General features: G+C 32.9%; 1 protein-coding gene across 3 annotated transcripts; it reads left to right on the top strand.

Annotated features, from left to right (window-relative positions):
• Positions 1–16,623: 16,623 nt before the first annotated feature.
• Positions 16,624–67,476, top strand: LOC132731089 (LIM homeobox transcription factor 1-beta.1-like). Of its 3 annotated transcripts, none has more exons than XM_060717201.1 (7): positions 16,624–16,857; positions 42,771–42,960; positions 61,709–61,929; positions 62,745–62,956; positions 63,726–63,879; positions 64,419–64,487; positions 65,937–67,476. In XM_060717201.1, exons 1-7 carry the CDS (start codon positions 16,779–16,781, stop codon positions 66,134–66,136), a joined length of 1,125 nt encoding a protein of 374 aa, XP_060573184.1. In that variant the 5' UTR covers positions 16,624–16,778; the 3' UTR covers positions 66,137–67,476. The 3 variants fall into 3 exon arrangements, with proteins under 3 accessions (XP_060573184.1, XP_060573186.1, XP_060573183.1); XM_060717203.1 differs by lacking the exon at positions 16,624–16,857 and adding an exon at positions 38,467–39,337 and having other exon boundaries at positions 64,419–64,491; positions 65,937–66,098; XM_060717200.1 differs by lacking the exon at positions 16,624–16,857 and adding an exon at positions 38,468–39,337.
• Positions 67,477–72,089: the final 4,613 nt, after the last annotated feature.

Below are 72,089 nucleotides of genomic sequence, written 5' to 3'. Positions count from 1 at the left end.
GTGATTCCTTTAATATTATCTTTATAAAACTTGTGTCCCGCCGAGATTTTTTCGTCGATTTTTTTCCAGCTTTTATTGGTGGAGGAAGACCCCAGGTGCCCCTCCGGGCATTATTTCAGGCACGAGCGGGCACCTGGGTAGAACCACCGACCTTCCGTAAGCCAGCTGGATGGCTTCCTCACATGAAAGATTTCGACCGAGTGAGGATCGAACCTACAGTGGTGAGGGACCAGTGATTTCAAGTCAGCGACCTTAACCACCCGGCCACGGAGGCCCCTCTCTATTTGCCACTATCTGTGACTATTAATTTTATTAGACCTTTGGAAAGTAGTTAACCAATCAATTATGCAGTTTAAACATTGAAGTCATTGAAGCATGTTGATAGATAAAGATCTCTGCCAAGCCCCCAGACAGGAGATTAACAACTGGATGACAGTAATTACTGTTTTGATAAGGGAGTACTCTACATCCAATAAAGTTTGAAACTGCCAAAAATATATTCCAGCCCAGCTGGTAAACATATCTTTGGGCTGAGCTGGGGGGGGGGCTGCAGCCCTGAAGCCTGGGCCTGAATCCGCCACTGATACCCCATAATATACTCTTGTAAATCAATGTCTGCAAAAACAAAATGTATTACAGCTTTGAAGGAAAAAAAGTGTTTTTTTTTTCAATATAAACTATGAGCTAAAAGAAATGAAATTTATAAATTTCTAATGGAAAGGTTTGTGTGATTTTTTTTCTTTTAAAAATAAATTAATATCTTCCCGCTTACAATGTGTTGTTATATATTATATGAAAATGACCTGTAAATGAACATTAAGAAAATGTTTGGCTAGTCCTAAAGGGAAATAATTTGTTTAATAAGACAGGGTTAGATTACTTCCCTTCTTGTGCTGGTTTTCAAGCGGCAATAACTTTGGTATTTATTTCATACATGTATTTGATACGATAGTGTTACTTCCCGTCTTACATAATCTTGTCGAGTTTTCGTAAAGGGCAATAACCTTGGAGTCTTTTTTAAATAAGGAAGGATTGGTTACTTCCCTTAAATTTTGTTATGTTTGCATCTCTGAAAAAAAGCTATGTATACACATTGTTTAATCCCAGAGCTATATTTAAATATAAGTCTGGTTTAATCTATGCCTAAGAATTTGAAGATCGTTTCTGGAGTGGAATTAATCAGTTCGGACATACTTGACACAGGGTTGGACATTTTACTGAAGTTTCGAACTCTAAATTGTAATAATGATAGGACATTTATCATATGAACTATGCTGTATGCAGGCCCGTCGTCACGATTTTGTGATTGGTGCGGCCAATTTGGTTGGTTTGAGCCAGAATCTTATTTCTAGGGGGGTACGGGGGCATGCTCCCCCGGAAAATTTTTTATTCTAGGATGCTCTCAGGGGCGTTTTCCCGTATATTTGGCACAGTTTACAGCCTGCCGCTAGTACATGTTATAGTAATATATGTCAACGATTTTTTACATTTTTAAGTGCGCCGTAAGTTTTAAGGGTGAAATTTAAGGTTCGCATAACTGACGGACAGGTGTACATAAAAGATGAATACATGTAATTGATATTTGGCAAATAAAAAATAAACAATAACTGATGTTATAATTCTTTAGATGCATTTTTATCTGATAATTATAAATAAACAAATACAAGAGATATTACAGTACGTGGGTTATTGTTTAACATAAATCACACAATGGTATAAGCTTAAATAACAATCAATGACATGATGGAATAATAGTACATTACAAGTCACTAATAACCACTTTTTGTTTAGCAGTAACTCTTTTTGCACAACACAGAGTCTCATTTTATGTAAATTTTCCAAAAACACATCGCCGTCGTTCTCTGGTGGTAATGAACTCATCGGCAAAAACACGTTAGTTAAATGAATCTGGCCTGTACTTATGAATATGTAACACCATTAAGATTGTTCAAACGTACTTGAGACATTGTCGATCTCAGGTATGTCTTTCTTCTTCTGAGCGCCAAGAATGTCCTTTCACTTGTAGCATTAGTAGCAGGCATTTCTAACAAAATCTTAAACAACACAACGACCTCAAAGAACAGTGCTCGTTCTAGCACACAAATTTCAAAACGTCAGGTAGAGTAACATTACTATTTTCTGATTTGTCAAAATGTGAACGTAGCAGCTAAAGCTGCACCTCTAAGATATTTCGGTTAATGTCGTTACCATAGGCATTTCAAACAAAACCAAGTTCTCTAGTGTACTCGGTCGTCAAAGGTTGTGTGACCTTAATACGTAAATCCTCCACGTTCTGAAGTACGGGATATCCCGGTTGGTCAAATCTCTATTTAACACTGGCCATGGCAAGATCGATTGCTTCAAAGTACTTATAGGCCAGAACATGGTTGCCGTATACAATCAATAAATTGTAATCAAGTTCTGGGAGAATTCAGGCATACTAGTTTAAGATATTCATAATGCATATTGCAAATCTCATGCACTGTTTTTTTGTTTGTTTTGTTGTTTTCTGTTTTTTGTGAAAAAATGTACTCTTGGAAACGAAAATGATTTTCGTTGATTTGGTTCCGATGGAATTGTGTCACACATCATGATATCATTATATTAAACTATTCATATTGTGAACAGAAGTAAAATTTAAAGAATTGTGATGTTATATTTTCAATAAACATATATATATACGGTGAACTGTTGGAAGCCACGTCGATGTCAATTTATGCCAATTAAGATAACTTCACACTTGACTTCGCAGGACCCCTAGCTACATACCTGGTCAATTAACAGTGTCCAGTTCTTTCATCGCGTCATGATTGTATATTACCGCGCATTGCATAAGGGGCAAGTTAAGCGTTAAATTGCTAATCAGCGATGCGTTTTTTTTTTAAACTCATTTTTGGCCAAAATATTGGTCCGGCCAAGGCCGGACCGGCAGGAACATCGACGACGGCCTTGGTATGATGTATGTACTCCGCTAAATTCAGCTCAAAAAACACGAGAAAGTCTCAATATTGCATTTTGTCATTGCTGTATTGTTCGGATTATCATAAAAACCTATCCATACCCTGTATATGTACATGTTCCTGATTTCATGAGGTGTATCCCCACATTTCATTCATAATTTTATTGTATACTTACTGGTGCATCTGGATATTTTTTGAGCTAAATGATTTTTTGGGAGACGCTCAAAATCCCCTTGATCATAATCCCCTTGGTTGATAAACGACATAGTGATCGAAATCCCCTCAACAGAAATGACAGGGTTATCATAATCCCCTTGGCAAAAATAAAGGGGTGGTCATAATCCCCTCAGTGGGTAGTCAAAATCCCCTCAAATAATGTGAAATGGTTGGGAAATTTCTTTTCTTATTTTTCTTTTTAGTTCAATGAATTTAAGAACCAACTGCTTCAAGAATTGCTGAAAAAAAGAGAAAAGCATACAAACAATTAAAAGGTGTATGTTTGTCACAGCCAGTTAATAATGACACCCTTTATTGATGTTATTATTGCTGAGAAAATTGTAAAATACAAACAAATAAATGATAGTTGATTATAATTAATTATTGCAATTATAGTTATATGTAACAAACAATCAATTAATCTTTGCAATGATAAACTCCTTTAAAGGCAAATTTGTTGCACACTAGCTTTAGATCTTTCCAGATAATAACTTAAAATGAGGCTATTAATTGCAGTTTGCTATCTAAAATTACTTCATCTTTGTTTTACTTAACTGCAAACTGTTATTTTGTTGGGTATATAATATGATGGCTCTCTGCAATAGACATGAATACCCAAAATGGAATTCATTACAAGTAACAAAGGTTCTCGTAAGCTTCTGTATGAAGGTTATGCCTACACAAAGAAAAATGAAAATAAGTCCTCAATGCGGTGGGAATGCTCTCAGAGAATTGGTCTGAACTGTAAAGGTGCACTGACTACTGATTTACATGTAAGTATATAATCAATAATAATCATTTGGTACATTGAACATGAGATAAACTAATATGTATCAATTGTGCAAGTTATGCCTGAATTAATTTTTTTCGTCTTATTAAAAATAACCTGTATTATATTGCTATAGTATACTCCATACTCTATCCTCTACTCAATGTAACTGCTGTTTGCAACATTTCTTTATGTAACACAATAGTTTAGCTGGAGTGACAAAAGATCAAAGGAAAAAGAATATTGAGTAAAGGGGGTTGTTTTTCACAAGTTGAGGGGATTTTGACCACCCCATCATTTTTGCCAAGGGGATTTTGACTATCCATCAAGGGGATTATGAACACCCGGTCATTTCTGTTGAGGGGATTTCGATCACTATGTCATTTTTCAACCAAGGGGATTATGATCAAGGGGATTTTGATATACATTCGATTTTTTTCTGCAAGAGAGCGCAATGAAAGCCAATTATTAAGAAAATATAGAGGAGAGAAAAAAGAAAACGTTCTTGAAGTTCCTGTGATAAATATTTCGTGAATTTACTACATGTATATTTAATAGCCTCTGTCCATTTAACACATTCAGAAATTTTAAAAACCAGGTTATTTGCGGATGACACTATAGTCTACTTGACAATTAAAGACCAGACTGACGCTAACAGACTACAGGACGACCTACATAAACTTGAAGTTTGGGAACGGGACTGGGCTATGGAGTTCAACCCAGACAAGTGTGAGGTGCTGAGGATCACCCGTAAAAAGAACCCCACCATCTTGCCATACACCCTTCATAATAAAACTCTCAAATCAGCAGAATCTGCAAAATACCTTGGAGTAACTATCTCTAAAGATCTAAACTGGACACAGCATATAAATAACATCACCTCCAAGGCCAAAAATTCCCTAAGATTCATCCAGAGAAACGTCAAAACCCAAAACAGGCAACTCAAAACATCAGCCTATGCTACTTATGTCCGACCACAGCTAGAATATTGTTCCACCATATGGCACCCCTGGCAGAAACATCTAAGTCATAAGATTGAAAGTGTCCAACGAGCTGCGGCCAGATATGTCTGTAATGATTATAATTTCGACAGTAGTGTAACCCAAATGCTAAATGAACTTGGGTGGCCTTCCCTAGAAAGCCGCAGACTCCAATCCTCTCTAGTAGTGTTCTATAAAATCCAATACAAACTTGTATATGTTGACCATAACCATCTGACCCCAACTAGAAATCTGAACTTCCTGATCCCCCAGTCCCGTACCCAATATCATCTAAATTCCTACTTCCCTAGAACTCTCAGGTGTTGGAATAGCCTTCCATATCAGGTCAAATCCAGTCCCAGCCTAGATACCTTCAAGGATAGGCTGGCGACAGTCACCTTCTAGTCCCTCTCCCCAGTATGTTTTTAATCTTGCACTATTCTTTTTATCCTGCACCTTTTTTATCTGTGATCTTTATCTTTTAGTATGCACTAATTCTTTTAACACAGTTTTCCTGACAAGCGCCCCCCAGTCATAGTCAGAATTGATTGTTCGGGAGTAACATGTAGATGTAGATGTAGATGAATTTATATTATAGGCATCGCCAGTGTATATATACGACTATAGAACTTGTACGTACATAAAGAAAACGACACAATTGGATGGTAGAATATACCTGATCTTAATATTCAAATCTTTGAAATTTTGCCAATATATTAAATGGGTCAAAAGTTAAAGCATACCGTTACGGAAATATCAATTAATCATATGTTTTTACCAAACTTAACGGGACAGCTTCAAATCAGTTGCCCGGTGACACCTACGATAATCAAAAGACTATCAACGCAGCGAGATCCCGGCATTCCCTGTAAACATGGCGCTGAGCACGTGCAAACATCGGATTAACTCTGCAAACATCGATATAAGCACGTTGTTTCCGAATGATGTAACGGGTGGCTTGCAAAAGAATGTGATGTTCACTTCAAAAGAGCGACACTTTGCGTTGAGCTCGTACAACTGTTTAAATGGGCTTTATGAAACATAGTTAAAATGGGAAACGCAGATAAGACATGCTCGCCGACATTTGTACATTATTTGTCTTTCATGGCCGTCTGAGGGATGCGCACGTAAGATAGGGTACGGAACTTAGATGTGGAATTTTCACTATTTACATAAGACATTTCCGATTATTAAACGTGTATTCTGAAGGATTATAACAGGTGTGAAGACCGTACAGTTGAATTGTCCAAGATTATTCTCGTAGGATTCGGCGAATCTTGAAACTATGTCCTCAAACCAATGTGTTAAGTAGACATGGAATTTATTTTAGTCATACCACATTTGTGCGGTTGATTTCATGATTTCATCTACCTTTCTTCAACATTTAACCCCCCCCCCCCCCCCCATTCTTTCTCCACCCCCGCCTCGCGATTTAAGAACTACATGCAGGCAGGTGAGCACAATTAAGGAAAAACTAACTTAAGAGAAATGACATGAAGAGTTTTTATATTTCCAAAACTGAATTCCCGCTTTTTATGACGGAATGTGTCATTTTTGTCACCTTATTTATACTTAACTTGACAAACTTCTACCGTTTTCCAACCTTAAAGATTGCTTACTTTTGGGGAGAAAATACTATAGTACTTTTTTGTAATTCTGGGTCATTTAAAAAATACTACTCGAGATTTCGGACTGGTTTCTGTTTAGTTTTAGGTAAAATAGAATTTATAAAATTTCTGACGATTTTTAAGTTTTCTGACGATTTAAAATATTACTTACAATTTTAAAGATTGCTTACGATTTTAAAGATTGCTTACAATTTTAAAGATTGATTACGATTTAAAAGATTGGTGACGATTTTAAATTGCTGACGATTTAAAAGATTGCTTACGATTTTAAAAAATGCTGACGATTTTAAGGATTGCAAACAATTTTAAGATTGCTGACGATTTTAAAGATTGCTGACGATTTTAAACATTGCTGACGATTTTAAAGATTGCTGACGATTTTAAAGATTGCTTACGATTTTAAGATTGCTTACGATTTATAAGATTACTTACGATTTAAAAGGTTGCTTACGGTTTTAAAGATTGCTGACGATTTTAAAGATTGCTTACGATTTTAAAATTGCTTACGATTTATAAGATTACTTACGATTTAAAAGGTTGCTTACGGTTTTAAAGATTGCTGACAATTTTAAAGATTGCTTACGATTTTAAGATTGCTTACGATTTTAAGATTACTGACAATTTCAAAGATTGCTGACAATTTCAAAGATCACTGACGATTTTAAAGATAGCTGACGATTTTAAAAATTTCTAACGATCAAATGTGGCGCTAATTAAATAAAAAGTACATTGTTGCTCTCCATATATGAACCTCGGTGGTTGCTTAGCAATTCTGACATTGCTCAGGAAAATAATGAAACGTAAAAGTTAGGGAAGGGTCGAGGAATGTACACAGGCACATGAAATGTTAAATTTCACAAAAGTCAATCTTCCACGGCTGTTTGTGCCGACCACCGCACACATGCTGGCATTGTATGGTGTCGGCCTTTTCCATGACAATTTACATATACGTGTAACTGGCGATTTAAACAGAGATTTAAAGACAAGATTTATACAGTGATTTAAAGACACATTTAGCCCCCCAAAATGCTATTATTTCCATTTCTCAAAAACGGCATATATGGTTGGTGCCCTGTTGCAATTTCTGGGGCATTATGTGCCTTCAAGCGGTATATTTTTTACAATACCATTGTTCTTACATTAAAAAATACGCCTTCTGTCTTCAAATATTTGTACTAGATAAGTAATATACTAAGAAAACCAAGTCTTTCTATTTACATAATCTTCTTCCATTTGGTTTGACGTGTATGTGTATAAATCTGCCGATCAAGATTTTGCACATGCATGGACGTTCGCCAGAAATTCAGACCTTTGTGTTTAATGCTGAGAATTTAAAAAAGAAAATATCTTGAAAATAATTTAATCTAATGACAAATAATTTATTAAATGGTAATACATGTGAATTATACAATACTTGTGTTAAAAAGACGTGTATAACACACAAAAAAACATCACAGAACGATGGAATAGCGATGTTCAAACCCAATCATGAAATAATGTTCAATTTGAAGTGCAGCCGCTGCGCCTTAAAACAAGGAAGGTTTCAACTTTAATTTATTAATCCGTGAAAGACTGATGCAAAGCCATGTTGTCCGTGTTCAAATTATTTGTTTCCAAGTAAAAACACTCTTAAAAAAAACAGATTTTTAGAAGCGCTAGATACGCCATTTAAGTCTGGTTAAAACGAATCTTCTCTTGTATATATTATAAATGTCGACTTTATAAAAATGAATCTTCTCTTGTAGTTATCTATTTATTAAAATTTAATCAGCTTTGTTGACCTCTATCCGCTGTGGGGTCTTATATCGCCAGGGACTTTGGGTTGGGAACTACCGAAAGGGCAGTGGTTGCTCGTGCCTGAAATAACGCACAGAGGGGCTACCGACGTCTACTTATACCAGGTAAGCTGGATGTCGATATGACCTTCACAGTGTGTTGTAATGACTTAAAATCTAACTAGAAGAAACCCTTTTCCCCTTTTAGGAAATAAACACTTAATATGTCTATAAGTTTTGATGTTCGTTTGTCATACATTCGAATTACTAGCGGACGGGTATAGTGAAATCTATCAGCATCTTTACTGGGTAACTTTTGAAACTAACATCAACAAACATGGTTATTTAGTTTATTTTTCTAGCCTTTTTATCGTGAGCTTTATTAATTTTTAGAAAACAAAATTGTTTGATCACTCAATAAAAGTTTTGTAATTTTATATAATTCATGATATTAAATCCGTTATTAAAAGTATATTTGCTCATGGATTTACAAACATTTGTTTTTTAAACTTAGAAATGAATAAATTGCTCTTTTTGTAGAAAAGGCAAGTAGTGTTTCATATATTGTTATGGTGGGTAGCGAGAAGTAAACAATGAAGTGTTTTGAATTCCATACAAAATACTAAATCAATGTATTAATTGCGAAAAAAAATAGGAAAAAGGCTCAGCCATATAACCGATGAGGTTTTTTTTTTTATTTCTTTGGAAACTGTAACAAGACGCAAAAAAATGAAAAAAAAGAATTTAAACAAAATATAGCATTTCTAAACTAAATAAAACTTTTATTGCACCGTTGTTACAGAAACAAGAGTGCTCAGCAATAAACCGATGAGTTTTTTTCTTTTTCTTTTGGAAACTGTAACAAAAGACACCAAAAAAAGGGAAAGTTTTTAAACAAAAATGATAGTATTTTTAGGCTTTATAGGCCTTTATGAACCTATTCCAAAAGAGTTTCAATAATATACATGTATTGAACAATTTATTTTCGAAACAATGTGAACTCCATCCATTCCTCTTTAATTAGGAGAAATTAGAACTTGTTTTAAATCAGTTTTAAATATGTGCACATTGGTTATAAATTTAAGTTGACTTTATCAATACTTAAGGAGGGGCTTCTGCTATCTGGGCAGTGTCTGTAACCTAATCGCATTGATTGGCGCGTGCAAGATAAGAGCTAGCCACTCAGCGCGCGCCATTTTATCGAGTCGCAGACGACAGTGTTTTCCCAGACGTAAGAAAATTAAGCAAATCTTGTGAAAATTTTAACTACAGTGTTGAACGAATGGAATTTGTTTAAATACTTTCTTAAATAGTGATTATTTTGAAGTAAGTATATAATCGCCTCTGTTTCATGAATGGGTACCCATTCATTTCACTATTTCTCGTCACGCAAGTTTTCGTTATTTTAATTATTGCTCACTTAATTGGAGAAGGCACTTTTCAAAATCGGTTACGTTATAATACATTATTAATATTTTAAACAACTCGCATATAGATCTAGATTAAACAAGACAATACAAAATCTTAGGAAACAAATTTGATATAAATAAATTATTTGCAATAATAGAATAAAAAAGACAAGTGAACTGTAAGTCCTCAGCGTTTCTAAACCGCGAAGAATGATGTACTTTTGTAAATATATTAGCCCTTTAATACCGGATTGTCACAAAAATGTTTTTTTTCTTTAATTTGCCACCAGTATAAAGACAGGCCAGCCTGGCTTCCGTTTAGTCAGTCCAGGCTCTATAGTGTTGCTAGCTCATTTTTGTTTTTAGCATTGAAATCCCTTACATTTTGAATGGTCTGTTCCAAATTAATAAGAAATAACCAGGGCAAATTCAGCATTTTAAGGTTAAGTTGCTGATGTTGTTGTTGTTGTTGTTGTTTTGGTCGCTTACTTTCTTTACATTGTTGCCACTATTTATAATATTGCAGTTACATACTATACCATTCATTAAAATAGTAATTCTTTTTATAATATTATACCTGCATTATTAATAATAATGCTATTCATTTACGGTGTACACTACCAAATTTCTCTTAGTTCTTTAATGATTTTTAATGATTTTATAAGATCATTTGCACACCTTGTAAAACTGACATTTATACATTTATAGCATATCCGACAATATGAAAACACTTGTGTTGGTAAAAAAAATACTTCTTTATAACAACATAAAAATGAATTAATACACAAATGTACAATCAAACTTAAGTCAGAATTTCATTCAGAAACAAATTTAAAAGATTATTTCTACGATGATTATTTAAAAAAAAAATAAACATAAAATCTAACATAGGATTTATTTCTTAATATAATAAAAGAATCAAAGAAGCTACGCTACTACCTTATAAACATTTATCATTCCATTTTATTTTCAATTATTTATATGGGTGGGGAAGTTGCAACTTACATGCGGAGACCGTGTCAATTCTTGTGTTGAAAAAAAAAAACACTAAAAGGCATGCTGCTTAACCCTCATCCTGCTGAATTTCTTGAATGGATTCGCCCAACTTCAATATTTGGAACAGTCCATAATCAATTTTAGGGGTATCAAGATGCAAAATTAAAATTACTTAGTAAACAGTAAAAAGATCAGCCTGACTGCACGAGTGTGATGACCGGCCTTGCTATTTACAAACAGCAAAGGCTGAACACTTTCGGCCCAACAGAAAAACTGTAAAGTAAATCTCTTCAGTCATATTAATAGCCGTTTTCTTTGGGGTTTTTTGTGAAGCTTCAACATCGCATTCGGTGCCCTTCTTATATAAACGTATATAATTGTTTTTGCTTATATTACGGTAGCTGAACTGTCCTAGAGCTGGTAAATTCAATGTGGCTGACTTCCGTGATCCGGAGTGAAAACTACCAACACCACCACCATTTCCTAATATTTTAAAATACCTGATGTTCATTAGGACATGGGGTTGATACTTCCTGAGTTAGGACAGAATCCGCGGCTCATTTGTCTGGTTGAGGAAACACATCTCCCATGTTTACGAAATGCTTAGAATCTTGATAAAAATCAGGGTCATAATTTATAAATTTGTTTTTTTTACAATGCATACTTTATGCTGGCATGTTTAAAAATTCATGTCAAAACAAACGACATGTAAAGACAGAAACTATTAAAGGCTTACTGGGTATTTTTGTGTTATTTTTGTTTGTTTTGTTTTTGTTTGTTTTGTTGTTTTTCTTTTTGTTATTTTTTTAAAGAAAACATATGCTCAGAGTATTGTGCTTAACAAAAGTTGTCTGAATTAAACCAGGAGTTTAAAATACACCCTTTCATTGGTCCAGTTCTAGTTTTAAATGATTCTATAGTAATTCTTGAGCGATCTTTCAAAATGCGTTTGATGTCCATGCAGTTAAATATAATTTGAATTTTAACATTTATTTTAAGTATGAGAGTCTTTTCGCATTTTATCTTCAACGTGAGTTGCACAAAACAAAGTAAAAAAAGATATATTGGAAAGAAAAAAATGAAACGGGTATTTAAAGGGGTATCTCACTGTTTTTTTTTTTCGCTTCGAGTAGTTTTTGTTGTGTTGGTGTTTTCAAGTTTGTAATGTCATCTTTTAGTATCTAGTTATTATGCATAGATTTTGTTTGTATACAACTACAGTGTATTTTCACTAATCTGCCTTACCGTTAACTTAAAGTATTCAGACACCATTTTTTTGTTAATTTCTTTAAGTATCCAGATATTACATTACATTAGTTATTCAGACCAGAAATTGAATTACTTTAGGTTTGCAGACATAACATTTCTTAAGGTATTCAGTTATTACATTTCTTAAGGTATTCAGACCAGACATTACTTTACTTAAGGTATTCAGACATAACATTACTTTAGGTATTCAGACATTACATTACTTTAGGTATTCAGACCAGACATTACATTACATTAGGTATTAATACCCGACATTGCATTACTTTAGATATTCAGACCAGACATTACTTTACTTTAGGTATTCTGACCAGACATTACATAACATTAGGTATCCAGACCATACATTACATTACTTTAGGTATTCAGACCAGACATTACATTACATCTTCATCCAGACATTACATTACATTAGGTATTAATACCATATATTACATTACATTGGGTATTTAACCCAGACGTTACATTACATTTGGTATCCAGACATTACATTAGGTATTTAGACCGGACATTACATTACATTAGGTATCCAGACCGGACATTACATTAGGTATTTAGACTGGACATTACATTACTTTAGGTATTCAGACAAGGCATAACATTACATAAGGTATCCAGACCAGACATTACATTACATTAGGTATTTTAGACCAGACATTACATTGCATTAGGTATCCATTCCCGACATTACATTACAACAGGTATTTAACCCAGACATTGCATTAGGTATCCATTCCCGACATTACATTACATTACATTAGGTATTCAGACCAGACATTATATTACATTAGGTTTCCAGACATTACATTAAGTATTTTGGCCGGACATTAAATTACATAAGGTATCCAGACGGACATTACATTAGGTATTAAGACCGGACATTGCATTAGTTTAGGTATTCAGACAAGACATTACATTACATTAGGTATCCAGACCAGACATTACATTACATTAGGTATTTTAGACCAGACATTATATTACATTAGGTATTTTAGACCAGACATTACATTGCATTAGGTATCCAGAACAGACATTACATTACATTAGGTATTTTAGACTGGACATTACATTACATTAGGTATCCAGACCAGACATAACATTACATTAGGTATTCAGATATTACATTACTTCACTCAGTCTTCAAGTATCTGCATAGAAAATCACTTTATTTCTTCATACATTTAATTAAATATCCAGACACTGAATTACTTTAGGTATCCATACACTAAATTACTATAGGTATTCAAACACTAAATAAGTAAGTATCCAGATACTAAATCAAATGACCTTTAGGTTTTAAGACACGTAATTAATTAAGGTATTTAGTCGCCAAATAAGTAGCATATTTAGTAACGTAATCGGTAAATGACAGACCTTAAATCGTTGTTGTCCAGTTTGTTACGTATATACACTTTCATAAGATTTTATTACTCTTTTTGTTTGGTTTAAACATATTTATTTAACCTCGATTGTGAAACAAGTTCATGCAACTTCACTTTCTAGTCCGCTTCCTGGAATCAACCAGTACTGGTGTCATATGAAGAAACATGGTCGTGACCCCAGTAGAACTCGAACCTATATGATCCCTGGGTTGAGAGACACCTTAAACACTACTCCACCGCTCCCCTTTATAGTTTTTGTTTTTGTATAATCATATACAATTAAAAAGTACCATATCAAACATTTTAGCAGTATTTTCAACCTATCTAACTTATCATGGATAAAATACCTGATTTTGATTATTTTTGTACCTGAACTGTCATTTGTTTTGAACTTTTGTTGTTCTGTATCAAACATGACACCCGTTAATGCTTTGTTTCTTCTCTCTTTTTTTTCAAGAAAATATACATGTTTATCATCTGAAACTGAAAACTTTTCGTCTTATTCTTGTCCTTGAAAACTACAATGTCGTCTAAGGAAGGGCAGTTATTTAGTGTATTTATGCTGAAGTCTATGTACATACACGTATGTTGAAAAATAACGGAAAGATAACAAATAGACGAAAAGAAAATCAATGATGTAAAATGTTAAGATGAAATAGATTCTTTTTGAGACTGGCAAAAATCTACATTTTGTTTTTGCTTTTATTGCGTATGTAATTCAACGCAAAACGGACATATTCAAAGGCTATCTGTAGTACTGATATTATATAAATTATTAAAAACAAATATATTAAATGTAGGTTCTACATACACGTATTTTTCACATATTACAAATAACTTATATGTAAATTAATAAATTCTTTGTTAATGAAAACTACGTGAGAGAAATGAAGCAAAAGTAGCCGTATAGTCGAATTGTGTTGAATTAAACGAAAACAAATGACGGTACAAAACATTCTTCTGTTCACACTGACTTTGCATGGTTCCAGGCCTTTCATACAATTATTTTCAATGGTTCCAGGCTCTTCATTACAGTTATAATCACTTTGCGTGAACCAGATCTTCAAGAGTATGATTTTCATGGAAGTTTTAAACGTATAGTTATATACAATAACACTGTAGTATATTTTAATAATACACAATGTAGAAATCCTTATGAGTTGTTACCTTCCAGTTGGCTTCTTTCAGACGGCTGGTGTATGTTTATTATCGAGCATTTTGGTTAAATCAAACAACCTGAAACCCGACCAGACTCTGAAATATTCTGGTACCAGACTCGTTGCATTACGAACAAACTCAGATGGCTTAATGCGCTAAATGGTTAGTGTGCGAAGTATGCCGAATTTCGCGTTCTTATAGTGGTTATAATACCCTAAAACGCCCGGTATTGAATTTATTGGTAGATGAAATATTAACATTGACAATTTTATTCCGTGCTTTTCTACGCTCTTTATTGTATCTGTAGAGTTTTAGAGATGCAATCCCTGATAACACGTGATCCTTATAAGATGAGACGCGAGTTTTATCAAATGTAAATAATAGAAACAAAGAACAAATATTGACTGAAAAATGAGAAATAGTCCGTTATAAAAGCAGCGTATAAATCTCTTACCGTTCTTGAGTGCCTATGTTGCTTCAAGTGTAATAAAACTGTCCCGTATCAAAAAGATATAATATAATTTAATACAAGAGACAATTGAATGTTACAATTACTGTATTTGTTTTATTATAGTGGGTTTAAACAAAATCATTTATTTATTGCATGTTTCTATTTTAAGAAAACAAAATCTGTTATGTTATCCAAAAAGACGCGTTTGTTTTGGATCTTTTCTATCCGAAAATGAGATGGAAAAAATATTTTAAATCAAAATCAAAGTTATCAAACAGGGTTTTGCTTGTTCGTGATATTGATCTTTCATTTATGAAACCCGTAAGATATTGGCAAAATAAATTGATGAAAAAACTTGGATGGATTTTGCTCAGAGAGTGTTATTTGGTAGTCAATAATTCGTAAACCATGCAGTTTTTCTTGTGTATATGTAGATTGCGCAAGCATGTCTGCTTCACAGAAGCCGTGAGAAAAGCAAACCCGTGCAAAATAAAAACAGGAAGGCAATCTTTATAGACTTATTTTGTATTATATATAACTCGACGTACGTTTTACTGCTAGAATTATGAGACTTTTTAAAATGATATTTCGCCGTCAGCGCAAAGCCAAATTGCGCATCTGTTCAGTCCGGTTTGTGTGGGGATTTTTTTTTCTAACGGAAGACACAGTGAACGTTTGGTTTTGAGCCACAACGTTGATTGTAACGTTGGCATGACGATGATATGACTTGTTTTGTTTTCAAATGTACTCTTTGCTTATATTATCACATCACGCAAATGACGCGCAATTTGACCTTTTCTTCTGGTACGTTAAAAACTAATATTCGTTTACCTGATAATTGACATTTCTAGTATGTTAATTGTGAAGAAATTGTTTCTTTGAGTACTAATTTTCATTTAACACAAATGAAAGCTCTTTGGCATATGAGTATAGTTTTACGGGTATGTTTTTTTAACTCTAAATTACGTCGGCCATTCGCAATACCAGTTTGACACCATTTGTAAAATCATTAAAGGGAAATAACTGTTTTATTTTGATATGGACAGTAATATTGTTAAGATAGATGGACAATGTTAGCTGTATATTGCACGGTCATATATTGTAAATATCAATCGACAGTTTAATAATTGCACATTTTATAAAGTGAACATTACCGTGTTGCTCTTTGGTAATTTAAATTTACGACTTTTTTATATCAAGCGCTCGACCATGCACTACCTTTTTCGGGAATACCTTTTTAGAACTGCAATCATTTCAAGAATAAGGGGGAAAGTCAGGATGAAAGTACAGTTTACTTCATTTGTGTTGCGTACTTGTAAAGTATAGTTCTCTTAACAAAACTTTTTTAAAGACCGGGTTTGTTTCTACAGACCTTTAACATTTAACACATCTATCTGATTTGTCTAGAAGAGCACATATCGCATGAAAATTACTTATCAACTTTATTATTGTCATTTGAAAATACCCTCATATTTTGTTTTCTTATTTCAGATATTCGGAGAACTGTTGATCTCAAATTTTTGTGCTGGCGATGGCATTTTTCTTGATATGACGTCATTGGTGCAAGTTATCCAAGTCAACCTTCCTTTGTGTTAATATAATTTCTTGAAAATTTGATATAAAATCAAAAATAAAATAAGTGTATAGTCAGCATAACCAAGGTAACGGTGAGAAGCTAAAGAACCTTTAGTGTTACATAAGATTTAAACATTTTCCCAAGGCTTAAAACCCAAGCTGTATCCTCCGGAGAGCCAGGGACCAGGGCCAAAGTGGCCAGTTAGTGTCTGCATGGAACCAGGATTTATATCCTGCACTGGTGGGAACCAAAATAACTGTTACCCGGACTTCCCGTCTGCGTACCCTGCTGGTAAGTTACCTTTTACCCCAAAATGATTTATGGTATAAAAATTTTATTATTTTTGTAAATAATTGTTGAATTGATTTTACATATATGAAGAAAAATTTTATTATAAAACCAGTAACTAAATGATTTACCTGCCATCAAATTGTTCTCTGATAATATAATGTATTTAACTGCAAATGTTATCAAAAAGAAATCAATTGCATTAAGTTATTCATAAATCTATTATACGTAGTAAAGAATCAAGAAAAAATACATAAAAAAATGATGGGTTATGTTGATAATGCACAATCGGATAATTATTATTTTGTTGTTGTTGTTGTTATTATTATTATTATTATTTTATTATTATCATTTATTATTATATTATTATTATTATTATTATATCATCATCATCATCATCATCTTCATCATCATCATTATTATTATTATTATTATTATTATTATTATTATTATTATTATTATTATTATTATTATTATTATTATTATTATATATTATTATTATTTAATTAACATGAAAAGGTTATGTATCGTTTACTTTTCACGAAATCTTTATGTATTAATGATTTTTTTTGTTATTATATTGTTATTGTTGTTGTTGTTGTTGTTGTTGCTGTTGTTAAGATACCCTCACTTTTCTCTCAATAAGGTCACCGCGTACAAGACTATGTGGAATTTTGAAACGAGTACTTGCAAAAATAATGTATTTGAAAATAGATTAATCAAATCTTTATATAGATTGATATATAATATGAAAACTCGTCTGCAAGGCACATAATTTTTCACAAATGTGTAGTCATATATTTTGATAAGATTATTGTAAATAATGATCACTTTATCACATTTTCATACAGCATCTACCGTTTGAACAAGACGTCACCTCAGTGCTGTAACGGGTTAAGTCCTTTTAAATGTAATGGGAGTTAACCAGTTATTGCACTTGAAGATGAAATAACAAGGTTGAATTTTGCTTGTTTATTTTGTATATATTTATTTACCTGTATGAAATTTGATTTTATTATGACCATCCATATCATTGGTAACTTACTAACTGCAAAATTGACAACATAGTTGAGTTGCATTCCTTAAAGGACAGAGACATGCAAAATTTCAACAAACTTTAACCGTAGGGTTTTGGAATTTAAGATAAGTTTATTTTCAATATTCCATAAGGCTATATAGCCCATGAGGATATACAATGCATTATAATATGGCAAGACAGTATATAGCATAAATGTACAAAACAATTTTAAGAGCGGAGAAGGTTTACAAATAATTAAATGTCTTCTACTTTGTATATGACATCAGATATTCTTACCGAATTCAACTTATTTAAGACATTTTGCTGAACTTAAGCTTGCATATAACAAGGGCTCTTTTTTTCAGAATTAAAGAAACTCTAAAAAAAATTCTGCAAAATCACGTTGATAAGAATGTGCTCATATTAAAAATTTCATGGTCCAAAAGTGTAAAACCATAAAATTTATAATTCTCACAGAAATCAGCTGGGGTACTTAAAAACAGAAAGATATGCAAATGTAAAATAAACAAATATACCCTGACAAAAATCGTATTTTTTGTGCTTTTCTTTGTCCGATTTGTTTGAAAAGCGTTTCAACGCTTTTCAATTTTGTGTCATTTTCACAATTAGAATAATTATTCTAGAAAAAGAGTGTGAGAAAATTATCTGAAATTTTGCACACAAGTCATTGGCCTTGACCTACATTTAATGGTACAATAATCCCCCCCCCCCCCAAAAAAAAAACTCATTTATTGTCCCTTCATGTCAATAAAACTCAGAGGAGTCCCTTTAAGAAACGAGTGGTAAAATTCAGCTGACAAACCAGACATGCTAAATGATTTACAAAACTGTAACCATACCCCACCCACACAAAACCTTATACGAAATACGTGTATAACTTATTCTCGTCAATAAAGAGACTTATTGCAAAGTTTGCTTTAATTTTTTAATGAAGTAAATTGATTGATCTTTTTAAATATAAAAGAGTTCTACTGTGTTGTTTTGATTTTTTAGGTTCATGAAAATATCAGATATCAACTTAAGCATTTTAAGCAAAACAATATATTGAACAAATATCGTTTTCAATTTAAATCTGAGAGATATATAAATTATGTTCAAACAAAAATAAATAAAAGAAAAGATGTGTTGACATCAGTGGGCTTTGAACCCACAGCCCTAAGTTTCAATGGAATTGACATTCCGTCTGGCCTATCTAAATACTCTTCAGAGTATAGGGAATGCATCATCATCATCATCATCATCATCATCATTATCATTATAAAGTAATTCGGCCAATTTCAATTTTAGATAATTCTAGCTTGGCAATTCTAGCTTATTCGACAACTATTTAATCATATATTTTTTCTGTAAGAAAATTAAAAATAGAAAATCTTTCAAATCTTGATAAGATATATTTATTTTGATTCGACTTAAAATCGCCCACCACGCACCTCGCAAATTTTGACGGTTTATTTCCGAACTGTGTAGTTCTAGATATAGATGTATATCAAAATGTATAACTATATAGATAAAAAGAACTTATTAACATTCGGGTATTTATTTAGAAGCACGGAATACGTTCCGTTATCAAAGTAAATAAAAATGGCGATGTCATGATAGGGGTGGTAGACCGGCAACGGGTGATAGCGGGCTCTGCCACTCACGTATTGTGACACATAAACAATGGCTATGTAAATAGTTGAACATCTTCGATGAAATATTTACAGCTAAAGGATCAAATTCAAATGTCTAAGTTAGAAAAGAATAATGAGACCCTATAGCCTCGATGCATTAACGATGAGTACGCGTTTTGGTGATCGGGAAAAACAATGCTTTCATACCGATTGCCCTTTAGCCAGAAGATGGCAGCACGTGGGGGCGTTTCTATATGGGTGATTAGAATTTCATCGGCAGTGTTTAGGCATTTGCTTTGGCCATCGATAGCTGTAATAACCATCAAGTACCGACCATAACACAATAAGGGATGTTTATTGTAGCTAAAGGGTCCTCTCTCGACGCACGCGCTTTACATTTACGTTGCTAGGAGTCACGTGCCATGCACGTGATGCGGTCGAAATAAAACGGCTACTATTTCATTTAACGACTTGTCAGGTCAGACAAAACTTCAGATTTAAGAGAACTGTTTCAATCGACGTTTTAAAACAAAAAACAAAAAGCAAAACAAAAACACAACAAATAAATAACACACTAGAAATTACAATGACTTGTGTTTTGTTTTATAAGAACAAATAATTGCCATACATAGAAATATAGTTTTGTATAAAAGAAAATGATATATATATTTTGAAAGACATTGTTGTAAATATTCGCATCTGAGCTTAAAACAGTTTTTTACTGTATTATAAACTATGTTTTTGTGTTTTTAGCTTCAGAGTTTCCTACAATATTGACACTTGTTATAGACTATTTATACGCGTGATACACATGTCAATTTATTTACAAAGCCGGTGCCAACAAACCAATGGTTTTCCCCCTTTTTCTCACAAATCAACCAGTTATCAAAGTATATACAAAATGTACACAGAAGCGTGATAACCTAAAGGTAGTCAGTTTCCGTAATTGTTCCCTGAACGGTGCTATACACATATTATCCCGACATTATTAGCTCATTTTGATAACACTTTAGACACAAGCGACATGATATAGCTGATTTTGTGAGAGAGAAAGCTGAAATGAGATATAACGGGGGACCTGATCAATGCATAAATCAATGTTTTGCTATTTAAGACGATTTATACAACGGTTATAGAAAGTTTTACCACAGAAAATGAAGCGTTCTTGTATAGCGAGCGATATTGAGTTAAAGAAAACTTAATTCTTAGTAAAATTTCAACGTAATTATATATGTTCTTTTGTTTTATGGGTCGTTTTTTTTTGTCCCACGGCTGATTCCAAAACATGTGGGATAAGAAGTCGGGTCACTTGCGGAGAAATTTGTAATTACTGGTTATTTATTCAGGAAAAGAAAACCGCCGTAAATGACCAAATAAGGAGATAGAATCTGCGTTAAAATGATAAAAATGAATAAATAAATAAATAAATAAATTATCCGTCGTATCGACATTTTGCATTTCGTCGCAATAAGCAATAATTAGGCTTTGCATTAAAAGTACAATATGCCTCAGAAACCAATCAATTTTTACTTCTTTAGAATGACAAAACATGACTTTTATTAGGTTTAAATAATGACTTTACAGCATTTTATATGCTTGTAACTTAAAGAAAGTAGCGATAAATGTGAAATAATTTGTCATACAAAAGAAGTATTATGTAAACAAAGTTGCATTTTGACTCCCATACAAAATACTAAAAGCAATTCTGAGGCATAATTAGCCTTTAAATAATAGTTAGACAATTAAGACGAATAAAAAAATCCATTACAGCATGAATGCTTGTTTAGGAGTTCAGAAGATGCTTAGGGCACTTCATGTAACCCGTATTTTCATCATGGAAATTCGTGAAGGATTTATTAACGCAGCGTATAATAAGCAACGTTCCCTTTCGTTCCAAAATAATTTTAAGTTAGTCAGTGCTTATTTACCGTGTTAGAATTGATTGTTGTAGCTGTATATTAAATATATCCTACACATCATTAATGTTTGAACCTTGTAAGTTAAATTACAACCGTAAAAATTGCAAGAATTCAAGCGGGCATCAACCTAATCCGTCATAAACAGGATGAAAACAGATTTTATGTTTTCTTCTTTTAGAAGTAATATGTTTTTTACATATTTTTCATAGTCATATTAAAACGAAATCACACATAAAATGTCCATTGATACTCGTTCTGCCCGGGCACCTGTGCCCTTTATTTTTTAAATTCACAAATTAGAATGGTCCACTGACGAAGTCCGGGTGTTTAATACCTTTTGCTTTGAAGTTGTAAACCCGACCGTTTTACCTCTTCAACGTCAGTAGACGCTTTTCATGCCTCCTGTCAGTTTATGTCGTGCTTGATTGGAACAATATTGACGCGAATTTCTTCGGATTTTGGACCAGGTTTCACCCAAAACCGACAAGTATCGTAACAAAAGTTTTCAAAAATGAGTTAAGAACTTTAAGGAGTCTTCAGTGCGTGGCTGCTGTACCGGAAGTATCGTTTGTCTACCGTGTTAGAGAAGATGAGCGTCGTTTTAGCACAGATTTTTCACTACAAATAATAAACACAAAGAGTTTTATTCATCTAAAATATTTCATGTCTTAAATGCAGAAAAAATTGATTTCACTTCTCAGTGGTTACGAATGATAGCTAGAAATCAAAATTAGATTATTTTGTGTGGCTTAAATTAACCGGCCAATTTATTCCCGTACACATATCAGCAAAATGCGGCTTTCAACTAATACGGTATAGAAATAGTAGAAAAATAAATATTCGAAAGTTCCGCTTTCACATCACACTTAATACTGTTATTAGAACTGAAAGAAAAAATCGAGGTTTATCATCTCAGAAATGCTGTTAATAAGCATATATTGAAAGTGTAACCTTGATAATTTATAGCTTTAGTAAATATATATTTCTAAATTCACAAGCTGACGTCATTTCCTGTATAAATTAGTAAATCATGCACAGATTTAGATCGAAATATACAATATTCCTGTAATAAAATTTTCGATAATTTCATTAGTGACGGAAATAATATTGTTGTTGCCAAACCATTGAGGAGGAAAACAATATTCAAATATAGTTTACATAAGATTAAGCCAAATTTTTGAGACAATTGTGACGTTACGTCTGTCACCTCTGGTGCCGCTCCCCTTACCTACGTACCGCTTCCCCTACTACGTGTCGCTCCCTACCACATGTACATGATGGTTGAAACGTAAGTAGAACAAGAGACTATCAAGTAGGTTTTTTTGTATGATATTTATATTTTATTTAGATATTTACTCAGTTAATCTTTTGAAGGTTGCTTTTAAAATATCAATCTCGATGACGATGCATCAGCAACACGATTAACGACGTGGCACGAACTCGCTTCCATAAAAAGGCTTAATTGATTAAAAACAGAATTATTTTAAACGAAATTTTAGATATTTGAGGGAAAAAATATGAAGATTTGTGATTAGGTCAGAGTTACATTGCAGACGACAATTTGTATTAGATATGACAGCAAACCTCGAGTTGAAAGAAAGACGCCCACCACCTCTTGAATTAGTCTCGCCAAACTTTTCGCAGTGACGGAAATTCGAGTGAAACCTTTTACGCATTAAATTACAAACGCTTAATAGAAAGAAGAAAAAAAAACGGTTTCTTTGGAAATCAGATGACGTTCATTGATTATAGATAAGATCTGTTATGGAGCAAAGAAGTGTGGCTAATATGTCAAAGGTTCGATACAATGGTATAGATCACAATTAAAAGTAATAACCCCGTATTTAATAACCTGTAATTATATATTTTGTTGATCGTCAATGGCGTATGGTTTGTAGAAGGAATCAGGTCACGTCCTATCAAAGAAGGATGTCATGAGAGCAAGCATTTAGTGACAGATAGGGTGCTAAATATTTCACTTAATTGGCTTAAATATATGTTTCTGGTACCCGGCTTTAAAATAAGGCCTTAATTATAAATGTAGCGGACTGGATTTTGAAAAGTTTTATGGCCTGTAAAATTAGAGGTTAAACGAAAACAGTTAAAAAAATGAGCGGAAGAATATTAATGGGCAAAAAATACTGACGAAAATAAATCATTGAAGATATTTTAACGCGACGTTTTCATTCTTTTTAAAGATATGATTTCGTTCTTCTATCTTAAATATGTTTTTACATGTTCACATATGTCATAAGGTTCAAAACTTGCATGCCATTTTAAGATTGTTATTTTGTTCATAATTTCTATCCCTCACTCCGCTGAATATCTAAAATGGACTTGTCCATCTTTCCATCTGGACAAAACCATTCAATAAACAGCAAATAGGGTAGACAATAATCAGACGACACTGGTCACATGGGCTGTATAATTTTTTAAAGATATAAAGATACAGTACAAATGTATGCACATCAAAACTCTATTAAACTCTGAAATATGGGTTACTTCAACAATAAAAAGAGGCTTTTCCTTGTTGTTTTTTTTGTTGTAATATTTATGGGTTTTTTTGTTGTTAATGGTTGTTAAATATATTTTCATAACAATAAAATAAAACAGATTTTCACTATAAGTGCTATCACAGAAAGTGCCAAAATATTGTAGGAGTACATATATTTGCGTTGCAAACATTTTTAATTTTACGCTCAGGCGCAGACTTTAAGGGAAAAATCAAGATACGTGTATTCGCTCGTATGTACACGAATTCGTGCCTGGAACATTTGCGCGCATCCATTCAAAGTAAATTTCCGGAAGTTACCGGAAATTACCGAATTTTATCGATTACATAAGAAATTGTACACATGGTGCCACGTAGAAATAAAAATAGGCGATTCCTCATGGAGGAGCACGTGACCTGTTTTCGGTACATGGAGGAGCATGTGATATGTAAACCGTACATGATTGGTTAATTGACCTTTTCGAAAACCTTGCTAAATACCGTTTGCCGGTACGTTACGGATTAACCTGTAGGGAATTAGTAAGAACAAAAAACTATTACGTGATATTTCTAATTTTCTATAATTATTTTACCGTTTAAGGTGGAAAACTTGAATGATGTGTTTGAAAATTATCAATGTTTCTTTAATATCTATCTCAAATTTTACAAACAATAAATTATTTATACTGAAAATCTACAAAATTAAAATAGTCGTAGTGGCATCTGCCATAATAAATAGAGTTATTTTCTGCGTTATTTTCTGCGTAAACTTGTGTGTTTACTTTATTTATTTTTTGCTCTGAATTATTCATAAAATGGTAGGCCTATTTAATCATTTTCTTAAAAAGAAATAATTGTTTTATGTTCGACCTTCTCCGGTCTTCAACGGTCACCAATTTCCAAAGACCTTCTTCTATAATGATCGTTTATTCAATTGTCAACTATATTCCTGATACAAACGTTTATTTATCCCCCCCCCCCCCCCCAAAAAAAAAAAAAAAAAAAAAATAAATAAATAATAATAATGTTGAAAATAGTTAAATGAAATAACGTTATCATTATATCATTAAAATGTTCACCGCAGGAAACCATTTTACTTGTTTTATATTTTGAAGGCAATATCTATAGTGGAAGTGCATAGAGAAGGAAGTGGCAGGGTTCGGACTTATTACTCATGAACTGGTTCATCGATTGGTCACATCAAAACAATACTATACCTTTGTCATTCTGCTGTCAGAAATTTCAACATATTGTTCCAATAATCGCATACTTGATTCGGTATCCGTTACCATCCCTAGCTAAAAAATATAAATCTATGAAACTAGAAGTCGGTTTTGATTAAAAAGATTCAGTTTTGCTCGTCTGCGAATCTATGATTCCAATCTCCCAATTAATACATCTTATGTCTGTATTGTTATGGTATGATGGGATAACAGTGTACAAGATAATTGTTTTGACAGACGGCGTCAAGGCGTGTTTTTCTACTGTGTACAGGCCATTATTTCTCCGACAACCCGCTTCCTTTACCTCCTCTAGACCAGTTTGGTGTACGGTGCATACAAATTAAGGATGACAACCAATGTATAAACAAACCATATCGTTTTCAAGCCATCGGCATATCGACGGACCCTTTCCTCTAATTACATGCTTAAAAGGCGATAAGTAGCGCGTTTTAGTCTTAAACAGCGCGCAGGAATCATAAAATATCTGCGCAACCCGTCCCGTAACCGGAGACCGTAGTCGAGCAAAAAGCTTCAATCGAAAATCAACTAATTCCATTCGTTTTTCATTCAATTGTTGTAAAAGGAGTATTAAATATACTTGTAAAGGTTTTAGATGACTCTTTAAAGTGTCCATGAAGGGCCAATTTGTGAAGTTGAAACGCGATATATCATTCCGGTGATTTGTAAAAGATTCTTTTCGTTTTGACGCATTCCTTTCAAACAATTAGTTAAATACGCGAGGCTTGCGCTGTCAAAACTCGGAAGGTAATTATATTTACACTGGGTTCAAATGTAAATATATTGATTAAAATTTGATAGTTTATTTATATTTTAAAAATAAGATTTACCCACAGGCTACTTTTAGCTTTTTTATTTATTTACCCTCTTTTATTTCACCAATAGTTAAGGAGTTAAATCGTTTGATACTCTGGTGTTTAGCATTTTTTATCATTATTCTAATCACTATCCTTAAAGACTTTAAATTCTTGTAACAACAAGTAAAACCTGCTGTAAAAGACCACCTTCTTTATAAATAAAAGAATGAACGGAACGGGGTTTTTCAACAGGTGGTTTTCATTCATAAGTTACAACATCCTTGAAAGAAGGAAGAAAATAGTTGACTTACTAGAACAGGCAGTATTTCTACTTTTTTCCACAAATGGTCGTTAAATACAGGTGTTTCTCTGGTGAAAATTTGCTCAATACCAATCATTGATTTCCTACAAAATGTTTAACATACAGGAAATATAGATCAAAGAATATATCATGTAAATCTATAGTGTTACAGATTGGGTCAATAAAAGTTATGTTGTATTTATTTTCTGTTCTGTTTTAAAGTTACATCAATATAAAATAAAAATAAATGTCGAAATTTGGAAGAGGAAAAAAAAAGAGAATATTCTTATAGGTCATCAGCGAAACTTCTGCCGGTTTCTGATATCTTTTCTTAATGTATAAATATAAATCATTGAATTCCTCAAATTTCACAGCTACTTTAACATTCATAATTAATTTTGAAAAGTCCGCTTTCTGAATTTAAAGTTCCTAATTAAAACACTTTACGAAGTGATGTTCACCTTTGAAGACGCGTTGTTCAAACGTCACCAAGCAAAATTATTGTCGTAATTGTGCCGGGCGACGAGGAAATTAGTCAATTCAGACTCCAAGTTTATTACGATACAGGAAAGTGATGCGCGAAAATTGTTAAGAGTGCCTAATCGCCATAATAGACACCGATTATCATATTAACAATGGGGAAATTTATGACGCCCATTTTTTGATTATCTGACTCTAAATTAAAAAAGAGGCAATAAAATAGTCCGGTTGAGAAATGATAAAATTCCTTTTCTGAGGAAATAAAAGTTGTACAAAGCCGGTTGTTTCTACGAGGAAACGTGTTAAATGATAAATGTATTAAGTAGGATGCTGATATTACCAAGGTAACGGTGTATTCTTTAGAACATGAAAGTCAATGCGACCGTGCAATTTAGCTTATGATCACCTAGCGGAGCAATTGTGTACATAAAGATGCAAAATTTACGGGGAGTTCACATATCAAGTTTTCTTCAAAGAGAAACGATGATTTCCAAGGCTTTCATACCATTTTAAAAATATTTTCTTCATCATCTTCTTGTTGTTGGTCACTCGTTATAAAGATATCCAAATGAAAACTTGTAATACAGTCATAAAGTGCCATCCCAACAACTTCACTTCGACGATGCATTCAACCTTAAATAAAAAGTCACAATTCGTTATTTTCACGCTGCGCCGTTAAGTTCTTTTCGAATCGATACGACAACGCGCGCGTGATTGTCGCTTATTCTGAAAAGGAAGTTGTGAACTCGAGGAAAGAACGAGAATTGTTTGACATTGCCATCCCGCCGAGGGGGAAATGATGGGGAAAATCGACACAAAAATGCTCTCAGAAATCTTCTTAAAAGAGAGTTGTAGCCCACTATGACCGGTAGTGATTCCCATACTTTTACAAAAGTTTTCCGAGGTGTTAACAAGTTTTTGCCATTAAAACGAAAAGCGAAAATCACTCATCTTTACATGTAGATATTTTTTTTAATTCTATAACCATATGTAAAAATGCCTCAGATGTTGGAAACGCTTTCGAAAAGGCTACAGGGTTCTAAAAAAGAAGAAGATAATTTATGCCTTTTACACTGTAATGCCTTGTACACTTCTCCAAATTCAGAAAATAGTCCGGGATACCGATTTTACCTTACAGCGTACATACGCACGAACGCATACACTCACATGCTCTCGGTGTCGCTTAAGACTGTTTCTATTAGGTTAAAAACAAGGCACAGCTCTTAATGCGTAAAGAATTCAGAAACTGCGGTTATTGTGAACAACACATAACAACAACAACAAAAATTAGATAATTAAATAAACAGCACAAAAATATTTGATACTCTCCTCTGAAAATACGTGAGTTTGAGTAGGTTTTTATTCTTTTCCTTTATAAACGTTGACGTCAAACTGTACAAGGGGATAATTTACGGGATTGTGTGTCTATAATGTGGCTTTCATTTTTCTATAAACAACAACAAAACAACAACCAAAGAACCAAACGGCCAACAAGCAACAACTAAAGATTTTTTTATTAAGATACCCCATAATAAAACCTCTCCTAATAATCTAGAAAATTAATAAATAATAGATTCTGAAAATAAAAACATATGTGTATATACGCTTTAATATGCTAAGGTTTTGAAAACAAATATGTGTGCGATAACCGCATTTAAGCACGGACTTTAAAGTAGTCCCTCAAGACACCAGCAAAAATACAGAAAATATGTTTCACTGTAGTGAAAAATAATTTTTTACAGTGAAAATAAGTATATAATTAATATGTTATGTTTTGATTATTCCATTCGTATGTTTTGTTGATATGTTCGGTTCTGCAGTAAGTAACGTATCAGTTATATGTCGTTGTTTTTATTTTTTATCGTTCTTTTCCGTTATATTCCGTTCCTGACGACATTTTTTACGACATGCTTTTGATAATTAGACACGGAATTGAACGATGTTGGCCGAAGTTTTACGAATTTCGATGAATGAAACACCTTAAAGGAAGGAAACACAGTCATTGCGGCGATATGCATATAGCACGATACAGTAGTAATTCCTAACAGTTATAGAAACGTTTGAAGTTAAAGTTTTATGTCAATTTTAAATTTTCTTGCATAGAAACATTTACATTATAACAAAATATCTGCCGAGAGGCGTGGTCTGAGGGACTATTAATAGCAATAACAAAATAAGCGCGTTCTTTGTTGTAAAGATTTAAGTTTACAACGTAAAATGTTTTATTAAAGGTGTCAATTTACATTTATTTTATTTCATTTCATTTATTCCGTTGATCAAAAGGAAAGAAAATATGTGTGAGTCACAAAATTTGGGCAGTTTTTACGTAAAATTAAGATCAAACCATACACTGATCATAAATGAGCCGCGTCACGACAAAACCAACATAATGGGTTTGCGACCAGCATGGATCCAGACCAGCCTGCGCATCCACGCAGTCTGATCAGGATCCATGCTGTTCGCTTACCAATCCTATTACAAGTAGAGAAACTGATAGCGCAAACCCATTATGTTGGTTTTGTCATGACGCGGCATAAATGTGAGGTTTCTAGCCTTCCTTATTTCGTTTATTTTAAATGAAAAGTACATGGCGGTCTTTATATGTAAATCGTTTCTGATTCATGGCCACCATAAGAAACCCACACAGACGAATATTTTTATGTTTATATTATTTTATTCATTAGTTCTTCCAGTCGTAACTTTTTAGTTAATTTATTGATTATTTATTTGATTGGTTGGTTGGTTGGTTGGTTGGTTGATTAATTGATAGATAGATTGATTGATAAATTGATCATTCATTCATTCAAATGTCCAGAATACGGAGATTGTCATGTCCAGAAATGATCAGAGTCTTTTAGCAAGCATTGGTGTAAAACTCCTCGGTTTAAAAGTTTTATATGTGGGTCATTTCATGATTTGAAGCGGGATCAAACTTGCAACCTCGCAGTTACACACCGCTACCATTTCTCAAAAATGGAAAGCAAACAAAAAGTTTATTTCTTTAAATAACAACTTACATCTATAACATTCTTTTACTCTTTTTCTCCAGGAAAGATCCTTTTCCATGGAAAACTGTCATATAAAATCTAACATATAAGGCATCTGTGTTTCGTATTTCAATATATGTCGCCATTTTTTAATGCACATAGTCTTTTGATAACGGTCTTCCGAGAAATCCGAAGCTATCCGTAATTACAGGTACTCATGTGTTGTGAGCTCCTGTTACCGTCTCATAGAAGCAAATTATGACTTTCATTTAATTTTTCGTGAAATACAATTTCAAAAATTTTAAACTTTGTGATAGTTTTACGAAGACTTTAACTCGTAATTACGGCGCTTTTTCTTGCCATAGTATCCCATTTTCGATTGTCGTTTAAAGAAAAAATATCTTATAACGAAAAAAAGGTTGTTCTCAGCCCAAGAAACTACGAACCGGTTAAAAACCTGGGGCTAATACGCTCACGAAGACTGTTATTAGCTTTTCACGATGTATTTAGTTTTATAGAGTTAATTACGTGTTTTGTTCCTCTTTTCACAACTCCTGAAAACGCTTGTTTTCACTCATTGTCACCGGGAAGACATCGAGCGGCTGTTTTCTATGTAAACACCGGTTTCCGATTTCCAGGGTCACGTGATATAAAAGTAAACAATGACACCAATTCTAGACTTCCCCAGCCCCGGGGAGGCTATTTGAAATGTTCTTTCATTTAAATTTCATTCGGATGATCGGATATCAAGACATCAGATTTTTTTTCTTTCTTTTGCCTGTTTCATTTTATCGTCAAAAAAGTCTCCGAATAAAAAAATGACTTTGTATGAAAATTGCATCGCTAACTTGAACCTGGGACATAAAGATACATCAAACTAAAATGGTCGCCATTTTGCACTGATCGATTTGTAGAGTTGTAATGATCTAGCTGTATAAGAACAATAGAAAACATAAAGAAAAACCAACAGTTTTTTCTAAAACATTTTTTCATCTTAAACATCTATTTTAAAATATATGAGCCTTTTCAAAAAATAATTAAAAAAGAATAATATGAAATTAAGTCTCTCCATCAGTATAGTGAAATTTTTATTTGTGTTTATTTATTTATTTATCTATTTATTTTATGCGGGGTGGCTTGGGGCAGGGTTTTCTGTCCATATTACGAAAAAAGTTGCTTTTTAGCAATCTGAAGATATCCATTTATATCTATGTTAAACATGCACGCTTGTGTGGATAGAATATTGTTTAAGCGTTTTGTAAAAATATAGTTTGAAATTACAGATAGGCTGCTTATGTAAGCAAAATGGAAGTTGCTTAATATGTACCCGTAAAATGCATTTCAATTTAGAATTATGTATTTAAAGCGGGATGTAGGTATGCTGCGCTCGATTATTTCATTTGTTGAAAATGTATAAAACGAAGCACGTGTTCGGAAACATATTTATTTATTCCGGAAGCGAGAGCTTACGCGTAATACAGGAGTTAAATGCTTTTAGATACAGCATTGTTAAATATTTTATAAACGGTATTTATTTTTGATCTTTTTGATATTTTTATCGCTATCTTATTTGTATGCATTGAGAATGGCCGCTTGTGTTGAACACTTGACTATTATTTGCACAGTCCTGATGGACGGCACTCCAGCTAAGATACGGTGCGCTTTACTTGGCCAAGTGGGTTTTGTATCCCGGTACTTTGGACAAGATACCGTGCCTCTGATCTGCGCCCATCAAATGACAATTCATCATTGTAGTTGACAGCCGCACATTGGGAGGATCCCAAATAAAAGCTGCGCTTGATTTTAATCGAAGGGATAAGGCGCGCTCGATTAGTTAAAAATGGAGTGCTGTTAAGTAGCGATTCTCCACACATTTCTGAATTCTCATGAAATATTCGAACCTGGAGTCAAGTGCTTATTTAGATACTTTACATAATTTAATTTTATTCTTTTGTTATCGTTTTTACAAGAATTGCACGTGCGAACCGGTCCCCGTCTCCGATTATAACAGTCAAAGATAAGCTCTGTTTTGATCCGAGCTTCGACGAAAGCATTTACTTCGCAGACATATTGTTTATAAATATCATTCGCATCATTTTTGTAATTATACATATATAAAACATACATCTGTGTCTAAGTAAACTTTCCTCAAATTTACGTAAAAATGAAGCTCACGTGAGTGACATTTCTAGTCCATCTTGCCTTTTACTAAAACAACTGTTTTTTCCGTCTTAACTTAAAAAATGTCTTTTTTAAATAAAGAAAACAACACATTTCTACTTTGATATTCCAATTATAATACACGAATGGAGAGAAAAGAAATGAGACCACATTGTGGAGTACTTATTTTGATTTAATTCAAATTAGGCGAAACTACGTTTAAAGCAAACTACTTTAAAACATATAATACCTTGGTCTTGGACAAAATATAATCAGTTCTGTCTTGGCTACTTGGAAATTTTGTATACATACATGAGAAAATATATAAAAATTTGCAGAAATTTATTGACCATACCATGGTTTACTTTGTAATGAAGCTTGATAATTATCATAATTTTGGTTTCGTGGAAAGGTGAGTAGAAAAAGGAGTCGAAATGTGATTTTTTTACCGCTTTTTTGTCTCATAAGGTGACCAATAATCAGTATCTATTACGCCCATCTCAGCTATGGAGCAAGGAAGTGTTCGAGAAGGCACGGACTTGACGTAACGCCATATGGACTTTGGGTATTTAAAAATTCAAGGGCAAAAACGCATTTACAAAACTAAATATTCTGCAACTTTTATTTTTCACCCCTCAGCCCAAAGTTCTGTTAATATTCAAATTTCAGTTCAATGTAAACCGTCGTGTAGTCAATACTTTTCTACAAAATATGGCGATATTTTGCTTAAACAAGTATACAAAAATTTTGTGTAACTATTTGCAACTCGTACTTGCAAATTATAGTTTTCCAAACTCGATTGGTTTGTTAACTGATTTGTCAGAGCGTTAGCTTTACAGAATTGAGGTTCTCGCATTCGAATCCTGGGACTTCGGCATACGTTATTCCTGAACGATTTATTTAGTTAAAAGATAAACGTAGTTAAAAATGAGGTCATTCCCCGACAGTAGAAATTATTCAAATGAGCTCAAGTGCAAAAGCTTAAATTCAATTCCGAAAGAAAGATTCCAAGCAAGTTTAAGACTGTGAAGACTTTGGGAACGCTCAAAAGGTTATTGCGTCTTTGTAGGAATGGTGGCTTAGATACCATTACAAACTAGAGATGGGATAAAACAACATAAGCTACATTAGCAACTACAACATTAGCTACAACAACATCAGCAGCAACAACGATAACGACAACAATATTTGCAAGTCCGACATAAAAACAGTCATTTTTAGTCAGACTGTGTCTATTATGATTTAGAATTTAATATATTTTGTTGAAGAAAATTAAGCCTACGACTAAAACATGTATTCCCAAATCGTTTATTTGGAAAGAGATAGAAATATGTAGGTAAATGCCACAATTTTTTTTCTATAAATGCCGCATAACCTTATGACTTTAAGTATACGTGCATATAAAACATAAAAACAATCCTTACTTACCGCACATGTATATCACAGGTTATCGGCGTGTCTTATTAAAACCAACCGCTCCTAAGCTTTGGTAAAACTTTTACTGTCCAGATTCCATTAAAAGTATTTCTTACAAATATTTTTCTTCTTCTTTTATTTCTGACAATTTCTAGCCAAATATCCAGTACTCTTCATAGGTTTGTCAGGCAATTTAACTGCATTTGAATCAAATATTAGAATAACGGAGTTCAGGATAATACAAAATTCCATGCAAAAGTGCGTAAATGGTTATTACCCTATTTCATATTTCACGAATATAACCAAAATATTTTACAGGAATAATTACAGAAAAAGTTATGAAGAATGGTAGTGAATAATGAAAATAAGCCCGCCCCCACCCTCGCGCCCTCCCTACCCCAATCCCAACCCGGCACTTATATCGTTCTTTTTTTACTGCCAAGATGTAGTGAATCAACAAATACTCGAACCCAAGACGCTAGCGACCATAATAATTTAATTTTGACGCAAGCACAGACCCGAACAGAATGGCATCATTTATACTTACAACGATACGGCTAAAGTGATATTGCGATATATTGCGACACGTTGTTTGTTGTGGGCGCGGAGCATTAACTTAGGAGCTGCTGTTTATTTAATATATTATTCCTTAAATCATCTACAAACTAGAGTTTTTAGATATAAAACTTTTGTTTTGTAAAAGTTAAAGGCACATAATGCCTCAGAAATAAACAATGTTTTACTTGTTTAGAAAGGGCAAACACGAATTACATATTTTTTGAATAATGGTTACCGTTTTAGAGAAAAGTAACAATAAATGTGAAATAAATTGTCATGAAAGTAGCAAAATGTAAACAAAGTAGTATTTGACTTCCACTCGTACTAATTCTCTATAACTGTATATACTTATTGTCAAAAAGTAACAGCTGAGAATAATGTTTCAGGTAATTGGCCAATGAGTAAATTTTTGGATACTATGTGCACTATTATGTGTACTAAGTAAAAAAGCTTTTGGGAAATAAAAAAGCATTTCTGAAGCATAATGGGCCTTTAATGTTAAAAAAAACATTTAAGATTCATAATGATTTCATCATTAAACAATAAGAATAAAGATGTTACATCAAAAGGTTTACAACGCTTAAAAATAGTCAAATATAATTTATGCCTATGTCCTACGTGATAATAGTTCAACCTCGGTTGGCTCGAACTATCGATCTCTCGAACAAATTTGCACAGACCCTCTGAGTTCGAGCGAACGAAGTTCGACTGTGTGATCGTATATCGTGATAAAGTATTATTGAAAATATCGCAATTCGAGGGTTACGTTTCGCGGACCGGCGCTGCATCGCGATGTATCGACAATACTCTATATACATGTAGTAATATCCCTACAAACTGACCAAACTCTGTACTATTAATTAAGTTATGGCATTATCATACTGAAATCCCTTTAATTTACAATGGGCAGTTCCAATTCAAAACAGGGCAAGTCTCATTCACAAATGTGTAGGGGTTTGGATTAAAATCCTCTTTATTCCAGTTCGATTCAAAACCATGTATCAACCACTGTTGTCGGTGTTCAGAAAAAAGCAAAACCATTCATTTAAGGGTAAAGAAATTCAACATTAATCCATTACACGATTCACACTGTCTAAATACGAATTTTATTGCTTAACAATTCAAGCTATTTGTACGGCAGAATAATTCTAAATGCATTTCCAAACAAGAGCCCCGCTGCGTTTTATTTTTGTTAAAATGTCATTTAACAATTCCATTTATTAATCAAACATGATTCCTTTAAAGTAAGAATATAGGCATGGAGTTGACACAATCATGTGGAAAAGTTCGTGATGTCGCGGCTTTAACGAATCATTATATTTCGATTTTACTACAGATTTTCAGAACAGTGTACTTCCTTACACCGTGCTAGAACTAGAATTCGGATTTCTATTTTGAATGGTGAGTTTTGAACATTTAATGCAAATTAAATATTTTTTATGCAACATAAAATGCAATCATGATGCAGATTTCGTATGTAATAAAATAACTTCTTATGTATATAAATTAATTTAGTGTATAAGAGTAGAAGTGCTGGTGTACTTTTGTGAAAAGATTTCATTTTAGTAGAACTCGCACAAAGTAAAATATAACTGATATTGATCGAACCGTGGAGATATAATATACCGGTGGCGGTATTTTACCTATAATATAAATATTTTGTAGCACATATATACGTTTGCAATGTTTATGACACAATAGTGGAACTGTTAATGTTAATTTTCTAACAATCCTCGTTTCGAACATTGCCAGTTTTGACGGTCAGTGACTTTCATTTAATTGTGATAACCGCTCCGGTTCCTATTGACGTCAAACTTTTTATTTTTCCGTCAGTTAAAGGAATGACTTACGCAAACCTTATGCACGTGCAAATGACAATATCATCCCGATATTAAAGGAGAGGCCCTGTCAGTGATAGGAAAGTCGAAGGAGCGACATTTTATAAAATTCTGGAGACAATTTCATTTGAACAGAAGTACATAAAGTTAGTTCGCAGAACCATCGTTTCTGCTTTTTGATCTGAAAAACGTGTCATATTTTTCGATTGAACTTTCACCCCGAGAATTGCTGTTTTATACCCGTATTTGGTATATTTTATTAATGGAATAAAACGTAAAGCTTTTTAATGACCTCAAAAAATGAAATTATCTTAACAATCTGTAAACCACAATTTCTGTGGCAAAATGCGATAAAAACGACGTACGAAAAAGTGACTCTGAGTGTGTGTGTGGTGTTTGAATACTCTAAAAATTTATGGTGTATAAAGACATTATTTTTGGTAGGTTTTTTTTTTGGTTAATTTGGCGTTACACTGGGTAGATCAAGTCTGATTGATATATCGTATGTCGTAAAATTTTGTGAGACTGCTTTACGGTAGAGCTGTAACGACAATAGAAAAGTGGAAAGTGTTTCACGGTTTCGTGAAGCGATGATTTTGTTGACATATTGTACAGATATTGAAGCAAATTTCCCATGGAAATATTTACTTTTTTATGTTCGCGTTATGAATCAAGCAAATGTCGTTATTGTATTAAATAGAAACAGTGTAAATTAACTTTACCAATTATTTCAAATTCTTTACAGCAAAAATCACACAGACACATTATGACGTCATTATTATTTCGTAAGCAAGAATGGGATGTAATGTTCTCAGTTTTTTTTTCTATTCGTTCGCACAAAAAAACATTGGGTATTAATTAAGAAAATTTAACAGTGGATTTTCTTGGTGATAATATGTTTAAAAGCTTACAATAATATGATAAAGTTGTCCACCAAAGTGGGATACAGCCATAACTATATGTGCTCCTGATTTATAATTTATAATTAATAATTACTAATGCAAGTAGTTGTGTGCAGAAATATTGTTTCAAATAAACAATAAATACTAAAAACCTACACAATCAATATACAGTAACTATACAACACCTACGCAGTAAATACACATTACCTACACAGTAAATATACAGTACCTACACAGTACATACATATTACCTACAAAATAGATACACTGTAATTACATAGTAAATACATGACATCTACACAAGCCTTTTAACAGCATCAGTTCAAAATCAGCAAAATAAATGAAAAAAAAGAGTAAAATATATCTTGCCCAATTGTTAAGCTGATGTAGTATTATTAACGTTACGCCATACATCGTTGAAGGATTTGAAGATATCGGCGAGGTGTTCGTTACCAATCGTAATAATGCGAAGATTCTTAAAATCTGCGATAGACAGGCACTTGGAAGCGCGCTGTAAGTTTATATATAGGGATTTATGTTTACATTTGAACCGTTGTAAACACAGACAGATAACTATATGAAGATAAGTTCTCTTGTGAAAGTGGGGTACCCTGGGTAGATAGCATATTATCAAACGTCTAAAAAAACTTATATGACAAATAGACATCCGGATGAGAAATTAAACCGTGGTCCAGTGAACAGACACGCAGATTGATGCTGTGAGCCTTGCATTGAGAGAAAAAGACCCGCAGATTGGTGCTGTGCGTCTTGCAATGAGACAAAAGGGCCACAGATTGGTGCTGTGCGCCTTGCATTGAGAGAATCAGTTAAAACATTTGACATTTTATAAAATGGCAGATTTACTGAGGGATAAAGCTCCCTTTTTTCCAGACAATTTAATCGTTTATCATTGTTTGATTGTTGTGTATTACCGTTTGGTTGATTTTATTTATTCAATTTCGACTCATTTTTTACAATTGACTCTAAATATATTTATAACCGGAACTAAAGGTGTCTCGGTGGCGGGAATGTGTTCCATACCCGGCGTATAACACGCGCAATAAATTTTTTCTGGTTTGTTTCAGAAACTTTTCTTTCTGTTCATGAATGTAGCAGCCATCTTGTTCATAGGAGTGGAAAGGGTTATGCCATACCCTATTTTGCAATGAGCATAGATTTTGGGTGGTTCACATCATTTGTGTATATGCCCTTGTCCTCCACTTTTTTAGTACGAATCCCTTAAACGAATATTTTTTTCATAACGACAGGACATTAAGAATTATAATATTTCTTTGCTTTAATTCTGGTCTTACTTAAGACATAGAAATATATAGGTTTCTTAAACCAGTGGCATTTTCTCGGAAACGTGAGGAGTGAAACTTACACTTACAAATATTGTTCCCATACAATTACCAAATTTTTGTTTGCCCAAGGTATTGGCACAATGTCATCAAAAATCGGAGCCTAGTCATTGATAATGTTACTTTAAAAAATGATAGAAATAGTTCAGCAATATACAAATATACAACATATCTTTATTCTCTAATGGCAAAAAAAACGTCTCTTGTAGAAATAAAAAAAACAACATCACTACGTTATTACAACGTTATGATTTATGAATAACGTTAAACTTGGGAGGAACGTGAAACAAATAGTAAAAGGAAAAACCACAGCGCCTAACCGAAAACCCGTCTTAAATCGGGATTGCTATCAAAATCACACCGATTTTATTCTATTGGGTTATCTTTAAGCAAGGTAGAAGTGGGCGGAGCTTACGACACGCCGTTGACAGTATTTCACAGTTGAAACCATCTTGTGAGATCAACTGATAGGGTTTAAAATATCTTGTCAAAATTTGTTATTATAACTTTAGTGTCGTGTTAAATACCAGATGGAGTATTGAATGCAGCCGGGTTTTTTTTTATTTTACTTCTTGAATTCGATGAATTATTTTTTAGAAAATCAGGATTAAAGATTTAAATAGTGTGTTAATTTCAATAACAGGAAGTGATTCAAAAAATGTATGTATTATTGTAACTGGAAAAAAAGAGGGTCGCGCAGTAATGTAATATTTAATTATTTACTTATGCGTTAAAAAAGGAACACGTTCACTGAAAGACTTAAGACCATGTATATGCGTTATATAAGTAACGTTTTATAAATGCCAGTGTCCGGTGCTAGCACCTCCGGTGGAGTTCGCATAGGAACATTAACATCTATGACATCTATGAGGTTCGCACGCTCCCTGTCATACGATTGGCTAATGAAAAACCAATAAGCATTGTCTTGGAGTTGAAGAAACTTTTGAACTATTAAAATAGTCAACGGAATGCTTGCAACTGTCATAACCTTCTTATGAATGAATCTGGAAGGCTGGCAGAAGTGTCAGAAGGGACTAGATATTTTACTTGATACAGCGTTGATAGCTGGGGTAATAGCACAAACTTTCCGCAAACTGACAGCTATTAAGTTTAAGTTGTTTTCTATTGGAAGAGATATACGAACTTCAGTTTCAATACTTCGTTTCCAGTTACCACTTACAGAAAAATTAGATTGCATAATAAGTCAACAAATCTAAAATAAAAAAAATTGGCTGTTTTGAATGGTGCAATTGTGAAAAAGGGCGGAAAAGTTTGGTGTGCATGAAATGTGGAATTTGAATGCGCCAAATAACAATACAATGGGACTGTTTGCAGAAATAAATAAAGAAGGGAGTCATCATCACTGGCAAAACAATTCAGGTATTTAAATGTGTGTATGTGTACGTGTGTGCGTACGTGTGTATTAAGTGATAAAATCTAATTTGAGAAATTATCTTCAACCCATTGGTATTATTCTGCATGTACATTTGAACATTTTTTTTCCTCTCATCGAATTTTTAAAACCCTTTACAATCCAAGACGCTTCCCCATAATGTAACGTTTACATGCAATATGCTTATTTTATAATAATTATTATATGAATATGTTAAAATAAATGAAAAACTTGAATAAAAAGATGATTAAAATTCATTTTTTTAAAAATAAACACGATTTTGACTACACATGTACATTCCCTAAATGATCCAAGTTATTTAATATACATGCAAATAATATAATCTTTTTTCTTTCTTTTTTTTTGTTTTGGCAATTATTTGAGTAAGTGATTTCCGTTTTATAGTAAAGTAATAAATATTATAATATAAATATTATAATAGTACAATAATATATATATATATATATATGAAAAATAAATATTTAATGTTTAACAGGTCATTTCAAGTGAAATGCCCTTTTTAGGAACCAGTTACTTTATGTCAACCAATGGATATTTACTTCCAAGAATTTTTTTCATATATACTTACAAATTTAATCAAAGCATTTGACTTTTTTTTTGGAAAACAAAACATTTTTATTTAGACTGTATGAAAATGATTTAACTTATTTTCAGGTAATGCTGTACATTACCTATGGTAAAAAATCATATGCGAAGTAGGGAGCGTTTCAAGATAATTATAATTCATAATTTTATGATAATTTTATGGAACGTTGCACGAGAGTTTCTGGCTCCATTCTGGAGGAAACATTTACAGTTTATTTTTAATGCACTAAACACTTTATCAATAAAATAAATTTCGGAATTTTAAAAACATTATAACGTGAAGATAACGTGACTTTTATAAATGATGATTTTATATGATTATATTGTTGCATCTTAGGAGTTTTTCACTTTCAATTAGGAGTTATAAAAACCTAATTAGCACATTGATACTTCCAGTTACTTCTAATTAGGAATTTATACTCATAATTCAGTGTACACAAAATATTTCTATTTATAAAGTGTGTTTTTCTAACAAATAAGGGATCAGAACAGAACAGAACTGATAGGTTACTATAACTTTACTTTAAATAAACATTGCAGTAATCAGCATTCAAAATGGATACATATATTTTGTCACAATCATGCATCTTCGCATCCTAAAACACAACACAAACCATGATATGTATTTAATAATTAGATGAATAGTACCATTCTATAATTTACGTTAAATCCCGAAGAGGGGCATAAAAGACATATTGCTGGTAAGTCTAATAGTTAATTTAAAACTGATGCGTTTTTGATTTACTCGATGCATCGTTCCCGACTTATCGTTGAGTAAAAAACGCTTTAACAAATGTGGTTAAAAAGTTTATGCCAGAAGTAACAATAGCAATAATAAATAAAAAATGTAATAGCAGTTACTATTTCACTGTCTTTTTCTGATGTTGAGATGTATATTGTTACTAGGATTCGGGAGGTAGTGCGCAAGTTCGAATATACTCTTCTAAATGGAGGAGATAAAAAAACACCAATTATCGTACATACTTTTTTTTATTTTAATTTTTACTTTTCCTCCATGGGAAATTTACTTTGACTTAAAGGAACTCCACTGAGGTTTAAAAGCCTAAAACATAACATTTTAATTTTTCACATAGATAAACACGAGCACTTTAAACAAAAATATAAATAAAATATAACTAAGAAATATTCAAGAAATGCATTGAAAATCATATGTTTGTGCTATTCTCAGTCTGATTTGAGTGAAAAGCGTTTAAACGCTTTTCAAATTTGGGTCATTTTTCACTATTATAATAATTATTCTGGAAAAATGGAGCTAGCTAATGATCTGAAATTTTACACATAAGTTATTAGGATAGATCTACATCAAATGGAGTAACAACCTCAAAAAATTATTTCCAGTTCCGTCATCGTTAAAAAACCTCAGTGGAGTCCCTTTAATATGGACGAAACTTTTTAACAGTTAACCAGTTAACTACCTTTTTAAATATCTTATTTGGCAAAAAAAAGTTTTGACAATTTAAGTTATGTTCAAGCATATTATTTTCGCGGGTCTGACTTGTGGCCTTTTACATAAGCCTTAAAGTTGTATTGAATGTAAGTGTAAATATACCATTCAAAAATTCCTTTTGGAGTCAGTAGGGAGATATCATGTAAATATACCAATGTTTGTAGGTAGAAAAATGCAATATAGTTTCATGGGGATTTTTGTACTTTAAAGAAATTTTCATAAACTTGCCAAAGTGAATTTTTTTAGTGATTTTTTTCCTCGTAACGTGGGCACCAAAATAGTATCAGCAGTTTTGTATTCACATCGTAAAAAGTTTAACAAAGTGCGAAATCATAAGCGTGGCCATTTAAGACCAAAGTATATGAACCGCAAAACGTTCCAGACCAAAAATATATAAAGAAAACTATCATCACGGTACGTGGGTAAGATGCCTATCTGTTCGGTAACCGGAACATCGATGGCCGCAATTACCGTACTTAGAAACATTAATGTCTTTATAATGTACAAATGTAGCATTTTACTATCGTTTGTAAAATTCTTTTTAAAACCATTAATGTAACAATTTAAACAATTTTCAATGTTGTTTACATCCATTTTGGGTCGGAACGACAATGGTAGAATTTGTGTATGATTTTTCTTACTCGTAAAATTACAGTGACAGCTCGTGATTTTCACTTTTATTTTTCTCTTTGCTATCGTTATATCATAAAAACGTAGTAACTTAAAGTATTTCCACTTTAAAGTTTATATCCTATCAGCAGTGTTGGCGAGGCTTACAAGACAATAAAAAAGCCGTAAATTTTCTCTGTTTATTTGATATATTATAAAGATGCATATATTTTGTACCAAATGTATCCGGGTTTTTTTAATTTCTTTTTATATTTTTTTGGAAACTTTGGCTTTCAAACTGTAAAATACATTGCATTGTTTGAGATGAAAATAAACGAAATCATGATAAGACATGATAAATAATAATTGTATGAACAGGAAAATAAACTCCTTTACGAATTTTCGTCCCTAAACGTTTTGTATTTTTCTTCTAAGTGAAAATTACGTATTACGTCATTCTTAGCTGGCTTTCGGTTCAAAAATGGCACATAAACCCGGATAGTTATTATAACGACACAGACCAAGTCGGTCCACATATGATCAACAGAAATGATCCACATTTTCATGTAACATGACTACATTTTAATGTAACCTATACATATTTGGCATATAAAGCCCATACATATGTAATGCCTGCTAGGTAACGTGTAGTTCTTATTTCCAAGGAAGGCAAATGCCACGTACCCGATTACAAAATAGTCCGTCATCATTGCATCTATTTTGTCATTTTTTTTCAGTTGGGATGCCGTCTGCACAACGTGAACTTTGCGCCGGATGTTGCCGCCATATTGAAGATAGGTATCTGATGAGAGTTGTGGATCTAAGTTGGCACGAACATTGTCTCCAGTGTTGTGTATGTCAAATGCCGCTCACAGGGTCATGTTTTGTCAGGGACCGGAAGTTGTATTGCAGACTAGATTATGACAAGTAAGTTGGAATTATTAAATCATGTTTCATTACATCAAGTAAATTTTCCTTATTTCATAATGAAAGATTTTACATGAAGGTCATGGCTAAATTTCAAAGAATTTCAAAAGCTCCGTGGCTATTCGAGACTTTACTTAATACAGTATGACAAAATTTCTGAGTTTGTGCATTCGAACTAATCTCTCTTATTTAATTTCACACGCGTTGACGGCTAAATGATCAGGATTATGAGAAAATTACACGCTGACGTGGATTTCCAATTAGAATCTAATTGATAAACCCGTTCGAACCACATGTTTCAACCTTAACTTCGCTAAAAAGAGCCAGTAAAGCGGATTAAAGAACCGAACGGGAACATGTTCCAACGCTAGCGAACATGCCTTACCAATCAAGCGGGCACGATCATGTGGTTTATTTCGAGACTTTACTGACATTTTTGTGTCACCTTATTAAAGAAAACGCCATTGTACTCTTTAAACGAGCAAAAAAATAAATATTTTGGTTTCTTGAAAAAAGAAAAATCAATTGCTAATGGCATTTTAATAAATAATTAGGTAAGATGAAATTTGTTCAAGAAAGATACTTTGAGCACGTGATTATCTCATCTCGAGGGCCAGTATTTAATTTGCCCAATATTTTCCGAATGCGTTAAGCGGTTAATGACAGACTGTTTCCAATGTTTTAATATTGTTTTAATTTCGCGATTATTTGTCTCTGAACGTCAGGAAAACTGCCTCTTTATTAGATGGCTTCGATTTTCCGGACAATTTAATTGAATTCGGGATATTCCATTCATCAAATGTGTTAATAATAAACTTGACCTTTGAAAATAATTGCGGTTGTTGATGCGATGTTTGTTTACTGCATTTAAGATGCAGTTAACACGTAAAAAGATCTTTGTTAAGGCAATTGTGCGCTACACAACACCTATACAAGTTGTAGTGTACGTACAAGTATTTTTTTCTATTTTATTTTCGCTTTCATGTAGCCTTATATAATGTACTTTGATTCCTGTTTGAGCATCATTTTATCTTTATTCCCTGCGGTCTGGAGACCGCAGGGTATTGGTACGCGTTTAACTTTTGAAGCATGGAGGAGCACGTGACCTGTTTTCGGTACATGGAGGAGCATGTGATCTGTAAACCGTACATGATTGGTTAATTGACCTTTTCGAAATCCTAGTTAAATACCGTTTGCCGGTACGTTACGGATTTACCTGTAGGGAATTAGTCCGAATTACCCCTAATTAAGAACAAAAACTATTACGTGATTTTTCTAATTTTCTATAATTATTTTACCGTTTAAGGTGGAAAAACTTGAATGATGTGTTTGAAAATTATCAATGTTTCTTTAATATCTATCTCAAATTTTACAAACAATAAATTGTTTATACTGAAAATCTACAAAGTTAAAATATTCGTAGTGGCATCTGCCATAATAAATAGAGATATTTTCTGCGTAAACTTGTGTGTTTACTTTATTTATTTTTTTGCTCGGAATTATTCATAAAATGGTAGGCCTATTTAATCATTTTCTTAAAAAGAAATAATTGTTTTATGTTCGACCTTCTCCGGTCTTCAACGGTCATCAGTTTCCAAAGACCTAGCTTCTTCTATATTGATCGTTTATTCAATTGTCAACTATATTCTTGATACAAACGTTTATTTATTCCCCCCCCCCCAAAAAAAAAAAATAATGTTGAAAATAGTTAAATGAAATATCTTTATATCATTAAAATATTCACTGCAGGAAACCATTTTACTTGTTCACATTTGTCATCTCATTGTGTCATGCATGTACATGGAATGAGAGAAATAAATGAGCCGCGTCACGACAAAACCATCATAATGGGTTTGCGACCAGCATGGATCCAGACCAGCCTGCGCATCCGCGCAGTCTGATCAGGATCCATGCTGTTCGCTATCAGTTTCTCTACTTGTTATAGGGGTTGTAAGCGAACAGCCTGGATCCTGATCAGACTGCGTGGATTCGAAGGCTGGTCTGGATCCATGCTGGTCGCAAACGCACTATGTTGGTTTTGTCGTGACGCGGCTCAAATGTGCTTTTTTACTTTGACTTTACTTGAAGCGAAACGAAAATATCTATGATATGTCACTTGTTCTAACAGATTTTTTCCTCATTTTCTATTAAAGGTTTTGCCTATTTCTTTTGCGTAATAAATTTAACACGACATAAGATTGCCCATCAGTAGACAAAACGAAAAAGTGAATAAGATAAGTTAAAAATAATAAAAACAACTAAATACAATATGAGTATAGTTTCCGCCTTTGAACTATGCCTAGTTCAATTCAATTTTTACATGATGCTTAGTTTCAGAGGGACAACTTTACTTATAAAAAACGCGGTACTACAGATAATCTTTCATCTAAAAAGATATTGTAAACTTACAATAACATAAAAATCTGAAATTACGTTAAAAAAATCTGGAGTTACTTTAAATCGGGATCAAAATGTTTAACAAGGAAACCTATAGAATCAAACGTTACTGTGTAATAAAACTTGTATCCATTTTCTCTTCCTTTTTTTCATTTCCAACTTATAACCTGTGACAAATAGTCCTAAAAAAAAGAAGAGTAAAAACGATGTCTTTTTCTTGCAAACTTGAACATTTCGCTTCCCATGACCTAGTGGTTAAGATGTCTGCCTCTCAACCCAGGGATCATGCATGGGTTCGAGCTCTAATTGGGTCACGACCATGTTTCTTCATATGACACCAGTTCTGGTTGGTTCCAGGAAGCAGAGTCGAAAGTGATGAATATAAGTAGCAAGAACTTGTTCCATAATCGAGCTTAAATAAATATGCTTAAACCAAACCCATATCGCTACTCTTCGGACATCTTTTCGGCTCAAATCCAATATCCCTGCAATGTGTCTTCACCGGTGAAATGTGTTATCACCATATTAAAATGTATATCAAAATTGGTGAAGATTCGAAAGTTTGCATAGATAGTATAGCATGACACTGACCCTTGTTAAACTGCCAATACACGACTAGGCATGCTTTAAAGTAATGATACGCTCCTCTATACAAACAAACAAACATTTGCTCACTTACCTATAGTATAAGAGACACTTAATTAAGGGCAATAAAGAGGGGGTTAATCAAGAGCCTTTATCTTGTATCAACTTTGTAAACATCAGGATTTAGTTGATATAAGTATGTCAAATATATGCCACTTTGCTGGTAGGTAGGTAAATATATGTATTCATAAGTTCATAGCTCGTTGAATGCTTGGCAAAACTTGTCGTCTGCTAATTTATATCGTCTGCTTAATATTTGAATCTCATCAAATTTCCTCAAAATAAAAAAAAGATAATGAAAAATTATAAATAAAAACAAAAATCAAGGACCACGACAGCGACAACAACAAATAAATAAATGGCATTGTCGATTTAATTTAGTTTTATTTGATTTTTAATAAGACGCACGATTTACTGCGGAATGACACGATTTAGTTTGCGAATCTTCAATGAAGTACATAAAATTAATTAATACATTCACATACATCAGCTTTACACTTTCGGGACCTATTTTAAATGTCATGCCTTGTTGAAAACAAAAAACATTCTTATTTAAATTTTCTTCAAATCGAAAGACAATATTTTCTTATCTCCGTACACAAATAATGAACTGTGCAACTGTCTGGTGGTGGTGTTGGTTGTTTTCACTCAGTGTACAGTCAGCCACCGCATCGTTCCTGGGCAGGCTGCTAAGCAATTTACTAGTACTAGTAATGTTGCCTTCTTTTTCGCAAGGAACTGATAACTTCTGTACATGCTAGCTTAGGTGCGGTGTGTGTGATCATAGAAAGGATTTCATGATAAATCACAACGAAAGTGACCTGCACCGTCCGGGAATTGAACCCCGGTCGCCCGATTCACAGTCCAGCGTTCTACATATTGAGCTTACTGTAGTTTACCTAGACTTAATATCGTGGAACTAGGCTAAAAGCTAAAACGTTGCCTCCATCTAAACGGGAATTGTTTCACATTGAACAAAACGCATCGGTGTATTAAAGAGCTGTTCCATTGCATTGTCATAAAATATTTGATTTTTTTTAAAAATCCAATTAAGAAACTAGAAAACAATTTGTCTTAAAGAAATTCAAATATATAATATATCTTTTAAAGTTTTATTATTATTTTTCCTTTAAATGTTTGGGATAGTGTTGTGCAGACATTATTCTGGCTTCCAAAACTTTAATATCCGCATTTTTTTTATAGTAAAGTGCTCTTTTGGTAACGGGTTTGATGCCTTTAATGCCTTATCAATTATTTTTATGCTCAAATTTACAGCATTATTTTTGATCGTTTAATCGGGATATAATTAATTACATGACCAAAAACCTTCACGAGCGTGTCTATATTTTAATAAAATATGGTAAACAAGATCAACAAGGAAAGAAGTTCGGCTCAGTGCATGCTGACCATTCCTTTGCAGGCATTTTACGCATGCGTAAAACCTCAATTGTATAAAATTGTTTTTTACGCAGCTTTCATACCTCTGAATTTCTTGTTATGTTCAATTTTGCTTATACGTAACATGAAGCCAATGTGGGTATAACTGATCGCAGCAGATGAATTTCTAGACCACCACCAGAAAAAAAATAACAATAAAATAACAAAAAACAGATTACCAACGTATAGATAAATACACACGTCATCACAGCTCTGCTTTTACCCTCTCTTGGTGACAAACCATGGGAAGAATTGTTTTCATGTATAAAGATTTCTTTCTTATGTAAACACGAATGCTTGTACATCCAAAGATGACAATATAAAGAAAAAGAAAGAAAGAAAGAAAGAAAGAAAAAAGGAAAAAAAAAAGAAAGAAAGAAAGAAAGAAAAAAGAGAAAGAAAGAAAAAACTTCGGACCATTGCCTTATTTTAGCCACCATTTTTTACAGCCTTCAAAGGGCATAAAGGCGCTCAATGATCTCCGAATGTACTTTCTTGGCTGAATTTACTGTTTGTGTTGAACCATATGCAAATCATTTAAGTGCATATACCAGGAACTAAAGTTAAGTAAAATTATCTATTGGAATATAATATATTGGAATATATACTTTTATTTGTCAAGTTTATGAACATTTTTAAGTTGGCTAAAAGATGATATTATACATGTGTGTAGATAAGCCATAGATCGTCACCTAAATGCAGTAATGTGTTAATTCCTTCTAAATTTCATAGAAGTCAAACAGCACTAACAGCAAGGTGACGATATACGTGTGTCGGTATATACATGTAGAATCTGTAGGTTTTGTAAATAAATAAATAAATAAATAAATAAATAAATAAATAAATAAATAAATAAATAAATAAATAAATAAATAAATAAAATATAAATATAAAATTTAAATAAATAAAATTCAATGAATGGGTGAGTGAGTGAGTGAGTGAGTGAGTTGGTGAGTGAGTGAGTAAGTGAGTGAATGAATGAATGAATGAATGAATGAATGAATGAATGAATGAATGAATGAATGAATGAATGAATGAATGAATGAATGAATGAATGAATGAATGAATGAATGAATGAATGAATTTAGACCAATCACTGAAAAAAAAAGATCGCAAGTTTAAAAAGATAGGTAGTTTTAATTGGAAATACAAAACATTCTAAAATCATATTAGCAATATAAAACAAATATATGAAATAAATTTACAGTAAAGTTCTCAATATTCTTGCAATTATATAACTTTTATTAGTTAATACAATTTAAAGAGCGGATAATACAGCCAGAATAAACTCTTAAATTCGGTTTGATTTCTTTTTTAATAGCGAACTGTTTATACGAATCGATAAAGTCAGTACTTCCGTATATTTCCGTTTGCGCTATTTCTATTTGTCGTACTATGGTCACGTGTTTAGATAGAAGTTATCCAATAAGAGAAGAGATACGGAGATAAACATAAGATACGCCACGCCACGAAGAGCGAGATACTTTGATAGTTTAATAATTTCGTAAAAAGAAAGATTTAGTTTCTTTATAACTTGAAACGTAGGAGGGTTATTTTGCTGTATGAAACTGAAAAAAGCAATAAAGATATAATATTATATAAAGATGTTTCCCGCTGAAAGAAAGAAGTAGATAAAATGGCATATTATATCAGTTTTTTTACGATTTTGATTTCTATAACTTTAGTTAGCATTAAATATGACCACATAGTTTTTTGCCTGATGATTATTTTCGTAAATGCAATATACGCTTTGTTGTGAGCTAGTTCTTCCAAGAAATTTCAAATTGATATCTCAGTTTTGTTAGATTAATCTCACTAAAAAAATGAATTTATTCTCTAAAACATTCATTAACATGTGCGTTTATTTATTTATTTTTTGTTGAAAATCATACATACTGTATAAGTTATAATATTATACATACCATATATAAATACATATATATATCATGCGCATCGCACTAATTAATTGAAAATGTTATGAACATTTCGTTATATTGTTTATTTATTGTATAAAATAGAAAATACAAAAGTACATTATTTTCTTATAGAAACAGTTCTATCTTTCGTGATAATATTATATCGATTATTCAAATTCTAAAAAGCTTATTTTGTTTATATTCTATGATGGGGCTAGACTAAGATATTTACTGGGGGAAAATGAAATATATAAATTGCTTAACAACAACTTTGAAAATGTAAGTTAAAACCCACAACCTTTTGTTGGTCATTTCCGTGTTTTCAACGTGATTTTCTCATCGAAACTGATGCCACACATGTTATACGATTTTTACTTGCATAATCATTTAAAATAAAATACATATGTTATATTGATTTTAAAATATGTTTAATATTTGAATAGCATTTTTATACTGTTACCCGCTTCTTATTATTTTTTGTATGAAAAACTATCTAAAATCTAAAAGATGCGGGAATTTTAAGTATTTTGTTGCTTTTGACGCTATTTTAATGCACAATCGACCAATATTCTTTCCTGTAACCTACAAAACAACAACAAAATTTCAACATTTTCATATTGTTATTGCCGACAGTCCAAGTGTTCCCGTCGACTTGTATAATTCTGATTTTTGTCAACATTTAGAAACTTGTGAAAACTTGTTATGAGCAAAACGCTGGGCCATTTGCATACTTCGTTTGAAAAGCAGTTGTCGTTTCCCTGTCTAATCGATCAATCGTATAATATGTCCATTTCGGAAACATTCAATCATTAATCAAACACAACTAGACACGCTTGAAGAGATCGTTGCAGTTCCTTCGCTAAATCAGAACAATATTCCCGCGAATTCTTGATTGTTCCGAGCTCAGGTCGAACGTGTGTCTTCATTGCTCTTTGCGATTGCAGTCGATTCAATTACTGATTGTTTTATATTTGTGCACCCGTGCTTTCGCTAAATTCCGGAGATATTTGCAGAAATCGGTGTTATTTTTTCAACTCCTCGGTTCCAATTGTGAAGAATTATTGTTGCGACTGCAGTGTTTTCACATATATCAATTCAATAATCAATTAAGTATTTTAGCGGCGCATTTATCAGAAGTCGTGTTTCCGTAAGAAGTTTAAGAGAGGACATTGTAAATCAATTAGTAAGTGTGTTTTACGACTCTACACCGGATGGTTATTTGCGCCATATCGTTATGAGGGCAAAACCGACCGTAAAAGGATAAAACCAAATCATTTTCTTCTTAGGGGGTAGACTTAAAATTGTCTTAATGGCTGTCTCACGCGGGATGCTTTTTTTGACTTATAACTATTTCGGATTTCAAAATCAATGAGTTAAATTGAAAAATATTGATTCTTAAATTAAGAATTCTTCTACAGAATAAAATACGTTTGGGATAAGGGTTGAAATGTCACTTCTTTTTTGTTTTAAATTAAAAATTTACATTAAATTCTTGTTACATTACTAAGAAAGTGGCTATATAGATCTATAATGAAAATATTTATTCTGACTTCAGATTTTAATCCATTTCTTCTGAACCATAACAAATTCAATTCAAATGTTAGAATTTATTTACTTTGAGTTATAACCATATAAATTTTGCATCGTAAAAGCTAAATAAAAACAACTTCTGATCTTGATTTCATATAGAATTTATCTCCTTAAAACCTCAATCACTCACCCACATACATTATATTAGTCTATGTTTTTTCTTCAATGATGAATCTAGTCGCTCGCTACATTATCTCGGTATCATTACAAGCTTTTAGACTCACATCACGTGACTCAAGAAAGATTTTAAACAAACTACAGAAGAACATGCACTTTGAAATGTTTTAAATAAAATCATGTATGCGATAAAAAAAGATAAAATATCATAATTATGTCGTTGGCATTATAAATAATATATTTTAAAATAACATATCCACCATTAATGCGAGACATTTCGGCAATTTTCGTAGTTTTCCGTAAAATATTACCGTCAAAATAAGGGTATTTTATGACCTTGAGAAAAATTATATACAAGATACAACAAAAATAAATATAAATTAATTAGATACGAAAATTGACGAAGTTGACCTACTTTTAACGAGCGATTTTCGAACCGTAAATTTACAGAATGCCTTCTGTATCCAAATTGCATCCAAATTCGTCGCATTTTTTTTAAATATGAATACTGAAGATTATGTACAACATATACTTTGTATGAATGTATCATCAAAACCAGTAATGTTGTAAGGAGAACAAAGTCCGAATATTTTTAAATATAAATATTCTATCCAATAAATGACTTTTCATTGTGATTACTTTATGGAAGTCCTTTAAGAAACGTAATTTACAGTCTACAAACAGCTTATTTCTTTATTCCAATCCATGAGTATAATTTATGTATTTGGTGGTACCAAAACTGGTGTAAAATTTTAATTCAGTTCTGACCATTTGTTATGTTTTCACAAACCTCTTCAAAATCGTACGTGAATCTGCAAGAAAATTTTCTACCTTAAAACTGTGAAAGTATTTAGAATACATTCAAACCTGTGTCAATCTAAGTGGTCTTTATATGCAGGCTTTTCATTACCAGTAACTGTCGCATAAGTGTCAGGATTAAGAAAATTATGCGGTCCTATCTGACAAGGTTTCTGCATAGAAGCAGTTTCACGGTATATAAACGAAATCACTGCACCTTGTCTTGCGAGCCTAAACTGTTTAATATGTACCCTGTCTTGCGAGTACATACACATGTCACTACCGATCATATAACAGCCGTTTTTTCTAGTTCTGGAGAAAAGAATATACCCCTTGAATGTTTCGTGAACAATTTTTTCAATAAATCAAAACTCCTGACAAGTTGTTAGAAGCTGATTCTTAAATCCACTTTATCATTAAATATTGGAAATATGAATGCAAACACAATTTTGATTTACAGAAATCAATTCAAACAACAGATAAGCCTTATCGAGCCGCCAAAGCTGCAGTCTTGCATCAAAATTCAATTAATCTCCCTTATTTGGTAATAATTGAGTTTTAGTTATTGCGTAATTGGATTCGGCGAGCCAGTATCACTGACCAACCTGAAATACTTCCACGTGTCACTATGGTTACAGCAAAATATCCGGCGCATGAGCAGATGGCTTCTGTGCGTTTCCTGACGTGCAGGTATTATGCGGTATAAATAAGTGTGTAATAATTGAAAGTAAACAGACCTATTGTTAGTGAAAGTGGTCTTTTCTTGAGCACTTGGATTAAGTTGTTGAGCGTTGATCGCGCGACACCATGTTAATAAATGACGTCAAACAACCATTGTCAATCATTGGTCAAACGCGATGACGTAATAATCTAAATTTAATGGTTGTCAATTCTTCTCGGGCGGTTCTTGCTGTCACCGTGAATGATGGCCCGGAAAGAATTCAATGAAAGGAAACTACATTGGACATGTTGAGTGTTTAAACTCGATTGCACTACCGAGCGATTGGTATGTAGCAATTTGTCACAGTCCGGAGACAAACTAGAGGAAAATGACCACACCATTCTGTCAAACTGCCTTTTATTTGTCTGGCCCTTTAGTTAAGTTGCAGTTTTTTTAACAAATGCTTGACCAGGACAATTCACCGTCAGACATTCGTGACAGTCAAAGACTAATTGTGCCACTAGATTTCAGAAATTAACAGATCAATTGAACATATGTTGCTGTCAACCATATATATGTATACTTTAGACTCCTTCACACATGGCCATACGTTTAGAGCGCACTGTGTGGTACCTCCATGAAAACGAAACACAATTTATAACCATCTTCGATCTATATCGTAGATAAATTATTTCTGTCATTGACAAAAATATGTTCCACGTATGATTACCTCCTCTTATCAACTAATCTATTTACAATTAACTGCAGCGTTCGGGTACGATACTCGGCTGATCAAAGCACCGAAAGGCATAGTTACGCGCCATTAAGTACAATTTTACGGTGATAAACTGAAACCCTCCCAAAACTTTATAATTGCAGTAATATGTATTTCTTTAAGAAAAAAAAAAAGAACAAGAAGAAGAGATGATATTTTTATAACTATAAGTGTTAGGGTACATCCTCAAAATTATATTCTTTTTTTTATTGAATAATGCGCAGACACTGACAAAGTTACGAGCAATTATCTGCTGTTTGCAATTTGGAAAAAAATTGGTGCACTGGTTGCGAAGAAAGAAAAAACACCAAAAGTATCACATTCGGATGAAAATTCACAAAAAGTCAGTTTAAATTAGTGAAAATCGCGCACAAACTTGTGAAAAATCTCAATTTTGGCTCTGTTTTTTTATCTGCCAAAATGCTATTTTTGTAATTAAAAAGATATTGACTACAAGTGAATATATTAGCCACGATCGCCTTTGTATATTTTTACATAAAATAAATTCATTTTATTTTCTTAATTGGCAATTCATCTACATGTTCATCAGTCTTTAGCCTGCATTTTAATGTTCCAAAATGCTTCTTTCGTTAGCAATCTTTAAGATATGTTTTTATTAGTTTAGTAGCGGATTTTATGAAACATACTCATGTAGATCTACTACCAAACAAACTATTTAGAAAAAAATGCGCTTTACCTATTTATAAAGCGGAGTACGTAGTAATAAAAATAACAGATATTTCTAACTAATTTTTCAAAACTTTGTATTTACTGTTTCATTGCCCTTGAATAAAAAAACTGACAATATCTCGATACTGGATTATTCAAGAATTAATTAAACAACGTACAATGGTCCAAGGTGAAAGCCACTTGCAAGCAACGACCTGTCAAGATTACAGCGGAACGGATCAGGTGCAAAAGGTGTCTTTAACCGCCCTGGTCCTACCTGTCAAACCTGTCATAACTGAGTTGTCGGGGCCGTGTGTTCCATGAGCCCCCCTCTCCGTGGTTAAAGCCCCCAGTAAACCAAGAAAATCCTCACAAGAATCCGCGAACAATGCTTTTAGATTTAAGGGTGTCATTTCGTGCAATCTCAAAGAAAATAAATGCCACTTCAGCCGAAACAATATGTTTTAACGCTCAATTTTATCAATGTCCTTCCGTAATAACATTATCCTTTTTTCATAAATTTATCACAAAAGACTTGGGTTTAAGCTAGCAAGGTGTTTAACAATGATTAATTGCCGAGTATAAGATAAGCTAACAATGAAAATGGATGTTTTATTATCAAAAGAAAGTCAAAATTTATATCGACCACTCCATATTACCCCCTAAAGTACCGCTACAAATTCTCTAATCAATTTGTTTTAACAAAATGTTTTTATTCAAACATTATAAAAAGATTTGCATGCGTCATTATTTAGATGATGTATGAGAGATAAATAAATAAAAACTGCAATTCATGATTATATTCTTCATATTTTATGATGATGAAAGTAATAAAGTCTGAAGAGATAGAGCTTTCTATTTTTAAACACAGATATTTAAGATTAAAGTCACTGTCTTTTAAGATTGTGAATCTAACAAAGTGAATATCAGATGTAATATTGCTATGTAAGGCGTGGTCACTTGTGAACATGCATTTCCTGGTGTTCACGATTGGAAGCTAATTAATATTTTACTACACCGTAAAGTGAGTGAGTGAGTGAGTGAGTGAGTGAGTGAGTTGGTGAGTGAGTGAGTGAGATGGTGAGTGAGTGAGTGAGTTGGTGAGTGAGTGAGTGAGTGAGTGAGTGAGTGAGTTGAGTGAGTGAGTGAGTGAGTTGCTGAGTGATTGAGTGAGTGAGTGAGTGAGTGAGTGAGTGGTGAGTGAGTGAGTGAGCGAGTGAGTGAGTGAGTTGGTGAGTGAGTGAGTGAGTGAGTGAGTGAGTGAGTGAGTGAGTGAGTGAGTGAGTGAGTGAGTGAGTGAGTTGGTGAGTGAGTGAGTGAGTGAGTGAGTGAGTGAGTGAGTGAGTGAGTGAGTGAGTTGGTGAGTGAGTGAGTGAGTGAGTGAGTGAGTGAGTTGGTGAGTGAGTGAGTGAGTGAGTGAGATGAGTGAGTGAGTTGGTGAGTGAGTGAGTGAGTTAGTGAGTGAGTTGGTGAGTGAGTGAGTGAGTGAGTGAGTGAGTGAGTGAGTGAGTGAGTGAGTGAGTGAGTGAGTGAGTGAGTGAGTGAGTGAGTGAGTGAGTGAGTGAGTGAGTGAGTGAGTGAGTGAGTGAGTGAGTGAGTGAGTGAGTGAGTGAGTGAGTGAGTGAGTGAGTGAGTGAGTGAGTGAGTGAGTGAGTGAGTGAGTGAGTGAGTGAGTGAGTGAGTGAGTGAGTGAGTGAGTGAGTGAGTGAGTGAGTGAGTGAGTGAGGTTAAGCCTAAAAAAGCTAATATTTTTAATACTCGTTAGCACATTTTTTTGCTGTCATATGAAAGTTTCCAAAAAATTGGAAATAAAACCTATTGCATTTTGTCAATTGGTACAATAATTGAGTGATTTAGTATTTTGTATGGAAGAAAAAAAATAATGTTTCTTTTACATTTTGCTACCTTTATCACAAATTATGTTACATTCATCAATACATTTCAAGGTTAGATAGATAGATACTTTTATTTCCTCCATCTTACATATTCGGAATCCATTTGTTACAACATTCATCATAAAACACTGGTTCTCTTTCTACACTCTTTCTACAGAAAGAAAAAATATCCATTTATAAGGCTTAATATACCTTTAAAGTAAGAAAAAATATTTTATTTTAGTGTCATAATTATGCATCATGTACAAACAATCTTCATTCAGAATACAAGTACCCTGCCCAATGGGCTCATAATACACTTTAATATGTACATGTACTACTATGTATATATGCTTCTATTCCATATTCTAATGCAGTATGGCTTCAGTTAAATTATACTTTAATGACGAATTTACTGTGAAATAATTGTAACTTTAGTAAGTATAATAAATGACAAAAAAACAAAAAACAAAAAAACAAAAAAAAAACAACAAAAAAACAACAACAAAAAACAATGATACAATTTCAAAAAAGTAAAACCTTTAACTGCAAAGTAAACAAGAATGTAAATTGACTCTAAGTTGACTCTAGCGTGCTGATTTTCAACTTAAATACGTCGATTAGAGAAGCCTTGTTTGAAATCAGTTTATATATATTTCTATATTTTTAAATTGAAAAATCTGGAATTAGATTAAATCAAAATAGATCTACTTTGATACAAATACGTATACTGTATTCTTACATCTATTTATTCGGATAAAAGTGTCATTCGACAAGTGTGAGAAACATGATCCGATTTTACATATAAAATATAGCAGATGAACAAAAAATTATTTTTCACCACTTAAATGTAAATATTAATTAACTTTTTTTTCAATAAGAATATCCAAATGATACATATATCTGTTGTTTTTATCAATACAGTATTTGAAACTCTGGAAATTTATGGAAAATATGCCCAATGTAGACCAATCCACTTTAAACATAATTTATTATCCAAATGGTACTTTTCTTTTGTTTTGTTTTTTTTATCAATATTTGAAATTCTGAATTAAAATATTCCCATTGTAGACCAATCAATTTTAATGACATAATTTATTTTATAGCTCTTTGAAAACCAGGATAACGTTTGAACTTTTGATAGAAAAAAGCGTTCGTTGACATGCCCTTGTACACCTTCGTTATTTCCAAGAAGTGTTTTTATTTTTATACAATGTACAATGTATATATTAAATGACACAATTTCCTTCAATTATGTGTACAATCAAAGCCGACCTTTGAAAGTAAATTGTTCTCCGCAATGCTGTATTAGGTCAAAGTGTTCGTTTAAGGAAGCTATCTTACAAGCTTCTGGGAAATATGTGTGTCTACGCACGTGTCCACTCGAGCCTGTAATAATGCACGTGATACACGGAAACAAAGAACCTTCATCAGCTGGTGCTTCCGGAAAGTCGTCTTGCCCCCGTTGTAATGGCGATGACACTTACATCTTTAGAAACAGTGATGATGATGGGGAAGATGATGATGATGATAATAATGATAATTGTAATGATCATAATACTGATGAAAATATTATTATTATTTTGATTATTATTATTTTGATTATTATTATTAATTATTATTATTATTATTATTATTGTTATTATTATTATTATTTTATTATTATTATTATTATTATTATTATTATTATTGTCAGATATAAAATTTATTTATATATTTAGCATACCGTTTGATTTGACATCCTGCAGGACCAGTGATAATATTTGGTTGGCCTTACGAGGGATTTATTTTTGAACAATTTGACAACGTGCGGTGACAATAGAGTGTCGGACATGTACATGACAGTCAGTTGACGGATAATAGAACGTCATTTAATAAAGCGTTTGTGAATACGACGAGCCTCGCGTTACCGGAATGTATCACTTTTCGTCTCAATAAGAAGATAACACACTTGTTTACCGTATGATAAAGTGACCGACATGGATGTACGATAACATGACATCAAAAGTATGCCAAATTTATCACTCACTTTTTTGTGGTTAACATATCGCGACGTCTTTTTTTGTATTACACAGGGGCGTAGTTGTATCCAAAATGTGTCATGATTTTAAAGCGGCCTTCAGCATTTTATTTTTTGTGGGAAAAACAGTTCTGTGCTGTTTCAGTAATAAAAATACCCAAGAAAAGTGTATCATATCTCTGTTAAACAGCGCCCTGAGAGCTATTTATAACATGTCAGGGACGTTTTTATAGCGCAGTGACGTTCGTTTCTAAAAATAGAAGAGAGGGAAACAAATCGTCCGTTTTTCTAATTAAAGGTATCGAGTGGTTTCTTATTGTTTGTGTATTTTTATCGACGACAATCTTTTTTAATTTTACACCCTAATTTTTTTTGCTTTGACAATTATATGAAACGATGTATCTAAAAATAACATATTTAACCTTTAGAAAAACTGAAGACCGCTTTAAAGTTCTTATAAAATTACAATATCTCCTGTATTCTAGTTCGATATCTCAGCCCTTGAAGACAATGAATGTACCTAACTGTTGTTTTGACATTCAAATTCAATAACGTTTGACCTTATGCGTTTTTGGTGTGCCTCGCTACTCAATTACTGACCTTATGCGTTTTTAGTGTTCCTCGCCACTCAACTACTGACCTTATGCAAATTTTTGGTGTGCCTCACCACTCAACTACTGACCTTATGCGTTTTTGGTATACCTTGCCGAACTTACACGTGTAATTTTTGACAAATAAACGTGCGAAAATTAATAATCTGAAGACAAAAAAAAAAACAACAAAAAAAAGAACAACAACAACATCAACAACAACAAAACAATGAAAAACATAAAAAACAACAACAAGAAATAATGTTATTATTGTGGTTCACCTTGACATTCCTATAAATCAGAAAATGGTTTGACTTCTTACCAAGAGATAAATGTCTACATGTTTGTTATTCCTTTATTTTTAAAATTTTGTTTCTTTATGTATTTCATAGAAAATGTAAATTAAAAATGCGTATGCGATGAAAATCTTAATTTGTTCAATGAAAATGTAGAACATTCTATAAAAAGTTGATTTGCATTGTCGTAAAAATATCAACCAAATCACATTAACTACAAACAATCCTAACAAAACAAACATAACCCAAAGCATTATCTATTTTTGTTCAAAATATACAAGCTGGGGGAAGAGTAAGAAATATAGCGGTGTTCAACCTTTAATCTTCTATCAACATTTGGCATTTAGTGTCACAATTCTCTGTATATTTCTGGGTTTGTCAACAGAACTCTAACATCCTTTAATCTTTGTAGTTTGTCTATTTCTATCGAATTTTAAGTGTTCTGTCCTTTTCGTTGACAAATTCTCGACTCTAAATCGTAATACGCTAATCACACGTAAACAAATTTCAATCTTTGATGTTTTACAATACAAAGAATACGTTATCGATAAATACTAAAACATGTGTACATAAATGACTTCAAAATCCAAGTATGGGGAATAAAATGCTGATTTATTGGACCAATCAGAGATAAGCAAATAATTTACTGCACGACCGCTTCACATTCACCTCGTGACTGTAATGGCGGCTCTTGGTTGTCGTTTGGTGTTAGTTTGAGTGACGAAATTTTGCTTTTTGAAGAAAGAGATCAAATAGAACATCTTAAATACGATAGTATGCGGAAAAATGAAATGTTATGTCTATGGCTATGTAATCCCTTTAATATGTTTTGCCATTGATACTATATAGATGGTCAAGTATTCAACAATAATATTAGGTAGTAAAATTGGTATAAAATTCATTTTCCATTTTCTTTCGAAGGCACATTAGTATATTCATTTTGTGATATTTACTCAGAATCTAATATCCTTATTAATGTCATAGCATTTCTTCATTTGGTATAAAAAGGTGACTTGTTTCATTGGAAACGAAGCCACAAATGTTGTAAAAGTCATATCAACCAGTAAAATTTTCATTTATAAGAAATTGTGTTTTAATACCTTTGAACTTTAAATAAACTGGATATTCTTTCCAAGATAGGCGTATAATATCATGTCGCAAATATCTACAGAGATCGTTAATCAAGCCGTGTTTTGTAAAAGTATTTAAATTTAATGGTTTAATATACCACCTGAGTCTCATCTGAAATCTCGCTTTACGAGAGTATAAAAACAATAACAAACGGTAAAATTATTGGTGATGCTACAAACCGGTGTCAGTTATCAATGCAAATTGATTCTTTAGTGGATACCTGGAGAATAATATTTAATACTGACGTATCATTAACTATTTTGAATTGAATTTTCGATGGGGAATTGACCGTGCCGCTTCCAGCTTATTTCTTTTTTTCCTTCGCCAAGGCGCTTTAAACATGACAATGTCTTTAGTATTGTTTTCCCATTCTTTTTAACTAATTTCTAAAAACAATAATATCTTAATTAAAACTGATATTATTCATTTTGTAACTCAGATCGAAAGTCTCAGATAACATTACTTTGAATAGCAGACGACAATTTCTAAAAAAGGCTGCATGTGTACAGATATTAAAAACTGCATCTTATTTCTTTCCTGAAATGAAAATTAGTAAATGTATAACTTCTCAGACTATATTTTTTCATTTTTCTTTTTTAATATAAATACATAATTCAAATATAACGCAAAAGTGAGCCTTGAAAAAATAGCATCGGAACGTAGGTTTCTTCTGAATGAATGTTGAATTATGACTTTAATAAAAATCTTTGCTCGCTTGATATATGTCTCCACGACACATTTGTGAAACCCTCTATTATCTTATTCATCTTGCGGTCTAAATTCTCGCTTCTTACGATAGTAGCGTATTGAAATTTGACGTGGTGTTGACAGGAATAACTGGCGCATAATGAAGAACATTGTTCCGCTGTTTTCTGCGAGTAATTCCTTTACAATAGAGTCCTCCGGGGGATTTGATTGATTTATAGTTTAATAATTTGCCTTGCTCCGTCATAACAACTCCATTCTCAGCTTGATGTCACATAAAATTCGAGAAAATTGACATCACAAAAATGCGAAAAGGGGAAATTGGATCTTTTTTATGATTTTTAGTCAAGACTTGTACATAGCTTGCTTATATATGATTTTCGAACAGTATTTCTCTCGACAAAAAACGCCCCCGAAGACAGTCAAACATACAAAGGCTGGCCACGTAAAGTCTTGACGTCAAAAATATTTATATCTAAATAAACACATAAACTATTTGGAAAGTAAGCCTTACGAATTTATGTATAGAATTATTAAATTTCTTCAATAATTCGAAAAAAGTTTTCTTGCAATGTTTGTTATAAAACATACCTGGAAATATCAATGTGAGAGCAGTAGATATATACCAAAAAGGTTACTTTGTTTATGCTCAGATTTTCTGATCATGACCAATGTTTTCATATGTCCTTGTTTATGCCCAGGTTTTCTGATTATGACCAATGCTTTCATTTGTTCTTGTTTATACCCAGGTTTTCCGAGCATGACCAATGCTTTCATTTGTTCTCGTTTTATGCTCAGATTTTCTGATCATGACCAATGTTTTCATTTGTTCTTGTTTATGCTCAGATTTTCCGAGCATGACCAATGTTTTCATTTGTTCTCGTTTTATGCTCAGATTTTCTGATCATGACCAATGCTTTCTTTTGTTCTTGTTAATGCCCAGATTTTCTTATCCTGACCAATGTTCACATTTGTTCTCGTTTTATGCCCATATTTTCTGATTATGGCCAATGCTTTTTTTTGTTCTTGTTAATGCCCATATTTTCTGATGTGACCACTGTTTTCGTTTGTTCTTGTTTTATGCCAAGTTTTTTTATCATGACAAATGTTTTCATTTATTCTTTCAGAATATACCGTGCAAAATGTAGTGCTTGTCTTCAACACATTATACCTCCAAACCAGCTAGTCATGCGGGCACTGGATCACGTGTATCACATGCACTGCTTCGCGTGCGTGGCGTGTGGACACCCTCTTCAGAAAGGAGACGAATTTGTAGTCAAACATGGCCAGTTGTTTTGTAGAATGGACTTCGAGAAAGAAATGGCTCTAATGCCTTATAGCCCAAAAAGTAAGTTTTACTCCAGACCATTACTTGACATAACATGACTTTTAGAAAAATTTATTACGTCATTTTGAATATAATTATTATGGTTCTGTTTTTTGTGTGTTTTATTTAGATTAAAGTACGTATGTACTTTCAAGACAATACATTCCGTGATTTATAACTTAACAATTTATTTTAGTTTCCATTTTTTGAATTCATATTAGTTTATGCAGAATTTATTTTAGTTCGATTGTGTAGGAAGCTATAAGCTTATTGAAACACTCTCGAATCTGTTTCTGGAACCAACCAGTACTAAGCAATGACTGTAAAGTTTCTTGCTCGAGGAAACAACGGCTTGCCCCTGACACCCACGCGGTCAGCAATTCTTAGATTACTAGTCCGACGCGTTAACCACTCGGCCACGCCGCCATTCTAATATTGAATTTATATTGGCTTAATGATAGACGAATTGTAATACATTATCAGTTGGAAAGTTAAGTAGGTGTAATTATATTTATTATTATTATTTTTGTTTGATTGCGAAACAAGTTCTTGCAACTTATATTAATCACTTTCGAACCCGCTCCCTTGAACCAGTACTGGTGTCATATGAAGAAACATGGTCGTGACCAGATTAGGGTCCGACCTATGATCCCTGGGTTGAGGGGCAGACACCTTAACCACTGCGCTACCGCTCCCTATTTCTTTTAAGTATTAGGGGTGTTTTTTGAGGTAGTCAAATGGAAAAAGTTATTATATGCATTACATACATGGATATTTTCTTGTTGATTTTGTTCATATCGTACAAATTGTATTATGTGACGTCATAAATTTAACAGGTGATGATAGTGACAGTTACGATGACGACAGCGATTCTGGCAAACCGCCAAAGCGTCCGCGAACAATTTTGACCACAAGTCAGCGCCGGAAGTTCAAAGGTGCGTTCGAAATGAACCCTAAACCTTGTAGAAAAGTTCGAGAGTCCCTTGCGGCAGAAACTGGTCTCAGCGTTCGGGTTGTGCAAGTGTGGTTCCAGAATCAAAGAGCAAAGGTGAATAATAATTATTATGCATTCATGCAAGTGAATAATGATAATGCTTTTAGTAGTGCTTGGCCAGTTTGTTTTGCGATTGCATTTATAAAGGGGGACTCCACTGAGGTTATTTTACATGACGGGACTGTAAATAAATTTTAGAAGTTAATGTTCCATTTGATGTAGGGATAGTGCAAAGTTTCAAATCATCGCCCACACTAATTTGCCATAATAATTATTCAAATTGTTAAAAATGACTAAAAAATGCAACGCTTTTCACTAAAAACGGAGTAACTATAGCACCAAATACGATTTTCATTCACTTCAGTTGAGTGTTCCTTTCATCATCTAAGTACTAATGTTTGGCATTTATTTTTACTTCTTACAATTGAAAAATAAAAGCAACCTAATGAACGATAAATAATTTATTTTTACTTTTTGGGGGTGCAAAGTAACACATGTCAAACATTTTGAAGTAAAGTATGATTTTATAGCATTTTCTGTACTGTTAATGCATACCTTTTTTTTTAAAACAAAAAAAACTTGCTGAACATAGAAACGATTTTCATTTCCTCATTTCCTGCGAAAAACATACTTTCTTCATTTCCTGTGACAAAAAAACAACAAATAAATATGAATTATATTGCAGAAGATAATCCTTGTAGTAAAAGGTCGGCATGAAAATATAGAAATTGTTTGAAACCATCGAGAAAAAACTTCGGCGGTTTAAAGCGTTACATAATCAGCTTGCTAAATTCTGACATCCAACTTCTTTTTTTCTCTGCAGGTGAAAAAGATTGCTCGGCGGCAGAACCAAGATGGCGGAAAAGGCAAGAAAGACGGTGACGGCACAGAAAAGTCCAAGTTGAAATCACCCGGGGAGAAAAAAGACGATGACAGTGAATCGGACAGCAGTTTTATAGGTCACTCGGAAAATAATGGTATGTTTCATATACATATTATAGTATACTTTTAGAAGTATAAAAACCTAACATTTTGTATATGCAGTCGTTTTCAAAATAAACTTTGCCTCCCAATTTTGGATAGTAAGCATTTAGAAAACTTAAGTGATTTAGAACGCCACAGCCGTCCGAAAAATCTAATTTGTTTAATGATTACAAGTCTAATGATCTCTTTACAATTTAATGTTAACAATATCTTATGAACAGTTGATTTACTAGAATGATTCATTAAAGCCTATATAACAAGGTAAATATATTAGGACTCATTTTAAATACTATATATAATTTCATTGGACGAAAAAAATAATAAATATGCAATACTTATGTATATTTATGTATAATACACCGTCGGGAATCGGCACATTCCGTATTGTATGAGAACCTACAAAGAATCTTGTCTGCTTGGCGTTTTCTGGATATTTAAGTACCAGGTCCGGAAACTGACGAAGTATGTCGAATTCATACGAACCGTAAGATCGATGCAATACCCGTTTTTATTTGAACATTGCTAATTTTAGGGTTATCACAAAAGCAAGAAAGTCGAATGTTTGGCGAACAGATGAACAACTTTGACACTGATCACTCAGGTAGGTGAGTAGTTGTTGTTTTGATAGACGATGTAGGTAAGCTATCTATATCAGACAGTCATATACAGCTCGGATAAAATCGGTAAATTTCGACATTTTCCGTAGCTTAGATTTATTTGGAAAAATGATGGTGTCCGCAGTATTTTTAAATGCTGCTGCAGACATTTTGTTTATGATGTATTGAAAACATCGACCAAAGTCAATTAACAGGAGTCTATAGTGAATTTATTACCCAAATAATTCCGAATATGTCATTCTTAAATACATTTGAGCTGCGCCATGACAAAACCAACATAGTGGGTTTGCGACCAGCATAGATCCAGACCAACCTGCGCCTCCGCGCAGTCTGATCAGGATCCATGCTGTTCGCTATCAGTTTCTCTACTTGTAATAGGGTTTGTAAGCGAACAACATGGATCCTGATCAGACTGCGCGGATGCGCAGGCTGGTCTGGATCCATGCTGGTCGCAAACGCACTATGTTGCTTTTGTCATGACGCGGCTCATTTGATGATCTGACATCACTTTCGTAAACAAATGAACCACTGATATTTTCCTCTATCCATTTTTAAAGGCCATTATCTTATTTGTTTCAAGTCCCAATACTCGGCCCTTCTTGTAAAACAATTGCATTTTTTTCACAAGCAATGACTCTCATTATAAAACTCTATATATAATTCTAAACTATAACTCATAACTACAACACCAGCTTTTTTATGTTTATATACAACTCAGTTTCATGACAAAAGGTCAGATCAGCAAATTCTACCTTCCGTTATTCTTTAGAAAAAATAACGAAAAAGATAAGAGAATTTTTCTTTTCCTTCTTCGTATGTTATCATGTGAGGTCAGACAGTACCCGGTTTATTTCAAAGAATTGCATAACTTTTAAGAAGAAAAAAAGTAGTGTTTTTGTTTCTTTGTATTTTTTATTAATAGCTATCAATTTTTACGTTGCAGTTCTTAAATATATTTCATGAATGTCCATTTTTAATAATAATAATAATAATAATAATAATAATAATAATAATAATAATAATTATTATTATTATTATTATTATTATTATTATTATTATTATTATTATTATTTTAACCTCCTTCACGCTTTTATGGCATAATATTTTGAATTGTGCAAAATTGTTTATTCCAACCAAGACAAATATCATTCAAAGCATTAAAAGTATACTAAAATTTTACAATGAAATGTGTGGAAACATCTGCCTGATACCATAGTGGAATAAACTCCAGCAAAATTTACAGTTTTGATATCGAGAAGTTCAGCTCAGTTGGGATTTTCTTTTTCAAAGATTGGGGTAAAAATTAGCATATTTGCCGTTGGGAATGGGTCAGGTAATTTGACCTGTGGTGACACTGGGAAAGGGCATGATAGATCTACCAATTAAATATTATTTGATTTATATATTATAACACCATGTTTATATTGTTTTAGATTCGGCCTACTCTAGTACAAACACCATCTCTAACAACGTGTACAGCAACGGGTCCATGAACATGGATGAAAAAATGGAATCTTTGGACCAGATTTTAAGCTCGGACGGTCGGACAAACGGCATGTCGGCGTCAAATCCATTGATAAATCCCATTGATAAACTTTACTCCATGCAAAGTTCATATTTCAACGCAGAATAAAGTGATGTTTTGGAGGAGACTGGATCTTTTAAACTATAATTCATAGCTGGATTATCCTACTTTGAAGTAGACTTTTGCGGTAGATGAAAAATGAAACAAAAGAGGAACATTCGGTCATTTTAAGGCTGATTTTAGAATTTTGAAGTAATGAATGAGATAGGCAATGGTGAGGCTCGTATTTAAGAAGCAGAGGAATAATTTTGGATTCGAGGGAACTGTTTCTGTTTCAGAACATAGTGAAGTCTGGTTGTAAAGTCTTTGATTATGTTTGACTTCTGTATATGACACATAGATACTAGTGACATATGTGAAGTGCACGTGACCCCTCGTGGCTTTGGATACAATTAAGTGACATATTTAAAGTTGAAAGTGCTGTGGCTACGAGCCACATTTTCTTTGTAGGTTGACAGCAAAGTTTTGGCTTTTGTCTTACTAGAGAAAATGACTTGATATATAGTTAGATGGTTTGATGACGCCATATTGCAACAATTAATGACGTCAAATATATGTGTAATGACGTAGCTTTGGTCTTTGAGACTACATACATGTGCGAAGAAGTATGACTTTAAGGAATTTGGTTAAGCCTTTAAGTTATCTCCGACTGTAGGATGATTGCAAACGAGAAAAACATTTTACCTGTGAACTCATTTGTCTTGGCTTTAAGAAACTTAGCCCGACAGAAGTTAAAAAAAGGATTTTGTGAATGTAATGGCAGGTTACTAGATAGAATACGAAATGAAAAAAAATAATATTAATCCTCTAGACTACCTAGGTTAATACACGTACGATATTTTGTAACATTAACATTTGAGTAGTAAACTTGTATAGTGTTTAATAAGCAAGAATTTTGATTAAGCAAGAATTTAGTTTTTGTAAGGGTAGGTAACTCTTGAGGAGACAGTTGCATGAATTATCTTTCTTTGCTGTTGTTGTCCTTATAACTATGACATTTACCTTGTTCTTATTAATTTAATTACTCTTTTCACACACAACCTGCTGAATTTCTTATAATGGACTCGTCAAGCTACCATTTTAGGAACTGTCCATTATTAATTTTGGGGAAATACAAAACTTCAATCAACAGTATAGAGCCTGGCTCCAGGCTTGCCTGACTCTGTACTAGTGGCAAATGTTAATCACTTCCGGTTCCAGTAGGGTAAGGGTTATAAATTTACGGTTTGACTGTATTGATCATATTCTTTGAAATCAGGACCTAGGCTATGATTTGTATGAATACCTTCACACATTTACAATATTTTAAATAAATTTGTCAAAAAATAAAGCATTTGTTAAGTCAACAAAACTAATTCAGCTAACGCATCACAGATATCCATTTTTTGGACGTTTGCCGTTTTGTTACCAAAAGTTACTTAATTTGTCGAGTTTACACGAAATATTACATTATTTGTTTAATTGTTGTAGTCTAGAATTATGTTTCGTATTTATTTACACATTTTTTTTACAAGAAATATAAATTGTTTTGTGCATATGAGGAGAGACGGGTCAATTTATTTTATTTATTGATGTAAGCGGCTGTTAGCATGAAGAATTGGTCACTATAATTTTATGACAGACACACTGTGTGACAAAGAGACAGAAGAAACAGTTGTAGAAGCTGAGAATTTCCAAAGGGAAAATAAGAAAGATTTTATTTATTGTTGTCATTAATTTATTTATTTTTGTCATTTGGATTTTTTTGTAATTTGGTTGAAAATGTGTTTTAGTTGTTGACAAAAATCATTATTTCACATTTTATGAACTTTTCGCTTGATATTTTGTTGTGTTTAATTTGGATACATTTGCAGGCACTGAAACAGTTTTTTTGACCTTGGTGGGCGTGGGCAAGTTGGGTGGGGGAAAGGAGGGGCTATTTCTTTAAAACACGATCCATCCAAATGGGGGCGGTGGAGACTTACCTTACTTGTGAAAATACAGTTGTTTCTTTTTTTTTTAAATAATAGTACTGACAAATTGTTTTAAATGGATACAATTTTTGATTATTTTGTTTATCATTTAGACGATTATAGTGCTATCAAATCAAATCCAGCAACTTGTAAACTTTTTTGGTAAGACACTCAATACTGTATAAACAAAGGCAAAACAACATAGGAATTGTGTTTGTTAGGATGCACCAATTACACATTTTTATTTTGTTTAGGCCAAGCATATTCTTTTTCCGGTTTTCTGTCCGAAAACGTGATTGGTCAGTTTTAGTTACTTTATTTATGTACAGCGATACTATATTAATGTCGATTATTATTATTATTTTCTAATATTAAGGGAAATACTATAAGAGAAAGTTGTAAGATTAAAGGTTAGCCGAAAAACGTAGAAAGATTATTTGTTAAAGGCCATAACATGGGTGGTCAACCCACGTGACTTTTTTTTTGTATCGCACTCACACATTTTTAGAATTTTAACGTGTGATTAAGATACAATGGCGGGTCTTGAAATGTCCGAATTTAAATCTCATTGTTAGGAACAATCTTCAAAATAATTTTTAAAAAGATGATAACACCTGATATAGCTTAGAATTCTGGGTACTGTGGGTTTTATTTCCAGAATATCTGGACATCAAGTAGCAGTTAAGTTATCGGTGAAAAACATACTTGAAGTGCGTAACAGTTCCCTTTTTTGTGCAGGACTACGATACCTAGAAAGTCACGTGACTTGGCCGCCTTTTCACAATATCATATTTTGTTGTCATTTGTGCTAATCATGTTTCTCATTTATTATAAAATAAATTATTTGATCATTTTTGTCTTATCGTAAAGTGTTATGAACATATAAACTGTATGTTTTTGTGCGCACTTGGTTAATGTTATTTTTAAAAGTTGAAAAATTCTGAAAAAAAAATGAAATAAATTGTGAAATAAATCAGAATGTTTGTGGTTTACTTCTGTGATGAAAATATCTTTTACGTTCCCGTCTGAAGAGAAAATGCCCTATTTCTTATACATCCGTATATATACAACAGTTTATGACTTTATTATTTATATACACCCGTGTATGCAACAGTTTTAAGAGTTTATTATTGATATTCATCCGTATAAGCAGTTTTAAGAGTTTATTTATGATATCCATACGAATATGCAACAGCTTTAAGAATTTATCATTGATATCCATCCGTATATACAAGCGTTATATGAGTTTATTATTGATTTGCATCCGTATATATACAAGAGTTTAATAAGCTTATTATTGATAACAATCAGTATATACAAAAGTTTTAAGAAAGGACCCTTTGTCTCAGACTTGCTAACTCCATACCATACAGATGCTTAAAATATGTGTCTACACTGACCAAGTGTAACACATTTAAAGCGTTTTCATGACCCGGAGTATATAATCTAGGCACGCCGTGTTCGTGACCACCCGAGTTTTATGACAAGAAGTTCAATAGACTTCATCTAAGAAAGATTTAGTGTCCTCCATTTAGTTTATGCCTGTTTTGGAATATGCGAATGTTTATAAATTCAAAAATTTTCCATTTCATTTTTAAATGATGAAAACTGCTAAAGGCGGTGCTAGCGGGCGTGGACATTGGCTGGCATTCAACACTACCATCCATGAATCGACTCAATCAATCGAGTTAGCAACATTTTGAATTTTGTCATTTTTTTAGGGATTCTATTCTCTATTTATGTTGAAATGTTGAATTCTGCTTTAGCCGGTGCTAGGGGGCGTGGACGGTAGTTTGCATTTAACAGTGCCGTCCATGAACAGGCTCAATCAAACCGAGCCTGCAACATTTTCAATTATGCCGTGTTGGGCTTTCTTAAGGGATTCTTATTTTCTCTATTTTAGTATTTGGCCCCTTAATCAATGGATGACAACCTTTACAACTCAGCCACGGATGCTTCTGGAAGCATTCAACCTTTGAGAAAGCCCAACTTTTTAAAGCAAATATCTATAAATCCACGAATCTTTCCCCCCGACTCCTTTTCAAATATTGTTGTCTAAATATTAAAGAAATATCACAAACTTATTAGAATAAGTACTTCCCAAATGACTTTTTAAATCCTACGCCACATATTTCCATTATAACTTCTAATGCCCAAGGTATCCCGATTTCCTATTTTGTCTTAATATTTCAGATAAGCGTGACATTAAATTACAATTAATACAAGTTTCTAAACACGGTTTAACGCCGGGAGTTTGTCACATTATCGCCGGAGACATTGATATATATCAAAACAAACAGAGTTGAACAGCGATTTAGATCATCTAAGGCAATATTAATGTTAAATAAAATGAATGAAAGTTTTGTCACCTTTAGTTTCCCTTATCTTAAGCAACGGATATAGACTTGCAATTTCTCTTTAAGCTAAAAGATGCGTATACCAAGAGAAATGGTTAAGGCATAGTTTTGGGGATTTGTTACGTTAACTTTTTTATTTGAAACTTATCTATACAACATACGAGGATGGGTCAATATGTTATGTAATATTAACTTATAAAGTATATTGTATAATAAGCTCGTGTTTGTGCAAGCTATGATATGCAAAAAATCCTCATATTCAATAATTGAATTATAGCTTTTAAACAAACTGATTTATTCGATTGATTGATTGATTTTCTTAATAACGGACAGTCAAGGATTACCTACAAAAGTGCAAGCACTTATTTCAAGCAGGGTCCTCACCTCAGCAGACTCCAGAGACAGCTATGAGATGCATAGGAATCCGGGCACCAGTCACTAACTCTTATTGAATAGACCCCTTGGTTCTTTTACATGTCCAGTGTAAAGCACTGATACATGCGAGAATAACCTGGGTTTCTTACCAGTATACCTCTAGGTAAGGTGGGAAACACTGAAAGTATTTCTGAAAAATCCCAAGAGTGTTACCCAGGATCCAACCCGGAACCTCAGGAGTGACAGTCATTGGTATTATCAACTGAGCTATCGAGCCACCTCAAAATCAAAATTCAAAATAAAAGTGTTGACAATAGAAATGGTGTATACATATCAATCAAAATTTTAGTTTTGTCACCTTCCATAGTCATACAATCATTCCTGACTAAAATTTAAATCTTATACAATATTATCAAATGCAGTAGTAATATTGCAACATCAAACTAATGAAACAAAAAATCAACAGCATAACTATGTATTAACTATTTGAATAATCAATGAGTACAAACAATGTATCAAACCTGTTTTATATATTATACACACACAACCTTTACAATACAACTGAAGCAATAAAAGTAATATCTATTAACAGATTGCTTTATTCACAATTAGCAGGGTTTTTTTTTCTGTCAATTTCTATTATCGGCTCTGAGCTATCGAATTCCTGATCCGCACTTGGAATACACTTGACAAGTCAGTGTTTCTGAAAAGGAATTCCTCAATGGTTGTGGTATTTATATTTCAGTAACTGTCGGTCCTCAGGTCCTTGCCTGCCTTCTGCTTAAAACATATTGCTGATACTTAGTCGTTTGATGTTGAGACCATTTGAATTCATAAGCAATGGTTGATTCTTACAGTTTCTTAAAACTTTTACTTTTACGTAAGATACCCCTGAATAACTTAAGGTATTACTTGCCTTTTGATAGTCTTGAATATCACTTCCATGTAGTTGAATTATTCTTATCGTATTTGAACAACGAACCTTTTTCAACATTCGCAAGAGCGAAGTAGTAGTGAAAATTTAAGCATGTAGGAGAGACCTTTCAATAACAAAACACTATGGATTGAATCTACTTCTTGTATAGATGAATGCCCCAAAGTACAATTTTTTGGTAATTGTTTCCATATCATCTATCATAAATATTTTCAAAGCTTTTGTGACATGAATGAATTACGGTTCGGGGCAACACAGGTGTCTGTCCAAAGAATAGATGATTTCACATGAGGATTCAACCTTTTAATACCCCTCAAGATGGCAACAATACCACTGAAACTTTTATTTGCCCCTTGATCTGATCACTTATTGATTCGTTTCAA

The sequence above is a fragment of the Ruditapes philippinarum genome, unplaced genomic scaffold (genome assembly GCF_026571515.1).
Source record: "Ruditapes philippinarum isolate M1 unplaced genomic scaffold, ASM2657151v2 ctg1060_1_1_1_1, whole genome shotgun sequence".
NCBI lineage: Eukaryota > Metazoa > Mollusca > Bivalvia > Venerida > Veneridae > Ruditapes > Ruditapes philippinarum.
This window is presented reverse-complemented; position numbering and strand designations above follow the sequence as displayed.

Coding starts and splice junctions, on each gene's coding strand:
- LOC132731089 (XM_060717200.1), top strand. CDS start 39,244: ATGTGGAATTTGAATGCGCCAAATAACAATACAATGGGACTGTTTGCA. Junction 63,880..64,418: donor AGGTCACTCGGAAAATAATG/GTATGTTTCATA, acceptor TGCTAATTTTAG/GGTTATCACAAAAGCAAGAA. Junction 64,488..65,936: donor CTTTGACACTGATCACTCAG/GTAGGTGAGTAG, acceptor ATATTGTTTTAG/ATTCGGCCTACTCTAGTACA.